General features: G+C 41.4%; 2 protein-coding genes across 2 annotated transcripts; both read left to right on the top strand.

The window, feature by feature from the left end:
- The first annotated feature begins 17,353 nt into the window (after window positions 1–17,353).
- LOC139686180 (uncharacterized) lies at window positions 17,354–41,011 on the top strand. The gene is made up of 3 exons (XM_071583362.1): window positions 17,354–17,441; window positions 17,534–17,630; window positions 38,674–41,011. The coding sequence occupies exons 2-3, from the start codon at window positions 17,544–17,546 to the stop codon at window positions 38,935–38,937; spliced, it is 351 nt and encodes a 116-aa protein (XP_071439463.1). The 5' UTR covers window positions 17,354–17,441; window positions 17,534–17,543; the 3' UTR covers window positions 38,938–41,011.
- Window positions 41,012–61,717: 20,706 nt separating this feature from the next.
- LOC139686179 (uncharacterized) lies at window positions 61,718–62,854 on the top strand. Its single transcript, XM_071583361.1, has 2 exons — window positions 61,718–61,913; window positions 62,035–62,854. Exons 1-2 carry the CDS (start codon window positions 61,818–61,820, stop codon window positions 62,347–62,349), a joined length of 411 nt encoding a protein of 136 aa, XP_071439462.1. The 5' UTR covers window positions 61,718–61,817; the 3' UTR covers window positions 62,350–62,854.
- Window positions 62,855–72,089: the final 9,235 nt, after the last annotated feature.

The raw sequence follows: 72,089 nt of genomic DNA, 5'->3' as shown, positions 1-72,089 counted from the left end.
TTTATCAGATGAACTAAATGCTATACAACGCTGGTGCGGGACTAGGAAATTAGATTTTTAACTTAAAAAAGTACGAAGTGATGACTTTTATGGGAAAAGAGCAAAACTCTCCCGAAGGCCTACTGTATCGGGAACACCAAAATGGAATGTGCAGACTTGATTAAATATTTTGGCGTTACCCTCACTCACGCCCTCTCCTGGGTGAAGCACACATTTGGAATATGTGGACGAGGTAACACAAATTAGGGTTTATGAGAAGAGTACTGGGTAAATGCGATGAAAAATTCAAAGAGAAATGTTATCTTTCGCTGGTTAGGCCTCATTTAGAATATGCTGCAAGTACATGGGATCCGCGCGAAGTTGGATTAATTGCCGAATTGGATCGCGTGCAGCGTAGAGGAACTAGATTTGTAAAACGATGTCATGATAAGCTAAGTAGCGTATCCAAAATATTCGAGGAGCTAGGCTGGGAATCACTCACGGAGCGAAGGTTAAATTACAGTTGAAATCTCTTGCATTCATTGGAAAATTAGAGAGATTAAGTGTAGAACAGATAGATTTAAGATATAATTTTTTCCACGAAAGATAAGTGATCATAATAACATTATCAGAACGCCGAAGGGGTCATATTCGGGTAAAAATTGGGCTGGTGAGTGTTCACACCCTAGTGGTGGTTTGCAGGGTACTAAAATATATCTTTAAATATTTAAAAATAGCGCTTAATTCGTATGCTTATTTCGTATGCGTAATTGACAGTGGCATATACGTTCACAGTTCTTACGTGGAACACTGAAAAAAGTAAACAGCGGCAAGACACAACAACTGCTTTCGGAAGAAAGTTTGGCATAACGGAAATACTTATGCCAATGATGATGATTTAATATAATTCAGCAAGACTCGGAATTGTTGCCTCAATCGAAATAGCGGTGTTTGTATCTTTCTCCGAGATTGATACGTAGACAGGATGGGATAGCATGGGGTGGAAGAAATATGACTGGTATAAAGTGGAGATTCCATAGAGTAGCTCAAGCTAAGAAGGTGTTCATGAAGAAGAGGCAAATATGATGTACAAAGAACCTGAGGTGGCTGTAGTTATGGGAGCAGTTCGTTAAAAAATTCGCACGGAACAACGTATCAGAGAAATTGAACATTGGAAAAGTGGCTTAGCGACGAGTAGAAACCCTAACATGGTGCCCAGAAACATAGTGCTGGAGGTGGATGCCAGCGATTAAATGGGCAGAAGAAGTAAGAAATGAGGAAACACGAGAGAAGAAGAGGAAAGTAAAATATGGAAAACTCTGCGGCAAAAAATAACCCGAGGGATTTGGCACATGAATTGAGGCACAATGAATTAGTTATTTGCTATGGATAGTTGTATTGGCGCGTGAATAGTGAAGGATGAGTGTTTTGAGATGGGTTTACAATTAAATGCATGATTAATATTTAATTATTTATGTTGTCCCTACAAACGTATAATTTCGATTCTGAAAAAAACCTCCAAATTAGAGTTCATTAACCTAGTTTTGGTTCAAAATAGTATGAAATTTGGAATGAAGAGAGGCAACACGTCTTTCCTGCGATGCAATTATTATTCAATATCTATTGATGCCGTTTGGGCTACGACAAAAGTTGGGTCAATAGTAAAGACACTTCTGAGTCTTCGTAATGGTAGGAACATCATCGGACACAGCGAGCGTAACATCGGGTGTCCCATATGGAAGTTTTATCGGTCTGCTATTATTCTTTTTATACGAACATTCATTACACCGGGTCTCAGGTTTCCAGTAAACCTCGTTTAATTGCTGACCATGCCGTGATATGTAGGGAAATATCCTCTCATAAAGATAAAGTATCACAAGCTAACGACCTTAATTCAATCCAAAATTGGAGCGAGTCATGAAAGCTAGAATTAAATTTTAATAAATGTGTTTCGATAAATTTTTGGAGGAAAAGTATTTCACCCGAAAACGCACTATAAAAGGAACCAACATTAAACACTTGGAATCGGTAAAATACTAGGAATGCAATGATAACTAGAGGTATGTCCTGGGGAAACACATTCATCAAATTGGAAGAATTGAAACTAAAAAGTTAGGATTCGTAAAAAGAATACTTGGGAATTGTAATGAGAGGGTCAAGTAGGTTTGCTATTTCACGTTGGTTAGGCCCCACTTAGACTATGCCAAGGAAGTATGGGCTCCTCACGAGGTAGGCTACTATGTATTAAAATTGTACTCATGCTTCTACAGACCCCCACTCTAATACAGGACGGCTGAAGAAAATAATATCATAATAAATTAAAATTATGCTCTTGTTAAAAGTTAATTGATTTGAATGGATTAGACAGAATCAATAAAATGTTGAATATTCTTGGAACGGATATGTTAGTAAGTCTAGCATATAAAGTTAGTATTCCGTTGGTTTAATTCGTAATATATAAACCATAAACACAGTAATTAACCCGAAGGTCAGTTTAGTAGGTGATGGTAGAGATCACCCATACGCCCTATATGGCGTGTGAAAATTCACACATCAGGGTAGGGGGGCCAGTTCCTTTCCCTGTGCCGGTTATGGTTTCCTAGGAAGACCTGGTACCCGAAAAATCACTTTAGCTTGGGTGGAGCTATAGGTGCCCAGAGTTCCTTGACCAGGAATCGAACCCGGGACCCTCTGATCAGCAGTCCAACGCTCTACCCCCTGGACTACCGCGACCCACTTCGTATCCTATTGGTTATGATATTTTATTATGTGAAAAAATTTAATTTTTTAAGAATTATATTGTGTATTACTCAGTCTGTTGGCGACGCATGTCTCCTTTGCTGCACAGAAAACCGTAGAAAACAAAAGGCTATTGCACCACAAACAAATGATAACAGTATAATTAAGCCGGCATGCTGTACGAGTACAAACTGCACTAAACATGAACAGACGCTTTTTTTATTTTTCTCCGTGAACATAGTTTTACCATACTATGTCTCGTCAAATTCTTTTTTAATGGCTCCTTATATGAAAATAGTCGAGTTATTCGTAGACATATACAGCACATATAAATAATTGTTAGTATTTCGATCTTGACTTTTCAGTCAGATTTCCATCCTTCAGCTGTCTCCTCCAATTCTCATCGGCGGCTTGGAGGTGACAGGCTGTATTATAATATATTACTCCGGGGCAACGCTTGTTACAAATTTTGCCTAGATCGCGAATTTTGCAACGATCCCATAGAATTGAACGGATACATGGCTAAGCAAATGGGCTCTCGAATTACAAAACTCAATGGACTCGGCTATCTGATCGATCGGCGCTCCGTCGATTTAATCGAGTCGACGGCGTAAAGCTTGTGAATAAACCACTATCCTGCTTGAAAAGACTGGGAAAAAAGGTGGGACGATTACACTGCATCCAATTGGATCTGCTCTCGGAAGGGCTATCAATATCAGGGGGATCGTTAGAGGCAGGTTGTTAAAAAAAGGATGACTATTCTTTATTGTACCCTCCTCGTGCATTACCAACATGACATGATATTGGCTGCTCGAAAGAAATTAGTTAGCCGCCTTCACTACTTACTTCATGCACCGACATATTTAAGCCTTTACCCATGTCTTCCCATTATGCCACCTTCGTCTTTTCCATTTAAAATAGGCCTGAGACCGAGAAAAACCTCTCTCGCTCCACCATTTTCTCTGAACACAATCACAATCTGATCTTCTCATAAATCTTCTGCGTTCTCATTTATTTTTTCCATGATAAACTTGGAGATTTTCTCTTACACACTCACACAGTTCAGGGTTTCAACTTTTTTCACAATCAACGCTCTCACCTTTTTATGCCATGAGAATTTTTTATGTTCCGGTGGATATATATATATATATATATATATATATATATATATATATATATATATATAAATATAAATATAAATGTTCATTTATTAGCACTATCCATCCAAAAACCTACCTTCACCGGTAGATTACCTAATAATAAAATTAATATATATGTATATATATATATATATATATAATTGGCTGACACAACATAACACAAATAGAAAAGAATAGACACATATAAAAGAACACTTACACGGTAAATTGTTCGAGCTTTCGGCCCTCTCAGGGGCCTGCTTCAAGAGAGTCTCTCTTGAAGCAGGCCCCTGAGAGGGCCGAAAGCTCGAACAATTTACCGTGTAAGTGTTCTTTTATATGTGTCTATTCTTTTCTATTTGTGTTATGTTGTGTCAGCCAATTATTGTGCCGCTCGTATGAGTTTTTCCGTACAATCGTTATATATATATATATATATATATATATATATATATATATATATATAATTTTATTATTAGGTAATCTACCGGTTAAGGTAGGTTTTTGGATAGATAGAGCTACTAATTAAAACATTTTGTGACTCCAAACAAAACACAAAATCCAGCATCCTACTCTAAATCAGTCCCTCTTCATCACTAAGCTCTTTCTTTCTCCCTTCATCTCGTCCAACATCCCTATCTTGTTCCTTCCCTTTCATCATTTGCCTAACATTCTCCCCTTAATTACAGTCTTCAATATCCCACTGCCGGTGAATACCCCCTTCATACACTTTTCCTGCCTCCATAGGATTTCTCCCAACACACCCCTCTCTACACCCACGTTACCAAGTACTTCCTCGTTGGTTTTCTTCTCTGTCCATTTCACCTTCTCCATTCTTCTCCACACACACATTTCCAAATTCTCCAGTCTACGTCTATCCTCCTGCTTTAATGACCACGTTTCCGCGCCGTACATAGCTACGCTCTCTATCAAAGTTATTACGAGTCTTCTCTTAATATCGTTACTCAAAGTCCCTGTCATCAACTCCCTCCTCCTTGTGAAAGCCTCTTTGCCTAGCGCAATTCTTCTCCTTACGTCCCTACTACTTTGACCGTGTTGGTCCAAAACACTACCGAGATACGTAAACTGTTCTACCTGCTCTATTTTTTGCCCACCTATTTTAATGTTAAGCTTGGCCTTTTTCTTTCTAGAAAATCGCATAACCTTTGTTTTATTAATATTGATTCTCATCCCATACCTGTCGCACTGAATTTCCAATTCACTCAGCATTGCTTGCCTCCCCTTGGCTGACTGAATAACTAAAGCTTGGTCATCAGCGAACCTAACTGATTTTACGAATTCCCTGCCCACTTTAATTCCTACCTCCAGTTCTTCCCATGCCTCTTTAATCATTTCCTCTACATACAGGTTGAACAGCAACGGTGATAATGGGCAACCCTGCCTAACACCTCTTCCTAACACTGCCCATCCGGACTCCCCGTTCCCCACTCGCACCTTAGCAGTCTAAGCCATGTACAGGTTGCGGTTTAGCCTCCTTTCCCTCCAATCTATTCCTAAATTCTTCAATATATTCATTAGTTTCTCCCAATTCACTCCATCAAACGCTTTTTCGAAATCTACGAAACAGGTAAATACCTATATTCCTCTCGATTAATAATCTCATTACTGCAATGGCATCACGCGTACCTCTCCCCATCCTAAACCCAAACTAATCATCCCCTAAGTAATCATTTGCCCTGCTCTCTATCCTTCTGTTTATGATCCTGAGAACAACTTTAGCTGCGTGGGATATCAAACTTATTGTCCTGTAGTCCTCACATGATGTAGCCTTTACCTTTTTCGCAATTGGAACTAAAACTGATCTCACAAAGTCTTCCATCCGTCTTTGTACTTCCTTATAAATACTACGGATCAGCCCATATAGCCTCTTACTCCCACGTTTTCCCAAGAATTTTAAAAGTTCCGCGGGAATGTTATCCACCCCCACGGCCTTATTTAGTTTCATCTCCCTTAATGCCCTTTCTATCTCATTGTCTAGTATGCCTGGACCTAAGCTATCTTCCTCTATGTCATGTTCCTTTTCTATGTCTAACTTTGTTGGTCTAAGCTCTTTACTATACAGTTCTTCTATACATTCCTTCCATCTCTCTTGGATCTTTCCTGCGTCAACTATTACCTTACTCGCCTTATCTCTAACTGCTATCGTTGATCTCCCGTTCTTACTTCCCGATAAACATTTAACTTTGCTGTACAGCGCACCAATTTCACCCTTTCTCTGCAAACCTTCCATATCGTCACACTGCGTCTTCCACCATGCTTCTTTTGCTTTATTTGTTGCTCGCCTCAATTTATTGTTTAATTCTTTGTACTTCATTGTGCCAAACTCTGTGTTTACATTCTTCCATTTTCTCCTCTCATCCGTCTTTGTAATCAACTCATCCGTGATCCATGGTTTCGTAGTCCTTTTCGCGTAAAGGGTTCCATTAGTGTCTTTTGCGTCTTTCGATATTTCTTTCTTGATACATTCCCATTTTTTTTCGATTGTACTCAGCTCTTTACTCTCATCCATAATTTTCTCTACAGTCTGCTAATACTCGTTCCTTGTAAATCCATTTAATGCTTCTATATTCCATTTCCTAACCCGCCGTCCCTTCCTTACATTTTTGAAACGGGCGCCACATTTCATTTCATCCAAATTGTGGTTAGAGTCCGCATCCGCTCCCAGGAAGCTGTGCGAATGTATCACACTCTTCCTAAACCTGTGCCTAACCAGAATATAATCTAACTGAGACCTTTCTGAGCCACCTGCAATATTCCCTTTGCTAAACTCTTGCAACTTTACCAAGTGACTCAGAAAAGTTTTGTCAGATGGTATTATGCTTAGGCACAGATTTAGGACCAGCGTGATCATATTCCCACACCTGGATGCCGACTCTGATCACATTTTAGCTGTCATGAAGTGTAGCGTTCGATTCAAAAAGATAATGCAGGGGCGGCGGCTTAGGAAAGAGGAATGTAGACGCATTTACTGGAATAGCAAAGAAGGGTGTCTGCCGGCTGTTGGGAAAACCATTGGTGACGGAAAGGAACCGAGAAATATCAAGAAAGAATTGAACTATACCTATATTGGCTATCGAAAGCCACAAAAGAAACGGTGGGAAAAGGTAATAGGCTCAGGGATGAGATGATTAGAAAAATAGATTAAGCAAGAATTGGAAGAACGTCAATACAGATTTAGAGAGAAGAAAGAACAAAGAGTAAAATAATAAATTCAGACGGCTAGCAAATTGAGTGGAAGTGTTGTGGAACACGCAGTGCGAGAATGTGGAAAGTTGGCAGAGGAAGGGTGAAATTAGTTCACAACACAAGAAGGTTAAAACACTGTTGGGAAGCAAAAGGGAATATCTGTGTTAACCGTTAGAGATAAGGCGGGAGAGATAATAGTTGACACAGGAAAATCTAAGAGATCTGGAAGAAAAATATAGAAATATATGGTAAAGAACGTAGATCAGCAAGCTTAGACATGGAAAGAGAACATTGGGTTGATGAAGATAGCTTGGCACCAAGGATTCTCGACGATGAGATAAAAGGGCACTAAGGGAGATGAAATCAATCAATCGAAGTTCCTATTCCGAAAAAGGTAAAGGCTATATCATGTGAGGACTACAGAACAATATGTTTGATTTCCCGCGCCACTAAAGTGCTCCTTGGGATCATCAACAAAACCATTGAAAGCAGGGCAAATGATTACGTAGGGGATGATCATTTTTGGCTCAGAAAGAGGAGAGCCACGCGTGGTGCCATTGCGGTAATTATATCAATGACAGGGAGGAATATAGAAATCAACCAGGACGTATTTGCTTGTTTCATTCATTTCGAAAAGGCGATTGATAGAGTGAATTAGGAAAACATAATGAGTAATTGCATAAAATAGGAATAAATTGGAAGGATAAGAGGGCAATTCGCAACCTGTACATGTATTAGAGTGCTCAGGTGCTCATTCAGATGTAGGATCAGAATGGGTAGTGTTAGGAAGAGGTGTAAGGCAGGGTTGTCCACCATATACGGTGCTACTCAACTTTTATCGGGAGGAAATGATTAAAGAGGCAGAGGAAAGTCGGTTGGGAATTCATAACATCCGTTAGGTTTCTTGTTGACCATGGTTTAGTTCGTCAGTCAGCCAAGGGGTTGGAAGCATTGCCGAATGAATTGTACATTCAGTATCATAGATATGGCATAAGATTGAATATAAATAAAACAAAGATTATGCGATTTTACGGAAGGAGAGGATTAGATTAAACGTTAAAACAGGAGGTAAAACCTAGAAAAGGTGGAACAGTTAACGTATCCCGTAATTATTTAACACCAAAAGAGTCCATGTAATTGTAACGAAAGGAGAAGAATTGTGTTCGACAAAGAGGCTTCCCCCTTGGAGGGGGTATTTGAAGGCACGGACGTTGAGTAGAGATTTTTAGAAAATGCTCGTAAAAATTTTGATATTGTGCGTTTGGATGCACGGGGAAACGTGGTCATTGAAAAAGGAGGATAGACATAGATTTGAGAGGCTTTAGAAATGTGGCTGCGGAGATGGATGGAGAAGGCGAAGTGAACAGAAGGAAAGCAAATGAATGAATGCGGTCCTGGGTATGGTGGTGGAGCAGAGGGGATTGCTGGGAGAAATCATAAGGAGGCATGAAAAATAGAGTCAGAGCATTTTGTTTGGCAATGGTATGTTGAGGAGGGTATAATAGAGGGGATAATGTTAAGCAAGCGGGGAAGGGGCAGGAATTCGTAAAGGAAGTTGGACGGAATGAAAGGAGGAAGAAGTATACGTAGATGAAGAGGGGCTAGTTGTCCAGTAGGATGTTTGGTTGTGCTTTATAGGATAGACAATAGATGTATTTGGAAGTTGGGTCAATCGAAAACCTATCTTAACCCGAATATTATCTTATTATATATATAATTTTTTCTATGTATATATATATATATATATATATATATATATATATATATATATATATATATATATAAATATATAACCATAAACACAGTAATCAACCCGAAGGTCGGTTTAGTAGGTGATGGTAGAGATCACCCAGTGCTAAGCCCTATACGGCGTGTGAAAATTCACACATCAAGGTAGGGGGGCCAGTTCCTTTCCCTGTGCCGGTTATGGTTTCCCAGGAAGACCTGGTACCCGAAAAATCACTTTAGCTTGGGTGGAGCTGCAGGTGCCCAGAGTGCTTTGCCCGAGAATCGAACCCGGGACCCTCCGGTCAGCAGTCCAACGCTCTACCCACTGGACTACCGCGACCCATATATATATATATATATGCATATATATATATATATATATATATATATATATATATATATATATATATATGTATATATATATATGTATATCTACAGGACAATAAGTTTGAAATCCCACGATGCTAAAGTTGTTTTCAGGATCATAAACTAAAGGATAGAGAGTAGGGCATTGATTACTTAGGGAATGATCTGTTTGGGTTTAGGAAAGGGAGAGGTACGCGTGATGCCATTGCAGTAATGAGATTATTAATCGAGAGGAATATAGAACACAACCAGGAGGTACTTCGAAAAAGCGTTTGATTGAGTGAATTGGGAGAAACTAATGAATATATTGAAGAAAATAGGAATAGATTGGAGGGGAAGGAGGCTAATCCGTAACCTGTACATGTCTCAGACTGCTCAGGTGCGGGTGGGAAACGGGGAGTCAGGATGGGCAGTGTTAGGAAGAGATGTAAGGCAGGGTTGCCCATTATCACCGTTGCTTTTCAACCTATATGCAGAGGAAATGATCAAAGAGGCATAGAAAGAACTGGATGTAGGAATGAAAGTGGGCAGGGAATGCGTAAAATCAGTTAGGTTTGCTGATGACCAAGCTTTAGTTTGTCAGTCAGCCAAGGGGTTGCAAGCATTGCTGAGTGAATTGGAAATTCAGTGCGACAGGTATGGGATGAGAATCAATATTAATAAAACAAAGGTTATGCGATTTTCTAGAAAGAAAAAGGCTAAGCTTAACATTAAAATAGGAGGGCAAACACTAGAGCAGGTAGAACAGTTTACGTATCTCGGTAGTGTTTTGGACCAACACGGTCAAAGTAGTAGGGACGTAAGCTCTAGCAAATTCCTGCTACCTGCAAAGTTGGGTCGCATTCCCTGGCTTTTACAGACTCTTTGGGGGTAGAGTGTTTCGTGGTGCATTTTCATGTGGTAGTGATGTTTCAATTTCTTGCTTGTTGTGTCCTGGCTTCCGTGTTGTAGGATGGCTTTCGTGCTGCATCATGGGGTGCAGTTTTTTAGTTGTTTTGCGGTATATGTGTTTGCATGAGTATTGGATGAAGGGATTTTTGCATGAGTGTGTGCGCTGCTGTGGGTGTAATTTTCCGTGTTGTTTTTTTGCATGTGGTATTTTTCCTTTTTACGGTTGGTGACCTAACACCCCCCGCCACACGCCCTTGCGGCGGCTTGCGGGGTATTATGTAGATGTAGATGTAGATGTAAGGAGAAGAATTGCGCTAGGCAAAGAGGTTTTCACAAGGAGGAGGGAGTTGATGTGGAAATCACTCATTAAGCTGGTCGGCGCACAGAAAAAGAAGCGAGGGCCACCAGATCTGAAGTAGTATGTTTGTACGTATATCACGTGGCTACATCATTACCTCAGGATTACTTGATGGCTTTCAAACACACTTCGTTGGTCTTCTGAACAGCCGTAGATATCCCGTTTGCTTGTCTATGTCTACCTATTCAATGCTGAAAAAGTTGTCCTGAAATGTTAGTGTCCCTATATTTTTAAATTTTGCTTAGAAATGAGCCACAGTCAGAGAGGTTAGTTCGAGTGGTTTCCTACTACGTGGACGTTAAAGTGACGAAGATACTAGGTGAATTCTTCTTTGCTGCCAAAAACGAGTGAATTTTAGAGGCATGCAAAGTCTTCTTCCATTATGTAGGACGCCGTCCATCGAAAGAAAGCATCCAAGAAAGAAAGACGGCGTCCAAGAAAGACCAGAGGTAGCATGTCTGTCTGTGGAGTCGAAGGTCGATGGTTCGAAGCCCATGGCCGGCGAAACATTTTCAGCTAAGAAAAAAACTTGCTAATGGTTTTTCGGAATGAGGCAACCACACATTCACAGAAAAACCACGATAATGGCATTTCGGGACGTGACAACGAGAAAAATAGACTCCTACTAAAAAGGTAACCTGAACCCATGGTGAAAGGCTGCAGTGTCACCATTAGGCACTGTTGGCGCAGACCGAGTGGGTCTGCCCGGCATCAGCCGCGGGCAAGAGCGAATTTCACGGTATCGGCCGCAGTACGCAGATGTGGAAGGCAACGGGAGACCACCACATCATTCTCCCTAGAATATGCAGCCTTGCATTCAAATATAATAGAATGGAGATCTTAGGATTGAAATACCGATAATGAGTATGCCACGAGGGAATGGGATCCTAATGAAATAGGCTTAATTTGGAACTAGATCGAGTGAAACGAAGAGCAGCCAGATTTGTGAGGAGTTGTTATGAACAAGGAAGTGTTGTCATGACACCATTCCAAGAATGACGATGAAATCCGACTGTTGGCATTAAGTTGATATGCAAACTAACGAAACTGCATAAATTTGTGGCAGGTCACTTTTCTGAGGATGTTAAAGGTATATTGCACGCTCCAACTTAACATGGTGGATCAGATCACGCTCGAAAATTCTAGGAGCTAGTACTATGGTAGATCACATCACCAACGTAAAATCAGGGAGATAGATAGTAGAACAGATAGATTTAAAATGCTGTTTTTCCACGTACCACGAGACATACCATGTCAACAATCGCGTAGGAGATAACTAGAACTGGTAGTGTATACATATTTTGTCGATATCCTGAACGTTACTTATTTATTTAATGTACCCATCTTTATAACAGTTCTACAGCATGGTTTAAATAAGCGTATCCTGTTACTGGATATTGTTTTGGATGTGAGTACTTTCTTTCGCGTGATTAACATAATTCGAGTGCATGATCAAACCAATATTTGTGTAGAGGTGACATTATAGGGAATGTGCATGCATGTTCGGTGACCTAACACCCCCCTCCTTACACCCTTGCCGCGGTTTGCGGGGTATTGTGTAGATTTACAACTGTCCCAATTTTACCTTGCGTCTCTTCTGCTCCTTCGTTCCCGCGGCTATCGCAAGGATGTCGCTGTACATAAATACGAGGAAAATTGTATCAAGGGCATTGTAATGACTCCTAAGATCCGTGAAGAGGCTAAAGGTGGTGGAATCAAATCACTTGGACAATGAGAATTTGAATATCACTTGATATGTCGAAGAAATTTACTCAGGTTTGACGCCAAATTGAGGAGACGGTCGAATGGGTTGGTCCATTTTCATCCTGCAGATCACCACACGTGTGTTCAATATTTCGAGTGCGCGTGACGGTTGGCATTCATTTTGAAATTAAATTGGGTGATATATATGTCGACGCTTTACTGTTCTGCTATTTGTTGGCACTAAGGTCCACTTCTCAGAGCCATTGGAAACTAAACTGCATACATGTGATCATAATAAATTTCTTCGAAGTGTTGGGTACCAGAATTTGGCTGTTGTAGGTTTTCTTTAGGAAGGGTTACTTATTCTGCTTCCTGTCTAACTCTAACCCGTTTCATCGTGCCTAAATACGTAGAAAGATTCTTCCGCGTGTGTGCGTGCGCCATATCCCCACCGCTCACCACCACATTACTTTGTTCTTGCTTCTTTTATGTTTTCCTTTTTGAATCTCCTTCTCCGTTCAGGTTATTGAACTCGCTAGGTCCTCTCCGCTGCAAGTATTGCTTTGTCATCCACAATCGCAGAATCGCCTCGACATCGTTCATTGGCTTCTCGCTTATGCTAGACATATATCACTCACTGGTGACAAGAGGAAGCCCTGCTTCACGCAATCCTTTATTTTAGTTATTTCCCACATATGTGTGCATCGAAAGTGATTTTAAAACCGCGTTTGTGTCACCTCAAATTTTATACCGTGTCACAATTAAAAAAAAAATTCTCTTAATTGATTCAATTTTCCCGGTCAACACTACTCACTACCCAATTTCTTTCATGTTCTTCCTCATCGATTTCATTCAAGTCTTCAATAATAATTAAAATTTAATCTCCACTCATGATTTGCATCACTGGGGAGATATCATCCTCCGCTCAATCGCCTTTGTCTGTCGTCGACATGAAAACTCTCGTCGGTGCGGTATTTTTGGTTTTGTGAGTAGTTTTAGCGCGAAGATACTTACGTAGTGATGTAGGAAGCTCTGCACTCTCATTCGCAACACGTTTACTTAGCATGACCCCCACTCCCACATTTACGATTCCGCGTCCTGTTTGCGGAGCCCTATGGCTACCCTTGCTAATGTCTCCTTCGGTCCGTTCCCTTGGCAATAACCCTGGATACTTAAGCCCATTCGGTCTATTTAAATGTGAATTCTCATAATCAAATTTACGGTAGAGTGATGTCTAACTTTAAGGTGACACGAAGTAGAAGAAAAAATTAAATATATAGTATCCGTAAATGGCCTATAATATTTTTTCTATGCAACGGAACTATAACAAGTAAATTTACAATAAACTTTATTCGTTCTAAAACGATCCTCCAAATGATCCCCAGAACTTGTTCTCGCATTATAAACTATTTTATTTTTAGAGTGCAAGTAGGAGATTAGTTATTAAATACGTGAACTTCAGTTTTTCTATTTTAATATTTCCATCTAAGGTAACGAACTTAGGAATTATTGTGCTCATTAATAATAGCTGGTTGGAATATTCCCGTAAGCAAAAACTTATTGGCGGCGTTATAATGGAGCACGTTTCCTCATGTTTGTTGACTCAACTTTAGCACAGAAAAGGGGTAAGGGGACCTATGGGAAGGAAAATATAATTGGGACACGGGAGGATCACGGAGAACCATTGAGAAGGTGCAATTCACGAGTAGTTACTGAAAAGCGACGGAAGAGTATCTGACTCTAAGACAAGGACATAAAAATAAAGATAAGTGAAAATTTGGATAGAAAAGGAGAAAATACGGACCGCAGGCTATCACAAACACAGTAATTGTAAAAGCATCGACAAAGAGTGCTACACGTGACTCTTGAGCGACTTCATTTTTTCTAGGTTGCAACTTTTGATATTTTGCATATTTTCAATGTTTTCTTGTTTTCCATGTTTGTCTTCCAATCTTTTATTTGTTTGTATGACACTGGGCAATGCTAATCATTGGTGCACGAGGTTAAAAAATCAAAACACTATTTGAGACTTTGTTGACCAATTGACACGCAAATTACACATGCTGTTGGAGTAGAGGGGTTGAACAAATATCTGTGCTTAATTTCTTGCATGTTAAGTACGGTACCTCCGATGGTGATGCAAATGGTAAACATCTTCCTATTCCCACGGCATTCCGCTGGTTATTACTGGATGTTTTAACGCGATGACTGAAGGTCGCGACCAAAAATTATAAGGTAAAATATGCACTGGGAACATTTATATGACATTTCCTTTGAATGTGAGGATGTATGAATGATCGGTGCGACAATTTCCTACTCAATCAGATAGGAAAAGTATCTGTGTAAAGCATTAATTCTCCCGATACGATATAAAAATGCAAATTTGGTATTAAATATTATGGTAAGACGAGATGTGTGCTAAGTCGTTTTAACCAAGGTGTAAATATTCTCATATCAATATAACAAGACATTTTGCAATAGAGTAAAGCGTACTTGATAGGGTTTGACTTTGGCCACTGGAGGTTTAAACATCTCCCAATTGATTCCAATTGTGCCCCAGAATTATTTCATGAAGTTGTGTCATTGATATTTGAAAATATTGAAGCGATGGTAACATTCCAGGATATTGTTTAAGTTACGCTGAAAGCTCAAAGAAAACTGTAACCTACGGGCTGCGGAAAAAGCGGTTTAAATTAAAAAAAAATAATTGTTCATTCAATACAACAGCAATGCCATATCATGAGAAAATGATTAATGCTGAAGGCATAAGTGTTGATAGCGAAAGAAATACTGCCATTAGCAAGATAATGGAGATTCTTTTACAGTGCAGATAGATATAAATACTCGTTCTTTCCTCGGACATCAGGAATCATAGTAGCAAGAAACCAATGTCACTATAGAAATATTAAATACATTCGATTTACAAGTAAGTACAAGATTAATCGTTGCGTAGACATTAAGGTTTATTTTTAAGTGTACAGGTATGTGTGTGTTAGTTGATAGTATGCATATTTATTTGCATGCGTGTGAGCTACATATGTTTTTTTCATAAATATATACGACTTTGTGGGTTAAGATTGGCATGAATTTGTGGGTTTTGCATGTGGTTTTATTCTCTTTGACGGACGGTGACCTAACACCCTCCGCCACATGCCCTTGCGGCGGCTTACTGGGTACTACGTAGATGTAGAATATGATCCCGTATGGCAACAGAAAGTACGCAGAGGATAATAGGTACGTTTAACTATATTCGAGTAGTCACACCAAAACTTTTCAGAAGCCATGAAACCACATAGAAGTTTCTAAAAGTTGATTCAAAATTTCATTAAATGGTTTTGTGAATTTGTCTGTGGATTCAAATTAGCACGGGTTCGGTGAAGATTGATCCAAAATAATAATCGTCTGGCATATGCCTCAAGTGCGCTTTCTGAGGTCCAATAACGATGCTCATCCTGAGAAAGAAATGCTAAGCATATTATTTGCGTATAAAATGGCCCTATTTTGGAGTCGTTTTGATCTCCCACATACCCTTCCTGTACCCTCCTGCATACGTTGCCCGTCAGATTGCTGTGTGAAGACCGCCAGAGGGCCGATTCATGGAAAGAGCCGTGAAACTATCTTTCAAACGCAATCAAACCCTCTTTTCTCCTCGCCTCACTGGGAGGGTAGCTCCCAGTGAGGCGAGGCTTGGTGTGATGCCTAAGGTACAAAACAAATCCTTGGAGTAATTTAATGAAATTTTGATTCCTGAAATTTTCAAAGATTTTTTGCGAGTTCGCAAATTTTTATGACAAAATTAATAATCTGAGGTATGTGATACTGATTTTGCGATGGGATTGATAACCGTTTTAGGAATCGTCATTTATTATTCAAGAGTTTATTATGAGTACCCTCATCGGTTCATTTGCTTATAGCGCAAATTTCATGAGCTCAAACGCAACAGTTTTTTATGCATGGTCACCTAAATTTCACCGAATGCGTTATTCGCCCTGCTTTTCGGTATCGCCGTGATTTTTTCATGTTCAAAACCATTAAATTAAAATGCTCGCAAATGAATTTTTACCATGCATTTAGCATATACGAGCACATTTGCGCAATAGTTTTCTCAATGGCAAAAGTAACTAGAGACCTATTTTAATTTCCATAGTTTTAACGCCTCGTATCCGAGAGTAGGTACTCATTTTACACGAACCATAATTAACAATTTAGACTCGTCTTAATTTTAAACTCAAGAGTTACGGTTAACTCAGCATTAACTGAAATAAAGAAAATTACTCAGGACTTAACCCAGATGAGCACGTACCTACTTAAGTATTAGATTACCCGACCATCTAAATATAGATTATTTACAAATATATATTCAAGAATTCAAGATAGGTTTATTACAAATATATATTCAAGAATTAACAACTCAAACGTAAAAAGGGACCCATTCCTATATAGTCGCCTCCTCTACGCCTTGAACTGCCTCGTCGCGCGAACATTTCTTTCGACTATCCAGTTGCCGAGCATCGGAATCGCCTTCTGACCACCCGCCGCTGCCACTCCCGACTCGCTCGCGCAACGCAGACGTCGCCTGTCAACTCGACCCGAGCTCCCGACGGTAAGTGGAAGTCGGCTCAATTTTCTACGGCACATTAACAAAGGTAAGCGCGGGGGGGGGAGGAGGGAGGGCGGGGGGCGTGCGTGGCGGTGGCCGGGGGTGGGCGGCGGAGGCCGGGATCACGGCAGCGAGCCGCCCCCTTTGTTTACATCGGGTTGAAGCGCCAGCCCCTTCGCGGGGAGCGGGCAGGGGGGGGGGCGATGGGAGGGAGGAGAGGCAGTGTGGGGTGGGTGGAGGTGCGCGGGAGGGGGGTGGGGTGAGGGCAGAGTCGCGAGACCCCGTCGGCGGATATGAGTGCCCACAGGGAGCGGGTTTTGAGCAGGTGTGAGCGGATGGCTGCCGATGAAGCCGGCTCCCGGCTCGGTGGGAACTCATCTTTCGATCATTCCCACGGTCTCGGGTCCGGCGCTGGGAGGAAGGAGGGGGAGGAAGGGGGCGGGTGGGCGAAGGTGGGCCGCGGGTGGACCGAGAGTGACTCCGGTGGGGGGAGGCGCTCCACGCACCGGGCACACGCTGCGCACGCGCTGTGGCCGAGAAGTAGGGGTGGGAGGGGAAATTGATGCAGGTCCGCCAGGCAGGCACCCGATTCGCATTGAGACTCGCGCGCAGAGTTTCTGATTCACGCCGGAGGGGCGACACGTGCTGCACACGGCACGGGAAAGGGTAGGCGGAAGGTCGGGGCACGAGCCATTCCGGGCGGTACGAACTCTCGATACGTTGCATCTCGGTAAGTAACTCCGGCGGATGAGAGTTGCCTAAAAGCAAATTCCCGAACGATTAAAGTAACCCGTTTCGTTTTCTTCTCCTAAACTGTTTCAGAGGTGGAAAGATGTCTGGCAGAGATCAAAGATTTACGAAGCCAACACCGCCGCCGCGGAAGTTTCCGGACCCCTGGACCTTTAACGACGTCATGAAGGTAAGTTTATGAGGATTTTTCTATCACTTGCTCGCGTGTAATATTTACCTGTCAGTGGTTCCTTTTCGATGCGTGTGATTTGTTGACAATTTTATAAATTCGAAAAAAGCAATTCTTTCGAAGAATGCTACCAAAAATCAGGCTTTATTTGGGTTCACCCGTTATATATTTTTTTGCGACGATAAATTTCCAAAATATATGTGTTAATTCGCAGTGATTTTTGATAATTATGTTGTAGAAAATTTCGCTGGACGCCCTTGTCGCTCGCAAGGTAACGGTTGGAGAATAGTATTGTGATGGATCGTCGTAATCGGAGCGAAGCATTTAAATTTCGCACCCTATTGTACCCATATGGGTCAAAATTGTCACTATCTGTCTTTTGGAAAACTAAACTTTCGGTCAATGAATGTCGTCGAATTGAATTTTATTTACCACGTTTTATTTTCTGTTGTGCAATAGTGGGAAAAAAAGTCTGCGAAATCCGGAATATTAACAGCATCTAAATTTTAGAAAAATATCCCGTTGCAGCGGTTAAACGCGGGAGGAAAAAAATACTTGAGATCCATGCAAGGATAAGCAAAAAATATCATAAGCGCGATGCGAATTGAGTATTTGAAGAGTGTTTGCAATAAAAATAGAAAATACAGAGGGAAGAACTATAATTTGTGCAATTTCATGGACTTCATATCGATGGTAGGCAAGGCATAATGAATTTTGCGATAAAAGTGAGAAAAGAATGAAACGCGGTGAGTGGAAAAAGTAGACGGAGAACTTAACCGTTGCCTTTAGCCGGAGAGATAGAACTTACTTTGCAATTGCTACAAATTCTATGCGTGTGAAGGAAAAATACCTATATCCATAACTGTGGGCGTGTTTTAGAGACAATTTTACTCCGTAGAAATAACAAAGAGATGGGATTATCATTGTATTTAAAAGTTAACTCATGCCATGTGTAAATATGGAATTCTTCCCGTATTAAATTCCCTGAAACTTATTTTCATGTTGCACTTAAATATTAGAATTGCCTGATCATTTACAACACTGCCCGCCTAACTGAATATAATTTTTACTCGTTGCACGCAAGTGTTTCGTACGTAATTGATTCCTGTCAATATGGTAAAATTTAATTTATTTCCGTTTTTGTTTTTAAAGGGTTAATAGGAAAATAGTGTGAGCCTGGCTTTGTTTGCATTTTAAACAAAAATAGTAATAGGCAGGAAGTTAAATTAAACCTTGCTTAAATTATCTAAAATACGAATAAAACCAGGTGACATTGTCATTAATTGTTGTAAACTTATTGAAAAAGTAAATGTTGTTGTCTTAGACTTGGAAACATCAAATTAAAAGCGTATAAGATATAAAATATATAATAAGAACGCATAAAACAAATAAGAAAAAATATTCATTTTTAAACAGAAGTATTGTTGAATAGAACCAGTTGCCCGGAGGGTTGTTTGAGCCCTTTACATCAAATTTGAGGAGTTTCAAGAATAGGCGTAAAGCAGCCACAGGACAAAGGACTGGGTGATAAACTTTATTGCTCAGTGATTATTATATTATTTTATTTATAAAAAATTTCTGTGCGTGATTTGGATGGTGTGAGAAGTGGGGTGGTGTCAACGTGGGTCATATGTGATGGTACAGCTACGGTTGGGAACTTTGAGAATCTTTAAGTGCCATTGTTTTTAAAAGCATTTTATTTCATATATGTCCTCCTTGTGCCGTATAAGGGTGCGTCAATAGACCGTTGCCTCCGGGCCATTTGCCTCGTTGCAACGAAATGTAATAATAATGATATGTTGTAAATTCCAGGTATTAGATATGTTGTAAAATCCAGGTATTAGATATGTTGAAAAATGTCAAATTTTCCTAATGTCTGCTCAAGATGCCTAAAATGCAAACAATCCCAGACCCACAAATATTTTGTTATCTTAATCTTTTTCGTGTTATCAAAAAAAACTTGTATTTTTACCATACTTGCAGGAATTAATAATGCACAAAATACTTGGGTACACTGCGTAATTAATGTTTTCTACTAAACTTAATTCGATATTTTAAAATATTTTTGATGACGCTTATTAGTGGATAAAATATTATCGGAGAGTACTTTCAAAAATAGTACTAGTTTTTATCAAATTTAATTGTACTCAAATTGCCTAAAATAAAAACAAAACTAGGCCTTAAAATATTTTGCAATTTTAATATTTTATATGTTACAGACGACAAAAATTATATTTCCGCCATATTTTCAGGGAGTAATTATATTACTTTGTTCCTACGAGTAAAAAAAAATCTTCCAATTTGAATTATTTAGTCTGTCAATTATTTTTCCCGTTTGAATCGTCAAGTATTCGTAAATGGCCTTTACGAATTTATACGTAAATGCCCTCTCCCTTTTTACGAATGTTTCTACATTAAGTTCAATTTTTCAGCCAGAGTTCAGGCATTTATTTGAATCGTTAATAAAAAGTTATGGTTTAAAAAATGTGTTTTATTTTAATTCGTCGCTCATCCGGAGAGAGTTTATCCCGAATCATACGCACGCCACGCTATGTCTTCCCACCCGCGCAACCCTTCGACTTTTGAATTAACTTCACTTATCCATTCCAATATTCCCCAAATTTCCCCCTTTACTTTTCAAATTACTAAAACATTAAAATTGCAATATATTTGTTAATCTTGTTTTGATTGAATTTTAAACATTTTGAACAAGGTAATATTCAACTACTCTCCTATTGCTTAAACATATTTAATTACCATAATGTGTATATAAGGACAAGTAGTTAAATTTTTCCTTGCTCAAAATATCCGAAATACAAATTAAATAAGACTAACAAATGTTTTTTTAATTTAAATATCTTTCATGTGACAGTAAATGTTGTCTTTTTGTATTGCAGACATTTTTAACAAGGTTAAATTTCAATACTTTCATATGTATGTGTGTGTAAATATAGATTGTAAATATATTTATATATATTCATATATATATACATATATACATATATATGTGTGTGTGTATATATATACATATATGTACATATATGTATATATATATATATATATATATATATATATATATATATATATATATATATATATATATATTTATATCAGAGATGAAGAGGGACCTGATGTAGAGTGGGATGTTGTGTTCTGCTGGGGGTCACCAATTGTTGAATTAGTAATTTTGTCCATCCAAAAACCTACCTTAACCGGTAGATTACCTAATGATAGTAATATATATATATATATATATATATATATATATATATATATATATATATATATATATATATATATATATATATATATATATATATATGTGTGTGTGTGTGTGTGTGTAAGTGTGTACAATATATGTACATATATACATAGGAATATATATATATATATATATATATATATATATTCATACATATATTGATTTCGCACGCAGCTAAAGTGATTCTTAGGATCATCAACAATAGGATGGAGAGCAGGGCATATGATTACTTAGGGAATGATCAGTTTGGGTTTAGGAAGGGGGGAGGCACACGGGATGCCAATGCAGTAATGAGATCACTAGTTGAGAGGAATATCGAATACAATCGAAATTTCGAAAAGGCGTTTGATAATGTGAATTGGAAAAAAACTAATTAGTATATTGCAGAAAATGGATATAGATTGCAGAAACTTTAGGCTAATCCTCAAGCTGTACGTCTCAGACTACGGTGCCAGTGGGGAACGGGAAGTCTGGATGGGCAGTGTTAGGAAGAGGTATGAGGCAGGGTTGCCCATTATCACCGGGGCTGTTCAACGTATATGCGGAGTAAATGATTAAAGAGGCATGGGAAGAACTGGAGATGGGAATGGAAGTCTGAGTGGAATTCATAAAATCAGTTAGGTTTGCTGATGACCAAGCTTTAGTTTGTCAGTCAATCAAGGGGTCGCAAGCATTGAGTGGATTGGAATGTCAGCGCGATAGATGTGAGATGAGAATAAATTTAAATAAAAAAAGCAATTTTCCCGGAAGAGAAAGGTTAAGCTTAACATTACAATGGGAGGGAAAAAACTAGGGCAGTTAACCTATATGGTATATGTTTTGCACCAAAATGGTCTATGTAATAGGGGCATGAGAAGAAGAATTGTTGTGGCAAAGAAACCTTCACTAGAAGGAGGTGTTTGAGTAGGTTTTGTTGAAAAGGCTCGTGAAAATTTCGATATGGGGCGTTCTTATGGACGGGGAAATGTGGTCATTGGAGCAGGAGGACAGACGTACATTTGAGGCTTTAGAAATGTGCGTGTGGAGATGGATGGAGAGGGTGAAGTAGACAGAAAGAAAACAAACGAGGTGCTTGGTATGGTGGATGAGGAGAGAGGATTGCTGGGGGAAATCATAAGAGACATATTAAATGGACTCAGAGCATTTCGATTGGCAATGGTATGTTGAAGACTGTGGTAGAGGGGAGAATGTTAGTCCAACGAGGAAGGGGCAGGACTAGAACAAGGATGATGGACGGAATAAAGGAGAAAGAGATGAAGTGTGACTTGTTGCAGTGGGCTGTTGGGTTGTGTTATGTTATGAGAGACGATGTATACATTAGGTAGTTGTGTCCATCCGAAATCTACCTTAGCCTGTAACTTACCTTTGAAAACGTACGTACGAATGAAAAATAATTATTTGATCATTGATATTTATATTTTTTTGCCTCATCCGAATGGAGCTCTACCTGTTTAATAACCAAATCCGTCTTCATACCTCTCTACCCTTTCGGCGTTAAACTGCTAATTACTTATGCATTCCAATGCTCCCTGCTATGCAGTATCTCCACACGTACCATATGACCAAATGTCTGATACATATTCGCCACCTTTCATTGACCACGTATCTTTGACTAGTGACGTCAGTCTATTATCATTTTATGTGAAATTAATAATGTTAGTTAGATTCCCCCATTTTCTGTGCGCGTTATCGAAAAAATAATACCAAAATCATTTGTCGACCACGTCAATGGAGCGATCTTTCTTTATACGCATTCATTCAAAACAACCGTCATTTTTCCACAGAACTCATCCCCCACGCCTTCCTGGGTCATATGGATGAGTACCAGCTTCTCCACTTTGCTCCGCTCTTTGCCATCAACCCGAAATCCCACCCGAGGAGGCTCCCACTCCACTCAAACTCGAGAGGGTCGCATGTTTCCACTCCATTACTAGGGTGCAGATCATTCCAAGTTGAAAACACTTGTGTGCTTCGATTGTTCTCACAGGCATTTCTTCGTAAAGTTAATTTCTAGTCATTTCTACTAATTGCATAAGACCATGTAACGAGGCAGTATGTTTTGGAGAATTTTATCATTCACTACTGAATTTCCTCGGCCGGTGATCCTGCTTTAAAATCCAATTGGTACATTTTCCATTGTAAATGAGGTCCGCAGATGTTAGCCCAAATCTAAGTGGATCATTGTGAAATGGCTCATAGATTGAGTGATGCCTGGATTCTGGATCATACCTGGGCACAATTGCTATCATTAAGGTTTATTATTTGAAAAGTCGGAAGTTCGAGACGAATTGGTCATCTCAAATTGCGAAGTGTTTTCACAATCCGTAATACAAATTTATCTCTTGCGAATATTTTTCGGTTTTTAATAAATGGAAACTAGCATAAAGTATTGTTTCACGACTATATTCTGCTCTGCCCATGGCACACTTGTTACCCCTCCCAACAGTATTCAATCTTCAATGCAGAAGACTCACTTCGGCATCTCATTGAACATTTTTGATGAGGTACTGGTGTGGGTAAAGCAAATAATGTGATTACATCCAATACTCTTTGCAACCGACAACATATTTGCAGCATTATCTTAAATCCTTGCCGCAATTTTACGATTTAGTCCCAATTTTGTATTGTTATTTTGATAATCTCTTTTGAGATATTTATTCACCGTTTGCTTCTTTTTGAAGCTCCCTCAATCGGACAGGGTGAACAGTTTGGAATGTGGGTGTGGAGAAGGATGGAGAAGGTTAAGTGGACAAAAGGAATTTTTTTAAATTTTTATTCTTCCATCTTTGATGAAATGTACGGTGATAACCTGATAACGGACCTTGTTACCAGATATCCTCCCATGCTCAGTAACAGAGAAGTTAGGTACGCATTTAAATGTTTCATTTGGTTCATTTCCTTTTTGAAATATAATAGTTCCAAGTAATTTTTGACCAGGGTTTTCGTAGAGTGAAGTTGATAATTAGGATTTGGCAAACGAAGAAATGTTTTCAATTCAGGTTGATCCACAAGTCTTAATTGAAGATAATGTAATTCAATTAGCTTCAGTGAAACCTCATCTAATCCTTAACTGGCTTCGATTCCGTTGGGCTACTCTGGGTTTGTGAGGTGTGGGTGTTAGTTATAGCTTTAGATGGAGTGGGATGAGGAATTCCTGCAACTGAGTGTGTTAAGGACGTTTTGTGGAAGACATATGTGGTTGAGGATTGTTCATCTCTCTCATTGGCGCGTCTTGGCGCGTCATCAAAACTTATTTTTAATATGTCGGTATAAATTCGATGTACCACCTGATTGAAATGAGTTCTGTGAATAAAATTGCATTATTTAAGGTAATTAGATATTTGAAGGTAGTATATAATTCCACTCCTTATCCTATTATTTTTATGTTCTTCAAAATTCTTGTTTCAAACAAATGTATAAATTACTCTTCTCTTTGATTTTTTAATTAATATCAGGATAATAAGACTAAAGAAATAGTTACCAATAAAATAATTCGGCTTACTTCAGAGCATTTGGACGATATGTAATTATGCCAGTAATTTATTAGATAAGTGACACAAAATCTTCTTCGATTCAGCCAAAACTATGAATTTAGAGCGAAATAATTTGCTGCTAAATATTCTGGTGGATAGAGTCTTCAGTTTTGAGGATTAGAAGTAAAATAAGAAAATCACGAGGAGTACTTAAAATATGGTCCGATAAGTAATGTGTAGAAGACGATATAATTAATGTAAAATCACAGTATTCATGTAAGTATTCTATTTATCTCCTTAAATTCCAAATGTTGTACCTGGGCGTTTGGTGCGTACCGATTGCCAGTACATTTCTCTCGCGTAGCTGTTGAAACCGGTTCGTCAGTTCATACGATTAATGCCCTTTCATGAATTTTTACGCTCAGCTTTCCATAATAGAGCACTGCAATTTTAAACATGAACAGTCTGAAATCATGCTTTTATTTTGAATTGTATTGATGATCCACTCTTCTATTCATGCTAGGCAGTCCGGCTTCCCGCATTGAGACATTCTTATAGAATGCGTCTCCTTGTGGAATCTGCCAGTATACCTTTATAACTCACATACGTATTATATCTTAAGAAAGTCACGATTTTATGGTTTAATTTTATGGTTAATTTCTGTTGGAACATAAAATATTTCGGCGTTGGTATGGAATAACTATTGGCGTTAAAAACATGAAATAACGCAATAAAAAAATTATCGGACTTATGGTTTTATACAATGATATCATGCTTGTACTTATATAATTAAATATATCAATCCGGCTAACATTTTAGTGTTTATTTGAACAAATCAAATACGGGTTACATTCTTTAATTTAAAGTAACTATCATTTAATTATTTTGATGCCCTTGGGAAAATTAGCACAAAATATTAATCCATTACTGAAATTCAAGCATTTTCGATATTCAGCGTCGTAGTAGTAGTTTTGGCGGTGGCGACCGGCAGCTGAGGTAATTTGCGACATTAGGGGTGGATAGGAGAGGAAGGGTGGAAAGAAACCCGGCGTCGGCATTAGCTTGCTCTTGTCGAAAGGTGCCAAGCGGTCCGCAGTTTAACGTCCCATCCGACGGACGACGTACTCACTGAAAGTGCTCTCTCCACAAAGCACCTCAAGCAGGGAACGGGATACCTCTGAAAAATATCTGCCACCTCCGGAATTCAAACCTGCGTACATTTGAGGCAGGTTACTTATCTGAGGTTGAAAGACATATTGCAGGCCCCGACTTGCCATGGTAGATCGAATCACCAACGTAAAATCAGGGAGATAGATGGGTGACGGATGGATTTTAAATGTCGTGTTTTCCTCGTAACATTAGTGATTAAAATAGGCATCACAGCGGTCGCGTAGAAGCATTGGCAGTAAATGTATTTTTTCCATATCTTGCATGTTATTTTTTTATTCAAAAGACCCATCTTTATAACAGTTCTACGGCATGGTTTAAATATACGTATCCTGTCACTGAATATTGTTTTGGATGTGAGTACTTTCTTTCGTGTGATTAACATAATTCGAGTGCATGATCAAACTAATATTTGTGTTAAAGTGGCATGGTTGGGAATGTGCATACAGGGTTGGTGACCTAACCCCCCCCTCCTTACACCCTTGCGGTGGCTTTCGGGGGATTGTGTAGATGTAGACTACAATATTGATAACGGTTAGCACAAAAATCACCAGAAATGTAATCATATTAATCGTGAGTTGAAGTTTTTTTTCCGAGAAAATGGTTTTAAAAGCCTCGGACTTTCTGCTGAGATAATTGTACTATGTACTCCACACCATTCCATAGGACCTACATCCGTAGTACATTCATCATCCATGGAATAAATATAAATCATGAGGAAAAAGTTACAGAGCTTAGAAGTAAATGCTAATGTTATCACAATGCATTAATGACAACTGCGCCAAACATATGCGTCCTCATTTATGAGATATTAACCAAGCAATTTTAAAGGAAGGAAAATAATATTTGTTTTTCATGATTAGCGGACGACTACGTTAAAAGTTACTGTCGCGGCATCTTCCGCAGTCGTTCGAATCAAATAACTCCAGTCATTTCAGAAAAATCGATTTCGTCGTAAGGAATTCCCCAACATAGCGAAAATGTACGCTTTCTCGTATTTCGTCGACAAAGTGCTGGTTCATTGTCGCATTGCGATCTTAGTCTTGACCATGGGATTTGTTCGTTATGAACTAAGTGCGAATTGAATTCGGTTCGTTGTGTTGTGGTAACGTGGTTCATTTGAAACGATTTAAACGATGGAGTCACTGTCTCACGAAAGGAATCATCGAGATGAAATGGAAATCCACCCTCGAATCCGCACAGAAGTTATTTCGAGACGACTTCCAGTCATCGCAGCACCAGTGGCGCTGTAACCCCCCACCCTTTCCTCTCTTCATTCTCCCCGCCGTTATTGCAAGAAGCTCATATCGGTGCGGTCTCGTTCCGAGAAGAGCCTCCGAACGCCCCCGCAGATCCATCCCAATCTCCCACCCCACACTTGCCGAGACGAGGGTGGTGCAGCGTTGCATGATCGAGGTGGGCAACTCTTTCTCAGAGATGCTCACGCTAGTCGGCGTGAAAATGGCAACCTTTTTTTTGCCGTACCGGTGGACCAGGAAGAGACGCTCGCGCTACGACACTACCCACGGCTGCCGAAACTAAGTAGCAACTTAAATCAAACTCTTTACCGTAATTTGCGATCAAGATCGAACCAACTGTTATCGGAAACATATTATTTCTCGGGTGAAAATTGAATTCTGTTCACTTCCCGTCCAGCCGAAGGCTTCCCACTTCACTCTTAAAGCCAAGTGTCGACGGACGCGCTGAAGTGCTTTAGTATCGTATTTCCCGGCATATGTCGCAGCCTGATTTTTCAGGTCAGAATTAACGAGAAATCCTTGGATCAGACGGAAAAGGATCAAAATATTTTGATGCTAACGCTGAATACGGAGAAAATTATTATTTGTCAAATTCGCATATTGGTCGTACCCATTTGACCCTCGATTTTTTTTAATTCTGGCTCACCAGGAGATTTAAAACGTAAACCCGCATTTCAGAGAGACTAGTTCAAATCGGGAATCTCCCAATGGAATGGCGGGTTGGTTGGTAACAGTGGCGGTGGCTTCAATTTGACCCGACCGGACCACCGGGGGTGGGCGATAAAGCTCAGCCTCCCTGTGGTCGCGTCTCGCGGTCAAGAAGGCCCCCCCCCCCCCCCGGGCATCCTCCAGACGAGCACGGCGAGGCACTTATGTACACAAAGCGGCGGTTCGTGGAAGGGAGCTGTCGTCGCCCACGCCATTAACCCTTTCGGGCATTTGAGTGCCTCCCGCACCCCATGAGGGAGAGATTTGGTCGGGACGGAGCGTGTATCGCGGAGCGGGTGCCTGGTGACGCAATGTTGCCGATTCACTTTCATTAAGAATACGGACTCTATGCCTCTTTCGATGCATTCATCGAGCAAACTTTCCGTGGGGTAACGCCATAACGTCTATGTTTCCAAGGTCGGCTGTGCCGGGCTCGATACCGAAAACATTCGCTCTATTGTATTCGCTGCATGGGGGTGGGCTCGTCTTTTATTCTGGGTGGGCTGAAATGCTTACTCGAGTGAATAATATCGCTCGGTTCAGGAGGAGGATCTGCAATAGGGGGGATCTAAAGTGTGGGGGCGATATGGCAACGTCCATCCTTTCTTCCTTACCCCGTCCTCTCATGGGTCCTGTTTTGCTTATGGACTGATAATGAGAAGAGGGCTTCCTAAGATGCTCGCCGGAAGGGCTGAGCCAGCCAAAGCACGCACGAAAATTTCGTTGGCTGCCGTTGCCGAAGCAACAGTGCTTGCCGTGGATTTAAAATCTAAAACTTTAAGGCGCTAAAGACTAAAAAGTTTCAATAATTGAAACTCATTTGTAGATTAAATATTTTCTAATGAGACCAATTGCAGGTGGTACATATTTTTCATTCAATTGCACCAAATACACTTAGAGAACGTTGCAAAAAATCATGACTCCAGAAAACATGTAACTTTCGGACAACATTTGTAAAAAATATGTTGAAAATAGTGTGAAATCAGGCCACATTATATGCTTATAGCGGTGAATAAACGGTATCAGATAAATAAGGTGAAAGATGAAGTTTATGAAGCATATCAGTTAATTCAAACGTTTGTTGTGATTTACGGCCTTGATGCACACAGGTATTGTTTATATTTACGGAGTATCTAAAATGAAATAAACATTTATAATGATTGCTAAGGATTTTCGTTAATAAATTGGACCATTTGTCAATTATTTTCTTGGCCGACTGATTTCGGCGACTGTCTATCCTGCTTGTTGATTTCGCAGTCTTCAGGGAAATACAAAGGTTCATTCTGTGATTCCCATTTCCTTTAAAAACTAAACATTCCTTTTCTGACCAGGTTCTAATCATTAATCCACGTTTTTCCAAGTCGACATCTTCATTTTATCTCCTTTGGAGATTGTGCAATTCTAAAATTTACACATATTTTGCTAATTTTTATGTAGTTTTTTTATTTGAAAAAATTAGTGCTGACTCAATGGGTTATTGATCTATTTGGTTGAATAGAAGGTAAAACAAAGGAGTACATATTTTTGTAAAATTAAAACAATTTCTTGTTTTCGATTTGTCCGGTGAAGACCTCCCGTGGATTAATATCGCAAGAGAGATGACTCGTCGGGAGACTTGAGGGGGCGGGTAGGAAGGTGGCTATTGGGGTGCGATGCCTTGCGTCCCTCGCGCGCGACGCTCGACAAACGACCTCCCTGTCGCCGGAGGCAATCTAAAAAAGGCAATCGCGCAGCTGGTCGTTGATTGCCCAACCAGCCCGCGGGCGCAATACCACCACCGGGGCTTTTAAGACCGTCGCTCGCCATCGGGAGATAATTTTCCGTGGATACCGTCCGAATCTGTCAACCATTTACTCTACGAAAATGCTATCGGATATCTGGTGAAAATAGTAAGTAATTTGCGGACCAGTTTAACAGTTAGATCGCGTGGTCGTCGAAAGAATTCACCCGGTCCTCGCTTCAATACGAAACCTCCCCACTGCACGTTGTTTAGGGTATGGGAGGGGATTCCAATTTCAGAAGCAGAAATGGCGTCCCTAATTTACGGAATTGACACGGCTGGGCCTGATCGTAGGAGGCGAATATGAAATCCTTGAACCTCAATCAAGGAGCCATCTACGTTACCAAGATCAGGTGTCATTGTGGGATTAAGATTGTTTTATTATTGATTCCTTTTAATATCATACGTTTTATTTCTCACGACATATCAGGTAAAGACATCAAAATAAGATAAGTGACCTCGTATCTGCGGCTTTTCCGGCAACTTTTGGCGAAAAGCTTTTAATCATTTTTTTTTAAATAACCAGCCACTTTTTAAACACTCATTTATATTAAATAATTGAGTGAGATTTGATAACAGGAACTGCTGTAGGATTACGAGAGACGAGCCATTTTACAATGATCTAGCTCACATTTCGTGCACCCCAATCAAGGTGCAACAGTGAAATAAACGTTACTTGCGCTCAATTCATAGATTTTATCCTCGTCTATCTTGACGTGAAAGAAACGTAAGAAAAAGTGAATTTTCAATTGAAATATTTTTTTACCGTTTTAGTGCGTCTTTCAAAAGTGGTCGCTTTTTTATAGACTAACAGATTTTTCATATTCGAGATTGCAAGTGCATTATGAAGAAATAGTATTCCTCCTAAAGTCTTAGTGGAAAAATGCCTAGGTTCATAGATACCAAGAGACGCTCCCAAAAAATCTAGACATCTCACCTCACCAATTAGCTTTCGACTCCGGAAAATCTTATTCCGGCTTTAATTATTTTTATCGAGTTTATGTGCATATGGCAGTGTAGTTTATACATTCATTATACGAGGGCGATTCGAAAAGTAAGGTCTCCTATTTTTTTCCATGAAAGATCAAATTTATTCTCAACTTTGTGGGCATCGTAGGAATGGCTAATCATTTTGCTATTTTTCTACGTAGTTGCCTTGACGATCAATCACTTTTCCATCCTTGTAATCAGCTTTTTAATACCGGCGTCGTACCTTTCTCCCGCCGCGTCACGAAGCCAACTGACGACTCCTTCTTGCACTTCCTCGTCTCGCTTGAATTTCTGTCCTCCAAGGTGTTTTTTGAGAGCGGGAAACAAGTGGTAGTCGCTGGGGGCAACGTCCGGGATGTAAGGAGGGTGGTTGATGATATCCCAGCCGAATTTATTGAGTAGGGTGGTCGTTTGATGTGACACATGTGGACGTATATTGTCATGATGCAAACACACTCCTTTGGTGAGACACCTTGTTGTAACTGAGGACCTACGGCACAATATTCTGCACGGAGAAGCAGCCACTCTCTTCATTAAGGTCTTCCCTTATCTCATGAAGGGTAATTATCCGGTTATTGCGCACTATCTCGTCAATTGGAGGCACGCGGCAGGAGAAAGGCACGACGCCGGTATTAAAAAGCTGGTTACAAGGACGCAAAAAGTGATTGATCGTCAACGCGACTGCGTAGAAAAATAGCTAAATGATCAGCCACTCCTACGATGCCCACAAAGTTGAGAATAAATTTGATTTTCCATGAAAAAAAGAGGAGACCTTACTTTTCGAATGGCCCTCGTACCTGTTTCTGAAAAATGTACCATTCCGTTAATTTTTAAAAGCATATTTATTTTGAAGGAACATGTATTTATTTTTCATTCATCGTCATCATCAGTATTTCAATCCTAAGATTGGTTTACTGCATCCCTCCATTCTTCCCTATTTAGTGTTAATTCCCTCACCCCTGGTAGGTTCCCTATTTTACGTCCTTCTTAATTTGCCTTATGTACTTGTCTCTCGGCCTTCCTCGCTTGACCTTTCCTTCAATTTTTCCTTCTATTATCTTTCTAACTAATCCATTGTGCCTCAAGGTATTTCCATTCCATCTAGTTCTTCTTTGCGGTAGAGCTGTCCATATGGTCCTTCCCTCTTCTGCTCTTCTATATACTTCCTCACTTTTTCTGTCCATTTAATCTTAAATCTTCTTAATTTCCATTATATATCGATATTCATGGTATATTACTGTGACATGCATAATATATTACTGCGTCGCACATAATTTCATTTTTGAAGTAGGTGCTTCTGCCCGCCGAAGTTAGGCTGACTTTGAATTCTTTGTATGATAGACACGATATATAACGGGAAGAGTCCACCCCACCCGTACTCTTATAAATGGGTAAAGGATGGGTGAGGTACATTGATAGACACGAGATAATATCCTCTGCCCTTGGAAATTATTCTTTCTAGTTAAAATACGCTTCTGAAGATTCTATCAAGCGACAGAAATCAGCATATCTTTGTCACCATCTTATAGCAGAGCTAGTGGCTGGTCGGAGAGGGTGCCCTATCTACCAGGAAGGGGTTTTCCGGAATGCCTCGCAGGTCCTTGGTGCCGCGATCGGAGTGGTGCGGTTGCCCATTTGCCCCCACTACTGCCCGGATTTCATTCCCGCTCCGGTGCCTTCCTCCCCTTCCTCTCATCGGCCTCTCGGGGGGAGTGGAAATGATTTCCGCCCAGGAAAAACTCCGTCGAAATTTGCTCAAAAAATAAACCTCTCCCGGCCCTATACGGAGTCGCTCATACCACGAGATTGGAACAGTTTGAGAAATATTTCACTCCAAATACAAGTGATAGTTAAAAACACCGGAAATTCTTCTGTGTAGCCGACGAAAAATTAAATATAAACTGTTTGGTCAATCGTTTCTGAAAGTCGTTTTGGTGTTAAGTGAAGGAATATTTTATTTTGCTTTCGTACGATTTTATCTCGGGCATGATGTCCATGCTAATCCAATTTTTGCATTTGAGAAAAAAAATGTTGGTCCACGAGATAGATTTATTTTATTTTTGATCAATCAACAATTGACGTTGAAGAAAGTCATTGCATTTAGGTATGTTTTTGTTGTTGTTAATTTGTTGTCCTACATTTGCTGGTTTTGCATGTGGTTTTATTCTCTTTGGCGGTTGGTGACTTAGCAACCCCCGCCACACGTCTTCGCGGCGGCTTGCGGGATGTTGAGTAGATGTAAATTGGGTTATTATTCAGATGGAAAAAACAAGAGCAAGCAAAATAGTAGTAACAAAAAACTGAATTACATTCTCGGTCCTAAATAATTTTGGTCCACGACTTCTACCGTGGAAATAGATTACATACAAATATGATATAGCTCTTCTAATAATTTATCACAGGGTAAAGAGTGATCACAAGGGAAAAGCTAGAAAAATGAATTTCAGAACCGATATTTACGACTAACGCATTATTTCGTCGGAATTCAATTTCGTGAATATGGAAGGATACGAAATAGGAATAGAATAAAGCGTAGATTTTCTCATGGATCTCGAGCCCTTTAATTATCTATTGTGGTGGTCGCTACACATTAGGGCAAGTCGCTATTGCGCCAAACTTCACTTATCGACAGAATATTAAGTTGGTTAGCGATACAATCACATAAATTAGAAAGACCCATGCATATAAATCGACCTGAATTTTGGCTTTATAATGTCAGGTGCAGAGCCTTAGAGAGTTAGTTATTACTAATCCTAGCGGTACACACGTTTAAAGCAGGAGGAACAGTTCCTCACCTTGTTGCGCGGCGTCACACGGGATCGAACCCGGGCCGGCCGATCAGGACTCGACTAGACTAGATTACCACAGCAGATGTAGGAACTATACGCGCAAAATTCGAATGGGTAATCAGTGTCAAACAGTAATTGGAGTTAGATCGATGGATCCCATGCGGCCCTGGCGATGGTCAGGAGCCATCGGAAGCTTCGCTGCGTCCCAATCTGACGAGTCGCTCGAGTCTGACCAAGCCTCATCCCACGGGAACGGGAACCTGGCCATTAGCTGTGGAGTTTAACCTTTCGACGCTAAATAGATTATCAACAATTTGTCTTTTTCATTGTGTTCCTGGTAAATAGTCAATGACGAGCGTCTTTCGATTGACTATCTACGGCATAAAAAATTGCTGTTTTTATATTTCATGCGTAGCCGTTGCCGCTGCGAGGGCAGAAGTATGACGCCTGCAGCTCAAGGAGTCGCATTTGATTGTTTCAAGCCTATTGTGGAAGGGGAACCACGGAACTTAGTGCGAAAATTTTAAATGATTCCAATTTTGCAATCGTGCTTAAGTCGCGTAGGGAGTTTCTTGTCACTCTTCTTCGTCGATTCGTCAAGTATTCCCTAGAGCAAGTACCTCTTCTCGGAGTTGGCCAAATCATACCGCAATCCCACAAAGAATCCCAAACCTGGACGTAGTGAGGGTATCAGCGGCCACTTATCACTCATTCCACCCCTACGTAATACCCTGCAAGCCGCAAATAGGGCGTATGGCAGGGGGAGTTTTTGGGTGAACGTCGTGGTTGCAACTGAGGAATGGGAATGGAGTTTTTTGGGATTTTCCACGGAACCCAATAATGATAAAGGGCGTTGACTCTGGTCCAAGTTTCGGACAGATGGCCACTCTCGTTATCCGAAGGAGGTTGTTTATGTTAACTCCATTCCCAAGCATGAAGGCGACGCTTAAGGCGGCATTTTAACCGGGGGCGGCAATAAGAGACCTGTGAGGGCCGTCACTCCCACTCCTTAGGGAGACGAGGTAACGATACACAGGTTGCCACTCGAGGTAATATACCTTAACGTTTCCCCACAGCTTGGTAGATCAGGGACGCAGACTAATTATTGAAGATGGCATTTTTGCAGCCATCATTTTTCATCCTTCACTCTCATCTGTATTTTCTAACGACGCGCTTCATTAGAAGTTTGAAATATCATTATTCACTAAATTAGGTTTAGGCCATCTTACATGATTCGCCGTTTTCACAAGAATTTAAGCCCTCCGAGGAATAAAACATGCATCACTCACAACAATAGTTACACAATACGGTTCAATTATGATGTATGTACATGGACATAACACCCCGCAAGCCACCGCAAAGGCGTGTGGCGGGGGGTGTTAGGTCACCACCCGTAAAAAGGAACAAAACCACATGCAAAATCAATACATACTCGTAGACATGCAAAACTATACTCACAGTGGCGTATGCATTGATGCAAAAATCTTCTCATCCTACACGCACGCGAATACATAGTAGTAGTTTTTAGGGGAGGCGACCGACAGCTAAGGTCATTTGCGCCATAGGGGAAGGACAGGAAAGGATGAATGGTGGAGAGAAACCCGGCGTCGGCATTAGCCTTCTCTTTACGAAAGGCGCCAAGGGGTCCGCAGTTTAACGTCCCATCCGACGGACGGCGTACTCACTCAAAGTGCCCTCCACAAAGCACCTCAAGTAGGGATCGAGATACCTCTGAAAAATATTCAACATCGCCGGGACTTGAACCCGCGCCCTCAGGGTGAGAAGCCAGTACGTTAGCCCCCGCACCATCTCGATCCCCACAGCCAGTCATTTTTTGTCACCCGACTATTGTAAGTCACACTCAAGGTATGGATAGTGATAGGTCTTAACACACTGTTCTTCATAGCTCCAACGGTTTTCAAACGTGTAATAATATTTGGTTGTGGAATAAAATTTTGGCCGTTTGATTTGACACTTAGCAGTGTGTCGCAATCCGTCTTTACTTCCTGAATAACGTGATTCAACTGTAGCAATTACTTGTTGAATCCGATCGTGACTGATACAATATTGAATACTCCCTGGACTTCTCCGTCCTCCTAACTCACGCGAACTTCGACTCTATTGCCAACACATACGTATTTATCTTTGATTTCCCTAACGGTGGTATTAGCCGGACTGAGGGTAGACCTGACTGCAGGTAACTGTTCCTTAGTGAGACACGAGAGATACCTTTGTTCTCCTCTATTTTCTAGAGTAATTAGCGCCCTCTTCATCTTTGGTGCCAAATTGGATCTTTCCAACGAAATTAAAAACACCTCTTTTCAGCGTAAGTGTCTTGTCTTCCTTTGTCTAGCCGATCGGTTAAGCAAATCTCTTGTACTCTCAACATGTTTCATTATGTGTAGTATATTGTGCACGTTTCTTGCTGCTGATAAGTGCATGCTAGTCCATTACAAGTTAATTTTTTCTGTAGTGACGCTAATGCATGGTGCGTGACTTAGTCGGTTCGTGTGCTGTGCATGCCTGAGTGGATACACTCCCTGCCGCACACCTTCCCGGTGGCTCTTCAAGGTATTTTTTGGATGTAGATGTATATTCTAACGTTGACACGTCAGATTCGTCAGATTTGCCCAAGATATGCTAGTACATTTCTTGCAAAAGTTGACGGATGCATTGTCATATTTCTTTACTTTACTTATTAAATCCATCATGTAAATGCTTCAAATTCAATCTATGTAATCATATATAATGTATAAGTTAAAAATGGAATTCTACAAAGTTAAGGCCTCAACCATTCAGTGCACTATGTAATCAATTTCAATTCCGAGTCATAAAGCTATTCTTCGCCTTTATTTTCATTTTATAACCCAGGCGATGACTTCATCGCAATCACTGTGCTCGTGGGAATCGGGATAACGTACTACCTTCCCTCACTGAGGGCACGGATTCGAATCCTGGAGAAGGCAGATTTTTTTCTGTGGTATTCCAATCCTTACTTGAGGTGCTTTGTGAAGAGAACTTTGAGTGAGTTCGTCGTCCGTCTAATGGAACGTCTAACTGCGGACCCCTTGGCGCCTCTCGTCAAGAGTAGGCCAATGCCGACACCGGGTTTCTCTCCTCCCTTCTTTCATTCCTATCCATCCCTAATGGCGCAAAGAACCACGGCCTCCTCTAGTTACTATTACGGGTCATTTTTGAGTCCCACGGTCCCCCACAAGATGCTCTAACCTTCCGCACGAGAAACACTTCGTGTATCGCTTTCACTAACTTCGGTTTCTCTCTGCCCTTTTCGGATAGGGTGACTTGCGACCCAATTTTCCACAATCGTCATCTGTAATTTTTACCGTCAGATTATAATTTTTGTCCCTTTCCTTCGCGGAAAACATTGCATCTTCTCACCAAAGTAATTTCCATTGCAGTGGAAAGTAATATTTCCTCCCTTCTTCTTATCACTATTGTCTGTACTCTGTCATTAGAAAGTCCCTGCACAAAAACATACCATCGTGTGATCCATTAGATCGATGCAGCGAACAGGTGGATATAATTTCGTTAAGTTAGCCTCCCAGCTTTCCTCAGCTCCGACTGCATGGCATCGAAACCCCTTTCCCAATATACGATCGCCTACGAACGATCCTCTTCATAATTTAAAGTCATACCTGCATGAGAATCCTATATCCTTATAGTCGAGAAGTTTTTCTCTAGAATTCCTTTTACACGTTCACACGAATCGGTCCTCAATGGCCATCAGTGTTTTTTAACTTCGCCTGCCATCTTAGCTTTGGCAAATTTTAGCAATCGGCTATGATAATTAGGGGTAATTAATTCAAAAGCCTCGTCAGCGTTGTCTGAACTTTCTTTTGTCTCCCCCAAAGAGATTTGAAATGAGTTTCATTGCTTCCACCATTCCGCAATTATTCAAAAAGCACAAGAGCATGGAATGGAATGCATGCATATGTACAAATGCAAGTTAATATAAAAAATTCATCTTTTGAACTATTTTTAAGGCCTTATAATTGAAATTGATATCAAATTTTGAATGTCAGATAGTCAAACTACGTCATAACGACGGTCCACCTGCTGAGTCATCCTAAGAAGTAAAGACGACAGAACTTGTGGAGATGTAAACATATCCTGCTACAAATCAATCAATAAAATCAAACAATAAATATCAATCAATGAGCCCTCGTGTTGCCTTAAGCACACTGCAATAAAATTGTCTAGGTTTTACAACAATTTCGGATAACTTACAAGTAAAACCAATTTTTTCATTCGTCGAAATTCTTTCTCGTATCAAATGATTAGTATTAATTCGAAACGCCTTTTTCTTTGATAAATCTCAAAATGATTCCAGAATTGGTTGATTGGCAGTGCGTGGGCAATTGCGTCATTAGATAAGAGCCTTATTCCACGACTTGTAGGTCTCTAAGTCCCCTGGAATCATTTGCTTTCCTCGTCAATTTATAGTCGAAAACAGAAAATTTTCTAGGTGTAGTAGGTGAATTCAGGTGTATTCACCGAGAGAAAAGAGCGATCAGAAACCTCGGCTTGGTTCGAAGCTACCCAAGGTTACCAAGATCCAGTTTCAGTCGGAATTGGATCCCTCGCAGGGTGGCGCCACAACCTCCTCCCCCAGCTCAGTTCTTCATCGAGGAGGGTGGGGGGTGCTTCTCTCAATATTCCCCGCCAGCATGACCGAGTGGGTTTTTAGATGAAATTAACTCAGTACATGTTGAAGCACTCCCCACCGTCTTTTGTCGTATTCCCCCGTCCCTCCTCCCCCGTCCCTCTCCGCGGGGGTGACGCCTCACGCCGGCCGCTGCCAACAGCGGGGTGCCACAGTTTCTACCTGTGACGTCAGGGGTGGGAACCGTAAGTTGCATGACCACGAATTAATAAAATGTCTCCCTTGTGGCTTTTCAGTGCCGTATGACTTCTCCTCGTATGGTGGCAGTCTATCGCATAAGTGGTCGTGGTTCATTTTCATTTCCTCCTTTTTGGGACACCCGATGACTACCACAGGGAGTAAAAGTAACACTCGTTTGGAACTACATGTTCCGCTAACATGCATTTGGGTCTGAGCATCTTTTCTGGGATTTTAGTGGATGATTTTTTCCTATTTTCCCAGCCTTTACTCTCCCTTAATCCCGTAGTCACCCCACCTGGTGCTTGCACCCCCTGCCAAACACCTTTTTTGTGAACAGCGGGGTGATTATGTAGATGTCAAAATAAGAAATCCTCTCTCGAATATGAGAGCGGACTTAAAGGTCCATCGGGGGGGGGGGGGCGATCAATTACGCGGACCTGGTTTCAACAGTCTGCGCGCCGATTACTAAAACTATACTCCCCTCATCGCCACGAAGTGAATGGCCACGACCTTCGATAAGAAAATCGCCCAGAGGCGATTTTCTTATCGAAGCAATCCTACGGGGAGGTCCATTTCACCCGCTTGCCGTTAAGATTATGAAACCTCCCGCGAGCGTGAATTTTCCTAAATGCTCACGCATCCAAGAAATAATCCCCCCTCGTGCATCATCTAAATGTCTCCGCACACCCGCCGCTCCCACTCTCTCAAGCCCTCAATGTTATTTGACCAATATATTTTTTATACTCAACAGGACATTTATCCACGGCTACCCAAGGCCATTTGCCCAAATGCTCCGAGGGTCAATCTGAACGACCATTGGGCAGAACTGGAGGCGTGGTACCAAGCCAGGGAGGAGGGGAGCGTCGATTTGAACAGCGATGCCGTGGTCGAGGCGTTGAAGGCTCTGCAAATAAACGGTGAAGATCCTGATGAGAATAAGCCGGACCTACCGGAAGATGACGGCAACCATGATGCCGATGATGCCAAGAAGATGCCGGACTCCAAGTCCAACTAAGAGGGCATTTGAACATTCCATGGTTCGAATATTCCGAACCGCAATTTGTTTCTTGTGCCTTATGTTTTAAAAGGCTAGGATTTACATATTTCGCAGCTACTGCAATTGCTTCTCTTTTAGGTTATTTTACTCATTTACCATGAATGATGAACGATTCCACGGCATCCAAGGTGCATAAATTACTCGTTATGTAAATTTCTAAACATATGTTCGCGGTCTATCCCGTACTTTTGGTTTGGTCGGTCACCTGTAGCTTTCTGCTATAGTGTGAGTCCCATACCACGCAGCATGCATTTTTAAACTCAAATCATATGGTCCGTCAAAATAGCATTGTTTTCTAATCGCTAAATGTTGATAAAATCCGACTCGTAAGCATCACAAAACGTTACCCGAATAGGGGGGAAGGGTGGGGCGGTGACCGCCCCTACCCTCCCTCCGAGTGCCACCATTCGGTTCCCCACGTTCACCGCTACTCATCATCAGTAAAATCGTCCCTGCTTGCAATTTAGAAAAGATTTTCTCCCCGAGAAGGCATCACTCGTGATTAAAATCTTTGATCTCCCGAAAGTAGCCCACTGATCTACGCAATGGGTTACAACGCCTGAAATATGGTGTGATATTATACGTTTATTTTAATTTCATTTATTTATTATTTATTTGTAAGTATGCTCTTTCTTAGAAATGGAATCATTCGAGAATCGAAATCAGTGGGAAGATCGAATTCATTCGAGGATTCGACCGTAATTTTCATAGTACCGGCTTCGTGACCTGAAAAAGAAATCATGTACTGAGATAGCATTCGAAGCGGTCATGTTTAGTACTTAAAAAGATAGAATCTACCGTAATCTAACCACGGCCAGGTGGCCCCTGAGCTCCTAAAGGCTCCGGTAAATCATGTCTTCTCATTTTATTCAAGTAATTGGTAGATTCTTGTCGATAACCAAAGATTTCTGCAAAGAAATAATTGTGTACCTGTTACTCTACAATCACGTGGATAATAATATGTCTAGTATTTCGCGTACGCGAACTTAAAAAAAAACCTAAATGGAGTTCCTATAAAATCTATTATATTAATACTTAAAACTACAGGTATCAACCCGAAGGTTGATGGAGGTTGGGTCGGTTTTATAGGTGAGGGTGGAGCTCATCCAGTACTAAGTCAAATGGCGTGTGAAAGTCACCCATTAGCAGGGAAGGGGGGGGGCAGTTCCTTTTCCTGTGCCGCCTGTGGTTACCCAAAATAATCTGGTACCTGAAAAATCGCACAGCTCTCGTGAAGCTGCGGGTAGTCAGAGGCGTCACGCGAAATTGAGCCCGAGCCCTCGGTCAGTAGCCGAGTGCTCCACCCACTGAACTGCTACGTCCTAATAATCTCTACAGTAATCCCGAGTAAAATCATGATTTTGGAATCGTGGATATTTCCAATCCCTTTCGGAAGGCTTTTCAGCGTGTCACTGTCATTTCATTTAGTGGAAAAATGTATCCGAGCAATAGGCCAGAGCTGTCGACTGAGGACCAGGTAGTTTCTAAGTCGCCAGAAAGTGGCGGTCTTCTGGCCTCAGGATGGCACGCCATTTGGCGCCGGGTACAGCGGCCTTGAAGACTTCATGGTCGGAATGGACCGCCGACTTGCGCGAGTTCTGCCTTTAGATTTGCTGAAAATCCACAGTCACGAGGATCAAGCTTTCCGTTTGTGTTAATTCATTCGCTTGTCTTAGCAATGTTCAAATATTGAGTTATGCATTAGGCATCTCAGAGTTCTGTTCTTTTTGTAAAATGCTTTTTAAAGGTGAAATTATGTAGTTTACCGTTAAAATTTATTGTACTGTTTTCTTATCACTTATATCAAAGTTTAACCATTGATATGGTAATTATTATAGTGAGATATTTGTTTTGTGCCAAATATGTATTCTGTGTTGCATTTCTGTGATGTTAATGAGAAAATAGAAAGATATATGTCAGTCTAGTTTGTATAATTAACTATTATTCATGTTTTTGTATGGACGATTCCCTTGGTATTCTCTAAGTCAGTATTTAATATCTTAAGGGAAAGATTACTTATCATAAAATATTAAAAAACTAAGATGTATTTCATGATGAAATAAAGTTTATTACATTTCACCTACCACTGTTTCCCATACAAGCCGTCGTGTCCCATAATTTGTTTGGCCTCTAAAATAAATTATCCAAGCGCTTTCTGTCATTTTCGTTGAATTGGCTTACTGTTTCAAAAGAGTTTTCTCAGTTCCGAAACAATTTGGCTCAATAACATGACACACAGAATACGTTTTCAACGGTGGACATGGTTAAAGGCTTTATTCGATGCGAGTATTAAATCACGGAGATAAAGAAAAAAACAGATTAAATAAGACGTTTTTCATTTTCTTAAAATTGACAAGTTTACGGCCAGGGTTGGCAGTAAACTAATAAATGCTGGGTTTCCTCATTTTAACCGTCTATTTTTTTTCAATTTCCATATACTTAGAGTTTATTCTTTAATAAACTCTATGAATATGATTTCTATTTTCATAAACACATTAAGTGGAGCCATTTCAGAGAGCTGAATGAATTAAACGCTCGTTGAAATTTGAAGTTATTCCTAATACAACAGGCCATCACGTAAATTTACCACCCATTTAAGAATATGACAGCTAAGTTTTTCCGTTCACGTTTTTGGTAAATTTAAATCATGCATCATCAGTTTTTGTGGCATTGAGTGTATTGTGGGTCGTTGCTAGCGCAACAGCGGAATTCTTGGCTAGGCCGGCTCTTCGATTGCAGGAAAATATTATTTCAAAGGTAATTTACCGGTTAAGGCAGGTTTTGGATGGACATAACTACCAAATAACTATCTCCCAACAAAACACAATACCACATCTTACTCTACAACAAGTTCCTCTTGATCTCAGTGTACTTCCTTCATGCCGTCCAACATCCATATCCTATTCCTGTCCTCTCCTCGTTTGCCTAACGTTCTCCCCTCTATTACAGTCTTCAACATCCTACTGCCGATCAATAAGCCCTTCATCCATTTTTTCTGCCTCCTTATCATTTCTCCCAAGAGTCCCCTCTCCTCGCCCACCATACCAAGTACTTCCCCGTTTTTTTTCTTTCCGTCCATTTCACCTTCTTCATCCTTCTCCACACCCACATTCCATAATCGTCCAATCTAAATCTATCCTACTGCTTTAGTGATTATGTTTGTGCGCTGTACATATCTATGTTTCATATCAAAGTTCTCACGAGCCTTTTCTTAACATCCTAACTCAACGTCCATGTCACTACTTTGACCATTTTGGTCCAAAATACTTCGGAGATACGTAAACTGCTCCACATACTCTAATTTTTGCCCTCCCATTTTGATGTTAACCTTGGCCTTTCTCTTCCTGGAAATTCGCATTACCTTTGTTTTATTTATACTTGTATTCATTTTATCCCATATCTATCGCACAATTTCCAATTCGTTGAGCAATGCTTGCGATTCCTTGGCTGACTGACAAACTAAATCATGGTCATCAAGAACCCTAATAGATGTTACGAATTCCCCTCCGACTTTCATTCCTACCTCCAGTTCTTCCCATGCCTCTTCAAACATTTCCTCCACATATAAGTTGAACAGCACCGGTGATAATAAATAACCCTGCCTTACGCCTCTTCCTAACACCACCCATCCCAACTCTCCATTCCCCACTCGTACCTGAGCAGTTTGAAGACATGGACAGGTTGCGAATTAGCCTCCTATCCCACCAATCTATTTCTTTTTTCTGCAATATACTCCTTAGTTTTTCCCAACACACTCTATCACAACGCCTTTTCGAAATCAAAGAAACAAGCCCATATATCCTGATTGTGTCCTATATGGTTTAGGATTAGTGCTCTCACTACTGCAACGGCATCATGCGTGCCTCTCCCCTTGGTAAACCAGAACTGATCATCCCCTAACTAATCATTTGCCTTACTCTCTATCCTTTTGTTGATAATCCTGAGAACAGCCTAAGCTGCGTCAGAAATTATTGTTCTGTAGTCCTCACATGATGCAGCCTTTACCTTTTTCGGAATAGGAACTAACACTGATCTCACAAAGTCTTCCGGCCAGATTAAACCTCGTAGATTGTAGGAATCAGTCCATATACCCTCTTCCTACCACATTTTCCGAGGCCTTTTAGCAGTACCACAGGAGTGTTGTCTATTTCCACGGTCTTATTTCATTTCATCTTCCTAAATGCCATTATCATCTCATATTCAGGTATGACTGAACCTAAGCTATCTTCATCTACGTAATATTCCATTTCTTTGTCTAAGCTTATTGTCCTAAGTTCTTCCCCATAGAGTTCTATATATATCTGCCATCTCTTTTATATATTTTCTTTTCAACTATTCTCTTATCCGACTTATCTCTAACTGTTAAGATATCTTTCCTTCTTGCTTCCCGTTAGTTTTTTCATGTTCTTGTATAGCGCACCAATTTTACCGTTCCCCGGCAAACTTTCTATATCCTCGGACTGCGCCTTCCACCATGCTACTTGTGCGTTATTTGTTACCCGTCTTAAATTATTATTTAACTCTTTGTACTTCATTTTGCCTAATTCTATGTTTACATTCTTCCAGTGCCTTCTCTCGTCTATCTTTGTAATTATCTCATTCGTGATCCGTGTTTTCCTTGTATTTTCCCCATAAACAGTCCCTTCAGTTTTTTGCGGCTTTCGATATTCCTTTCTTGATACATTCCCATTCTTCCTCGATAGCACTCAGCTCTTGTCCCATATACATCATTTTCTCTACAGCCTGCTGATACACCTTCCTAGTCAATTCAGATAAATCTTCTTCGTTCCATGTCCTAACCCACCGACCCTGCCTTATCCTTTAGAAACGAACGCTACACTTCATAACCACTAAAATTGAGTCTGCATCCGCTCCCGGGAAGCTGTGCGAATCGATCACACTGTTCCTAAACCTTTGACTAACCAGAATAAAATATAACTGATACCTTTCTGAGTCACCTAGCATTTTCAAAGTACACTTGCGCCTTTTGTGTTGTCTAAACCAAGCGTTGGTGATGGCTAATCCCTGCGCCCGCAGAATTCAATTGCTTTCTTTCTGCAGTCATTCCTCGTGCCTCGTACACCGCATTCCCCCACCTTATCACCAACTGTTCCTTCACCTACCATCCCCTTCCAATCACCTATCCCTATCAAAAGTTTCCCTGCAGGAACACACGCGATTATATCCTTTACATGATCGTATATCCTATCGACTTCTTCCTCCCTATGATTGTTCAGTGGCTTGTATACCTGAATAATGACTAAGTTGGTCGGTTCTGCTTTTATCTCTATTAGTAATAATCTATCCGTTGTTTGCTCTAAGTTGACTAGGATTCTTCCTACCTCTTTATTCAATATTATTGTAACCCCTCGTTGGCTCTCGTCCCCACTGCTGTGTATTTTTTTATAACTGCCGCTTAAGTAATTCCCGCTATCCTTCCATCTCACCTCGCATAGACCTAAAATATCGATATTTCCCCTTTCCAGCTCTCGCTTAATATTCTCCAATTTCCCTGTCCTCATCATTGTCCTAACATTCCACGTGCCTATTCTAACTAACTTGGTCTTCTTCTTCTGCGTCTTCTATCCTGTTGCTGCCGGTTTTCCCTTGCAAGGGTTTCGTGGGATGACGACCGCGGAAGCCTTGCGTCCCCCGCTGCCGGGCACGACACACGGCCGATTGGGCCGAGCCCCGTAGTTGCCAGGACTCAAAATCTCTGTATAGTCCATCATGTTAATCTTGGGAATGATAATTGATGTGGTTTCCCGTTGCCTTCCTCAATGGTGTTTTTTTAACGCGACACCATCACTCAATGGCCGCCCCATTTGGGTCATAGGACTTTGCATTCGTCTCACTGAGGAACAGACGCTGCGTGGACAACCTTTCGTCTGGCTCCTAACCTTCGACCTATCTGGTATGGGTGACCCTACCAGTAGCAATAATCATCATTGCTCCCGCCAGCATAGCTCTAGGGGTCATCGGAACGCACAAGCCCTTCAAAGGTTGTAGTCCATGGTAGGGGACTGTAACTTTCCATCAACCAGATTTGAGGTTTTCAGTCTACATACTTATATCATATCTCGAAAATGTAGCGAAATCGTCGATTAAAAATACATTTGTGAATTACAATAGAAAGCCTTGCAGCCTAAATTAATTGATAACGAACATAATTGGTTATATAGGCATTCTCAATTTCTCCTTGGAGAGCAGTTATTGTTTTAACATTTGAATACTAGAGTTTTTAAACAGGATGCACTTAAGAATGTGTTCTATGCTATCAGGCAAGGGCGTGGGGTTAATGATAATCCAAATTCTCATCAGTGCGTTAAGGGATTCAAACACAAGCTCATATCCTCCATGTCCAAGTATAGCGTAATATATCTATTTATGCAATGGATATGAATTAAATCCTGCTACACGTAAATGAGACGATTGCCTTAAGAAACATGATTGTGGGTTTACTGATTTTTGATTCGTTATTGAACAATATTATAAGCGAAGAAATTTAACAAAAATGAAGAGGATTAAGGAATTAGTAAAAGATATTCTCTAACACATAGCTGTAATTATTTTGTACATCTTTTGAAGGTTCACAAATGTCAAAATGCTGAGAATATACATTGAACACCGATAATGATTCAACAACAGAATATCAGATTACTAAAAATAGAATATAATGAAGGGAAAGATGCCAGTAGGCCTCTTCCAAAGGAGGATGATTTATTCTTGGCGAATGAAGATTTGGAAAGAATTTTTCAAGAGGCTAGCAGGAAACAGATTGCGCAACCCCACATTGGAATAGAGCCAACAGAAATACTGAAGCAGCGGGAAAGCTTTATAAATCGCCATGTGAGAAGAGCTAAAAAAATATTCTCCGTTATTTTCCTCAATAAAATCACTTTTGCAGCAACACTTTTGAATAAGTAGAAAGAATAGCTTAATCGTGAAGTATGTTGGTTCCCTGAGTTTACTGATGAAAAACCAACACGGTTTCCGTAATTGTAGATCTTGCGAGACCCAACGTTCACTTTTTTACGATATTTTGGTCTCGGGCGAAGTTGAAGCTAAATTTCTATGTTTGAAAATAGCATTCGACGAAGTTCCCGATAGGAAGTTGCTCAATGATTGTGAGTAGAACTACGGGATAGATAAGAGTGTAATAGGCTGGTATCATTGGTGTTAACAGAGCTGAGGGTCATAAAAGACTCTCATCTGACACCGTAAGCGTAACATCGGGTGTCCTACTAGGAAGGGTTATCGGTCCGCTTTGTTCCTTTCATACATTAATGACATCGGGTATCAGGTTTCCAGTAAACGGTGTCTATTTGCTGAAGATGCAGTGACATATATGAACATACTAACCAGTTAAGGAGATAGGTTATCTTCATCTAAGGACCTGAATGCAATCCAAAAGCAGTGCTGGACATGGGAGCTAGATTTAATTTGAATGCATGTGTTTGGATAAATTTTTTGAGGTAGAGTATTCCACCCGAAAACACATACAGCGTGCAGGAAACCAGTACAATCGTAGAATCGGCAAAGTATTTGGGTGTTACCAGGGCTAAGGATATGTCCTGGGGAAAACATATTTCAGAAATTTTCGGAATAGAAAAGAAAAAGTTAGGGTTCATAAATAGGATATTTGGGAAATGAAGTGAGATAGTTAATGAGCTTGGTTATTTTACCTTAGATAGGCCCCACCTATAGTACTCTGCGAGTGTATGTTATTAGTTTGTGTAAAGTTGTTATGAACGAGGTAGCACTACCAGGATACTATTGGAAGATTTAGTATGGGAGTCACTAGTTGACTGTATATTGAAATACTGATTAAATTATTATTATGGGTAATCTACTGATTAAGGTAGGTTTCCGATGGACACAACTACCAACTAAATATCTTGAAGTAAGATCTGGTGCTTTCCCGGCGTATTTGATTCGTGAAGGATTCTCGGGTCTTCCACCGGGTCAAGGGTTCCATATTGGCCGACGTTTCGATGCACGAGTCGGGCATCGAAACGTCGGCCAATATGGAACCCTTGACCCGGTGGAAGACCCGAGAATCCTTCACGAACTAAATATCTTGTCTCTCCTAACAAAACACTAATAAATATCCTCCTCTACAGCAAAGTCCCTCTTCATCTCCGTATACTTCTTTCTCCGTTCATTCCGTCCGACGTCCCTATCCCATTCCTGTCCTTTCCTCGTTTGCCTAACATCTGCCCTTATATCACAGTCTTCAACATCCCATTGCCAGTCAAAATTCTTTGCATTTATTTTTCTGTCTCCTTAGGAAATCTCCGAGGAATCCCCTCTCACCCCCCACCATGCCAAGTACTTCCTCATTTGTTTTCCTTCCTGTCCACTTCACTTCCTCCATCCTTCTCCACACCCACATTTCAAAAGCCGCCAATCTACGCCTATAATCCTACGACCACGTTTCCGCTCACAACTTCCGTACACAACTACGCTCCATATCAAAGTTTAAACGAGCCTTTTCTTAACATCCTCACTAAGCATCCACGTCATCAATTCTCTCCTCCTCGTGAAAGCCTCTTTGCCTGACGCAATTCTTCTCCTTACCTCCCTTCTACTTTGACCATTATGGTCAAAAACTCTTCCACGGTAATTAAACTATTCCACCTGCTCTAGGTTTATTCCTCGTATTTTCACATTTAACTTGGCCTTTCTCTTCCTAAAAATTGCATAACTTTTGTTTTATTTACATTTGTTCTCATCCAAAACCAATCGCCCTGATTTCCCAATGTACTCAGCAATGCTTGCAATCAAAGGTCAAATATAATGCGTTAAGTTGAAGTTCACATATAGGAGAAGGTTTAAGACACTACGGGCCTCGACTTGTTATAGCAGATCAGATCACGTGAGTATAATCAGGGAAATAGATATTTGAACGAATAGAATTAAAATGTCGTTTTTCCCTGTTCGATTAGAGGTCTAAATGGATGTGATCGTGGACGCGAAGGTGATAATTAGTTTAGGTAGTGCATCCGTTTTGTCGATACCCTGCATGAATTTAAAATAAAACCATCTTTTTTACACTTTTTTGTTGCAGATGTTTGGGTAGGCAACCGAGAGCAGAGGTTATTGAGGATAGATAATGTATTCGTAAAGGATAGGAAGCTTCAGGGAATGGAGGAAGGGTGGAGATACCATAAACTCGGTGTCGACAACTCTACATCTATTTAATTACCCGCAGGGGCGTGTGGCGGGGGGTGTTAAGTCACTACCCGTAAACTAGAACAAAACCACATGCAAAACCAAACTATGACACCTCTATACAAATTTCTGTTGTCTCATGCATGTTCATACACTCGACAAACCTTAATCACACGAAAGAAAGTACATTAATGTAACAATATTTAATAGCAGGATACGTACATTAAAATCATGCAGAGGAACTCTTAAAAAGATGAGTCTATTAAATAAAAGGAATAACAAGCAGGAAGAAACATGCAAGATATCAACAAATATACTACCTTGATCAAAAATTTCCCGGAATTTATTCAGGAAATTAAAAATACAAGTTTATTCATCTAAATCTATATTGTCCCCTTCAAAGTAATCCCCATCGACTGCAACACACTTATGCCAGCGCTTGATCCAATCCTCGAAACATTTTTTATATTCGGTTTTCGGTATGTCCATCAGTGCTTCCTGCGATTTTTCCATTACTTCCTCTCGGCTGCTAAAACGCGTTCCCCGTAATGGTTTTTTAACTCGATTGAACAGAAAGAAGTCACAGGGAGCCAAATCAGGTGAATTCGGTGGCTGTTGGATGGTATTTGTTGCATTTTTCGTCAAAAAATTACGAATAATGATAGCACTGTGCGACGGTGCGTTATCATGGTGCAAAATCCACGAGTTTTCTGCCCACATTTCTGGTCTCTTTCGGCGAATTGCTTCACGCAAACGTCTCATAACGCCCAAATAATACTCTTTGTTTACTGTCTGGCCTTCTCGCAAAAATTCATGATGCACTACACCGTTGTAATCCATGAAAACCGTCAGCATTGCCTTCTTTTTTGACTGAAAACGACGTGGTTTTTTTGGTCTCGGCTCATTTGGTGAACGCCATTCACTTGCCTGATGTCTGGATTGCGTGTCGTACTCATAAACCCACGTCTCGTCTCCAGTAATGATCCTTTTGATGAATGTGGGATCGGATTCAGCCTCGCAAATCATGTCTTTTGCGACGTCAACACGGTCTCTTTTTTGCATGAAATTGAGGTCCAACTTTGCTGCTACACGACGGAAACCCAAATCATTAACCACAATGTCTTGGGCGGATCCATAGGCAATGTTCAAGTCCTCCGCTATTTCTCTGATGGTTAATTTGCGGTTATTGACCAACATTTCTTTTACTTTATCAATTTTTTCACCGACTTTCGATGTCGATGGTCTGCCACTGCGTTCATCATCTTCGATTGACTCACGACCACTTCTGAACCGCTCGTGCCACTGGTAAACGACCGTTTTTTTTAGAGAATCGTTGCCGAAACACTTTTCCAACATTTCCAACGTCCGTGCGCCACTAAATCCGTTTTTTACGCAAAATGTAATACAAGTTCGTTGTTGCAAATTTAAATCCATTTCTGCAATTGTAAAAAATCGCCAACACACACAGAGATAGATGTACTCTTGGCTAGGTAACTTTTGCAAATGTCAAGTTATGACACTAAGATTTAAAGGGAATATCAACAACAGATGTACCAATTTAACAAAAAAAACAGAACTCAAATCGGAACGATGGGAGCGCCACACGGTGGTTATTCCGGGAACTTTTTGATCAAGGTAGTATACCCTACCAATTCTAGTTATCTCATACGCGATTGCTGTCATGCCTATTATGGTCTCTAATAATGGAAAAACGATATTTTAAATTAATCCGTTCTACAATAAATCTCCCTGATTTTACATTAGTGATCTGATCTACATTAGTAAGTGGGGGCCTGTAATATGTCCTTAACATTCTCAGATAAGTAACCTGCCTCCAATTTAGATAGTAAATTTAACTTGTATTTAAGCCTACGGTGTACTATTGGCTCCCATTCTAATTCTATCAATAGTGTCGTGACATTGCTACCTTGTTTATCACAATTTTTCACAAACCTAGCTGCTCTATGTTGCACTCGACTTACGAGAAAATTAAGCCTACTTCATGAGGATCCCGTACACTTGTAGCATACTCAGGTTTGGTCCTGACTAACGTGAAATAACAAAAATCCTTGGCCCTTTCATTACAATTCCCAAGAATCCTTTTTGTGAATACTGACTTTTTATTAGCTAGTCCGCAAATTTCACGAATGTGTTTTCCCCAGGACATATCTGTAGTTATCGTAACATACAAGTATTTTACCGATTCCACGTGTGTAATGTTGGTTCTCTGCAAAGTGTGTATTCGGGTGAAATACTTTTCCTCCAAAAATGTATCGGAACACATTTATTCAAATATAATTCCAGCTCCTTCCATGTCTCCACTTACGAATTGCATTTAGGTCGCTAGCCAATGATACTCTATCTTAAAGACTGGATATCTCCCTAATTATTAAGATATCGTCAGCAAATAGACGAAGTTTACTGGCACCTGAGACCCGATGTTTTAACATATAAAAGGGACAATAGCGGACTAATAAAACTTCACTGTGGGACACCCGATGTTACGCTTACTGTGTACGATAATACCCTGTCTATTTCGACCCTTTGCTCACGGCCTGTTGAGAAGTCATCAATCCATTCTATTACATATTTATCAATCCAATAGCTTCCCAACTTTTGGAGTAACTCTTAATGAAGTTCTAAATTTGATGTTTCTCTGGAATTGGAGGGTCTGTAGTGTGCACATAAGCAGACTCTTTTTGACCGAGGGCTTTTTATCGAACACCAAACACTTTCTATGCTACTATTGGGGAAAGACTCACTTCTGCTTTCTTGAATATCGTTAACAGCTATGAGCACTCTCCTTCAATCCTATTTTTCCTTCCCTTCTTGAAATTATCAAGCCCCTAGGAAAAATCTCCTCGTCTCCAATGTCTTGACATTAGCATTAGCCTACTCATAACGAAAGGCGCCAAGGGGTCCGCAATTTAATTCTTTATTCGACGGACTCAACTCTTAACGGACTCACTCACACAAGTCTCTCCACTGGGTACCAAATAGGGACAGGGACACCACTGAAAAATCCGGCCACCGCCTGGATTCGAACCCAAACCATCGAAGTGGGAAGCCAGCACATTAGCCGCCCCACCGCCCCGATTCCCATTTAACACTCTTCCCGCATGATTGGAATGTATCCTGTTATTGAATATTCTTGCACGTAAGTACCTTCTGTCGTGTGATTAACTTAGTTCTAGTGCATGATCAAACTTACATTTGCGCAGAGGTGCGATAATTGCGATCGTGAATGCGTGGCTGGTGACCTAAAACCCACGACGCCCGCCCTCAACACGGCCTGCGGGGTATTATGCAGATGCCGACGAACAGGAACATAAGAGGAAAGGAGAAATGATTCCAACAAAGTTTAAATATAATACTGCATCAATATATTTCTATATTCCTCTATAAGACTCTTAATATCATTTTCTAACTATATGGGTGTAGCCTGCTAAAATAAAGCACAAGGGCCTCTAGTCCTAGATAATTTGTCTTGGCTTTTATAAAATGAGTAACGAGGGTTTGCCAGAAAAAGATAATAATTGATAGATTAACATTCATTCATTCATCCAAGAGCTAATATCGAAAAACAACTTCACAAAATGACTCATATTTATTTACCGCTGAATATAGGTAAAAATAAGAGTGTTACCAATTTTGGAAAAATCATCGAAGTGATTCGTTCTTATTTTTTAATACACACATCACGTAAAAGGCGTGGGAATGTGGTCATTTTAGTCCGAGCAAGGGTTTATAGGAGAGAGCCGGCCTTGTAGAGTGGCTCTTTAAGTTCATAATATTGTAACGATCACAGAAAAAGACTAATTTTGAGTTGTATGTGGAGTTTACCTTCCCCCACAAGGATGTATTCCCACCGCGGGTGCTTGCCTTCGGTGAAATGCTTCGGCTCCATGGGGAGCACATATCAGAACAATATGCGGATCAGCTTTAAAGAAACTTGGCTTCATAAAACGGGTGGTGGGGAAATGTAATGAAAAAGTTAAAGAGAGGTGTTATTTTGCTCTAGTTAGACCTCATTTGGAATATGCCGCAAGTATTTGGGATCCTTGGGAGAAAATTTGGCAAAAAGAATTAGATAAAGTCCAGAGAAAATCCGCTAGATTCGTTAAAAATTGTTATGATAAAAACACAAGTGTGACAGGTCTCTTAGGGGATTTAGGCTGGGAACCACTTAAAGTGCGGAGAGAACAAGCGAGGCTTAGACTTTTAGAAAGGTTCAGAACAAACGAGTTTAACTATGACACTGAAGGAATTATAATGGCCCCACACTACTTAGGTAGATCAGACCACAAAGATAAACTAAGGGAGATAGATTCCAAGACAGATAGGTACAAATACTCATTCTTTCCCCGAACAATCAGAAATCATAATAGCAAGAAACCGAAGTCACTTTAGAAATATTAAAAACGTTGAATTTACAAGTCGGAACAAAATTAAACACTATAGAGATGTTAGGTATACTTTCAGGTGCATGTGTATGTTAGTTGGTAGTTTGAGTGTTTGCATGTGTGACGGGTGTAAGTGTTCATGCATGAATGTATGCCATGTTTTTTTTTATATATATATGATTTTGTCGTTATTGCATGCGGTTTTTTTTTCTTTTTCTTTTCTAAATTACGGGTGGTGTCCTAGCACCCCCCGCCACACGCCCTTGCGGCGGCTTGCGGGGTATTAAGTAGATGTAGATGTAGATGAAAGTAACCGCCGCAGTGGAGTAACCACGTGCGTCCTGTGGATTTCTAAAGATTGCTACCTCCTCGATAAAAGAAAAATGCATGCAAATAGTCCCAAAAAATCGCCTAAGCTACCAAATTAAAAGACGAAATTTGGAATTCAAGCCAAAACTGTCGAAATAATTGCGAAGTGAAATGAAGAATGGCAAAAACCCACGGCGGCAGGGTTGCGTTCTCACCTGCAAACCCAGAGGTTGAGGGTTCGAGTCCCGCCCGGAGGGGTTCCTCCACCTACGGAATGGGTGTTGGTAATTGTCTTAAAAGTTATGCTTAGCGGTTTGGTGAAAGACGAAACTGCTTAGTTACTATCTCCCCGCTATAAAGGAAGTGAAATAAATAATAAATAAAATACTAAATATAGTGTCCCAACTGAATCTGCCTTAAATGTAGGCACCTAAAGGCATGCACCCTCATTCCTTATCATTTTCAGCGCAGGTTAACTCTTCACTTATTGGACATGCCTAGTGTAAATACAACCCTTGCTCCTCCTATGCCGGTGGCGTGCAGGGTAATGTAATGTGCAAACTACGAGGTATCTTAAAAAAGTATCGCGAATTTTTAATTTTCGCGGGTTACGTATATTTGATTTTCGATTTTTTTGTGGCGTTATGTTGGTACTTATGTCTCTCACGTATGCCGAAAAGTTCGGCCATTTTGATTGTTCAGTTAATTGTTGACAGCTGTTTTGCTGGGACGTGTTTTGGCTTGTCTTCGATTTTTGCCTGTTCCAAAAAATGTATTGAAGATTCTGTATCAAATTTTGTGTGAAAAACGAAATTAAGTGCGCGGAAGCATTCAAAATTTTGACTGTGGCATATGGAGAAGCTACCTTGGACCGAAGCAACGTTTATTGGCGGTACAAAATGTTCGCAGAGGGCCGAGAAGATGTGAACGACGAAGAGTGTACCGGACGCCCGAGCACATCGTTGACAGACGAAAACATTGATGAAGTGAAGAAAATAGTATTGGCCAATCGTCGAATCACCGTTAGAGAAGATACTGAGGACCTAAACATATCGATTGGCTCGTGCCATTCGATTTTACCAATGATTTGGACATGACACGGGTCGCCGCGAAATTCGTACCAAAATTGCTCAATTTCGACCAAAAACAGCAACGCATTAACATTGCTAATGAGGTGTTGGACTCCGTCCGCGACGACCCAAATTTGCTCCACAGGGTCATAACTGGTGAAAATTCAGGGGTTTATGGTTATGGCGGGGAAGGTAAAGCTCAGTCATCCCAATGGAAGCTGCAACACGAGCCAAGACCGATAAAAGCGTGAACGTGAAAGAACCTGCATGTTTTGCACAATTTGCGCGAAGCAATCCGCCACAGACGCCCGGATTTGTGGTAGAACAAATATTGGCTTTTGCACCATGACAACGCCCCTGCTCACACATCGTTGCTTGTGCGCGAATTTTTGGCCAAAAAAAACACACTAATGATGCCACAGTCACCGTATTCCCCAGACTTTTTCGCGACAGTTTTTGACAGTCGCGACAGCGACGTTTTCTTGTTCCTGAAACCGAAGAGGCCCATGAAAGGACGACGCTACGCTACGATAGACAAGATAAAGACTGCATCGAATGAGGAGCTGAACAATATCACAAAAATGATTTTTTGAATTGCTTGGAGGATTGGAAAAAAAACGTTGGCACAAGTGTACAATATCTAAGGGGGATTACTTTGAAGGGGGCAAAATAGATTTTCATGAATGGATAAATATTTTTTTTTTTGAAAAACCAAAAAGTCTGCTACTTTTTGAACCGACCTCATGTATATATATCACTCGAAGGGAGGAAAGCAATATTTTTTTATTTTATTAGATAATCTACCGGTTAAGGTAGGTTTTTGGATAGACAAAGCTACTAAATAAAACATTTTGTGACTCCAAACAAAACACAAAATCCATCATCCTACTCTATATCAGGTCCCTTTTCATCTCTGAGTAATTTCTGCCTCCCTTCATCCCGTCCAACATCCCTATCCTGTTCCTTCCCTTCCTCGTTTGCCTAACATTCTCCCCTCAATTACAGTCTTCAACATCCCACTGAAGGTCAATACAGCCTTCATCCACTTTTCCTGCCTCCAAAGGATTTCTCCCAACTAACCCCTCTCTTCGCCCACCATACCAAGTACTTCCTCATTTGTTTTCTTCTCTGTCCATTTCACCTTCTCCATTCTCCTCCACACCCACATTTCAAAATCCTCCAGTCTACGTCTATCCTCCTGCTTCAATGACTACGTTTCCGCGCCGTATAAAGCTACGCTCCATATAAAAGTTTTTACGAGTCTTTTCTTAATATCCTTACTCAACGTCCCTCTCATCAACTCCCTCCTTGTAAAAGCCTCTTTGCCTAGCGCAATTCTTCTCCTTACGTCCCTACTACTTTGACCGTGTTGGTCCAAAACACTTCCGAGATACGTAAACTGTTCTACCTGTTCTAGTTTTTGCCCCCCTATTTTAATGTTTAGCTTAGCCTTTTTATTTATAGAAAATCGCATTACCTTTGTTTTATTAATATTGATCCTCATCCCATACCTGTCGCACTGAATTTCCAATTCACTCAGCAATTCTTGCAACCCCTTGGCTGACTGACAAACTAAAGCTTAGTCATCAGCGAACCTAACTGATTTTACGAATTCCCCGCCCACTTTCATTCCTACTTCCAGTTCTTCCCATGCCTCTTTAATCATTTCCTCTGCATACAGGTTGAACAGCAACGGTGATAATGGGCAACCCTGTCTTACACCTCTTCCTAACACTGCCCATCCGGACTCCCCGTTCCCCACTCGCACCTGAGCAGTCTGAGACATGTGCAGGTTGCGGATTAGCCTCTTTTCCCTCCAATTTATTCCTACTTTCTGTAATATACTCATTAGTTTTTCCCAATTCACTCTATCAAACGCTTTTTCGAAATCTACGAAACAGGCAAATACCTCCTGGTTGTGTTCTATATTCCTCTCGATTAATAATCTCATTACTGCAATGGCGTCACGCGTACCTCTGCCCTTCCTAAACCCAAACTGATCATCCCGTAAGTAATCATTTGCCCTACTCTCTATCCTTTCGTTTATGATCCTGAGAACAACTTTAGCTGCGTGGGATATCAAACTTATTGTCTTGTAGTCCTCACATGATGTAGCCTTTACCTTTTTCGGAATAGGAACTAAAACTGATCTCACAAAGTCTTCCGGCCAGATTCCTTCCTCATAGACACTACAAATCAGCCCATATAGCCTCTTCCTCCCACATTTTCCTAAACATTTCAATAGTTCCGCAGGAATGTTATCCACCCTCACGGTGGTTTTTAGTTTCATCTCCCTTAATGCCCTTCCTATGTCATCGTCGAGTATTCCTGGACCTAAGCTATCTTCCTCTACGTCTTGTTCCTTTTCTATGTCTAACTTTATTGGTCTAAGTTCTTTATTAAACAGTTCTTCTATATATTCCTTCTATCCCTTTTGGATCTTTCTTGCGTCGACTATTTTCTTGCCCGCCTTATCTCTAACTGCTATCATCGACCTTCCTTTCTTACTTCCCGATAAAGATTTAAATTTCCTGTACAGCGCAACAATTTCACCCTTCCTCTGCAAACTTTCCATATCCTCACACTGGGTCTTCCGCCATCCTTCTTTTGCTTTATTTGTTGCCCGCCTCAATTTATTGTTTAATTCTTTGTACTTCATTTTGCCTAACTCTGTATTTACATTCTTCCATTTTCTCCGCTCATCCATCTTTGTAATCACCTCATCCGTGATCCATGGTTTCCTAATCCTTTTAGCGTTAACGGTTCCAATAGTGTCTTTTGCGGCTTTCGATAACCCTTTCTTCATACTTTCCCATTTTTCTTCGATAGTACTTAGCCCTTTACCATCCTCCATGATTTCCTCTACCGACTGTTTGTAGTCCTTCCTTTTCAAACCATATATAACGCTCTCTGTTACCTGCCCATGATGGAAATCATGTAGGAGGTACTCATAGTGACATCTTTCGAGTGGTACCTGATCATACAAATGCGTGTTAACAACATCCACCATTTTCATAAATTCGATTATTTAATTATTTCCTCGTACCCACTCTTTTATCCTATCTTTTACTATAAGATTCACGGAATATTTACGTTAATTTTATATACTCATTTATCAAGTCGTCGGCAAGAATTCCGTGCTGCAATTGCAGGGAATTTCCTCCAAGCGTCAAACGATGACCCAGGTTTTCCAAAAACAGTGCAACAATTTTAAAGTGTAAAAATCATTCGTCTCGACCGGGATTCGAAATTGTCAAAGCAATACAGGATAGCAAGTGTAGGGTAATAGATAGAGAATAATTCCACTTGCCACCCAGGCCACCTAGGGCATAATTAGTTCTCCTCTATTGCATGCACTTAGACTGAACTCGTGTGTTGTTTTTGTGAAATCCCTTCCCGCATGACCGCATGTCATTAAATAATCGACTGCTCTTAACAGTATTGCTTGCACGGCTTTGTTTGTTTTGAAAAGTCCCCTTCCTCCCCTCGTCTCGCTCTCTCTGTAGGGGGAGCCTCCCGCTACCTGCAGCGTTACGTCACATTCCCTTCCAGGGTCCTTGGCTTTGTTGCAAGCCTATGCTGAAGTGGAATTCCGCCTTCTTACTTTTCAAATTCTAGCTTGCACGTATTTGGATAAATATTTATTACCTCCCAAGGCGCAATTATTTGTTAGTTAATACTATATGTCTTTGCATGCGTATAAGGTGTTTTGCGTGAATGAATACGCCACTATGGGAGTAGCTTTGCATGGATGTGTTGATTTTGCATGTGGTTTTGTTCTCTTTTATGGGTGGTAACCTAACACCCCCCGCCACACGCCCTTACGGTGGCTTTCGGAGTATTGCGTAGACGTAGATGTACTATGGCTGGCCCCGTTCTGTGGAAATTCATGATGAACAAATAAATTAGGTTCTTACCTGTCCACTAAACCTCCACTACAATGGACAACGCGTTTCGACGTCCCGGCGTCGTCTTTGAGTACAGACAAACGTGTTTGTGTGGTTGACAATATGGGGAGCCCGGCTGATGAGGGGGGCGAGGGGAAAGGAAGGGGAGGGGAGAGAGTGGGGAGGAGGGGAGGGTTTTGGTCAGGGTGTCTCATCATCTGAGACGTATCCTCCCAAGTACCTACCTCCGGAAGATTTTCCGTGGCCCCCTCTAGCTATTTCGGGAACAAAGCATTTTTATCGCCCACTGAAAACCTTTGAACAAATGTAAACCATAAAATTACGTTGATACAATTTTTATGGTGATTCGACCCATTCGCTTCACCAATATGGTTGCTAATGCCAACGGAGAATATACAAGATAATATACTTTTCAATGGTTGCGTAGGAGTTGAGATCGAGTAAGAGATCGCCACGGATGATTTGACCTCAATGCAGTTTATGTCACATCAGGTTTTCCCCAAGGATGCATATTGGAAATTCTTTTACTCCATCCCTCCAGTTAAGACTTTACCCCTGCGGATCATTATAAGCTTCACTTATTTGTTGACGACCTTGATTATTAAGGTAATTGCAAACCCGAAGTTGGGGTGACTACAGGGTATGAACTTCATGGAATACAGCCCTGGTGCGACACAGGGCGGTTAAAATTAAACTAAAGGAACGGAATAAAGATGAATTTTTGAAATGAGAATCTTTCGCCCCACGGCGCCCACACATGAAAAACACACTTTGCCCCGCTTCAAACTCTTAGACCCCGGGGGGCAGGGAGGGGAGGGGCCGCAACCCTCCGGCCCCTTTCGAAGGAAAACGGTCCATTATTGAGCGGGTGGAAGGAAGGCAAAAGGGCAAAGGGAGGGAATAGAGGGCCTGAGCCTTTCGGGGATTCAAAAGGGAGGTGAAAAAAGGGTCCCGGGGGGATTATGGGTGTCACGGAGCTGAGGAAGGTACCTCCCACACAAGGTAACCAGCTCCGCCCCTGTCCTACTGAACCCAAAAGAACACCTAGGGCTTTTACGGGTCTTGCACATGGGTGATGATGCACAAAGGCATAATCGTGTGTGTGTGTGTGTGATGTGTGTGTGTGTGTATATATATATATATATATATATATATATATATATATATATATATATATATATATATTTATATTTATATATATGTGTGTGTGTGTGTGTTTGTGTGTAAAGACTCGTAAAAACTTGGATATGGAGCGTAGCTATGAACGGTGCGGAAACGTGGTCATTGAAGCAGGAGGATAGACGTAGATTGGAGGCTTTTGAAATGTGGGTGTGGAGAAGAATGGAGAAGGTGAAAAGGACAGAGAAGAAAACAAATGAGGAAGTACTTGGTGTATGGTGGGCGAAGAGAGGGGTTTGTTGGGAGAAATCCTTTGGAGGCAGGAAAAGTGGATGAAGGCGGTATTGACCGGCAGTGGGATGTTGAAGACTGTAATTGAGGGGAGAATGTTAGGCAAACGAGGAAGGGAAGGAACAGGATAGGGATGTTGGACGGGATTAAGGGAGGAAGAAAGTACTCAGAGAAGAAGAGGGGTCTGATGTAGAGTAAGATACTGGATATTGTATTTTGTTAGGAATCACAAAATATTTATTTAATAGCTGTGTCCATCCAAAAACCTACCTTAGCCGGTAGATTATCTAATAATTAAAATAATATATATGTGTGTATATATATATATATATGTATGTATTTATATACACATATGTGTATGTGTAGCTGAAAGAAAAATTGTTTTTTTAATTAACCTAAACAAAACCAACTGACTTCAATATTTGGTTCCGTGGTCTTTCTTTTCTTCCTATGGTGTCGTGACACTACTACCTCGTTCATAACAACTTTTCACAATCCTAGCTGCTTTATGTTGCTCGCGATCTCGTTCCTAAATTAAGCCAACCTCTTGAGGATCTCATACACTCGCAGCGTACTCAAAGGTGGGGCCTAACTAACGTAAATAACAAATCTCGGCAAATATCGACACCCACTCGACAAATCACAGTGTCGCGCAGGCCTAACCTGCGTAACCGATCAGTCGATTCGACTGCAATGTCGTAACTGTCCCCTGGTGTCGAATGGCATCGAGTCCGCTGGAGTGCTGCTGCTATTTCAGTGGTTTATGTCACAGCTCATTTGACTTCGCGGGTGTGTGGCGACGGGTGCATCTTGCACAATGCATGCAATTACGCGAAAGTTGTGATCATGAACAATACGTGAAAGACAGGTCGTTAAAAAAACCCAAAAACCTGTCATATTACGCGATGAAAAATGAGTAAGGAAAAATAATCAACTCGGAAATTTAGAAGAAAACCCGTCATATTTGTTAAAAAATGGCGTACCCTAAACCTCTCGCTATGCGCCTTTGGAGAAGTTTTTGAGGTATCATATAGATGCAGCCGACCTTAATGCCAAACGCGCAAAACGGTACAAATTAAATTGAATATAGGTTTTGCACAAGGAGAAATCAAAATACTTTGCGTTTCCACAGGATAGAATTTATTGCTGTCAACTACATACTTTCGCTATACTGTAGCATCATCTGGACTGGAATATGCTCCATAATAAATTTTAGATAACATGGTCTTTCTCTTCTGCGAATATGAATGCATAAACTGCATTATTACCATCAAAGTTCTTTTGCCAATAATTTAGTTAGAGATTCGCTGAGCATCATGGGGAATAAAGGTTAGCTAACTACACTACATCATACCCTGGGAAAGCATCGGTTTTTAACGGTCTAATTTCTGAGGCCGCCAAAAAGCTTGAGATTGGAGGAGAGGGAGTGGGTCTATTACAATAATTCGCCTCAAGAATTAATCACCCTTCCGAATATTTTCCCAGAATCAGCCACTTATTCGCACACTACTACCTGGCAAACGTAGTCACCCGGAATGCATAGGATGTGTGGCACATCCTCAATTTGAAATTTGCAAAAAAACGCAAATCATCTAATTTGGAGCACCGTGCACTTCTATAGCCCTCCCCCTCCTCTCGCCCGCCTCAAAATAAATATTTAGAAGCAATTAAAACAAAATCTTTTCCCCTGGAACTGTGCCCCGTCTTTCCCCACCCCGGGGCGGGCAGGGACGAATATTGCCCGTGACCGCCCCTCCGACCATAAAACTTCGACCGCGGAGACTCATTCCCTTGCTTATAGGGTTCCTCACTTGGAAGAGCCCAAAATCTTCCGGTAGGTCACTCGTCCTCGACACGCAAACACACAAGCACACGTGCAATTATCTCCATAAACCCTTTTGAGGGCTAGTTCCCCTCCTCCAATTCCCCACCCCACTTCCAATTTCTCCTCGAGACGAGGAAAACGAGCCCGGGAGAGAAAGAGAGAGAGATCTTGGGAACCAGCGGCAGGTGTGCAGGCGGCTCCCTCGAACTGACCCCACATTCCGACCGAGGCCCAAGGAACCCCCGAAAGGCCGATTTGACTCCGGGATCTTTTTTTATGTACGTGCGTCGCCCACGAGGTGGCTGGGGTGTGGAGGGGGAGGGGTGTGTAGGGGGAGGGGTTTGAGGGCTCAGGGTGTGGGTGTGCTACTCACGGGAGGAGGAGACGAGAGGCGACCATCTGCCGTGTGTGGGAACGCAGTGGCCGAGCCCTTTCCCACGACTATCTCACTCGTGTCTGGCACACACCTGCCACGAGGCTCCCGCCCGCCCCTAGGCTGCCGCCGCACACACTCCAGAGGCTCCCCCCCAGTTACCACTTCGCCCCCCTTAGCCTCCCCTGCTTCGCTCCCCCCCCCCCCGCACGCTCGCCTATATAAGGCGACCTAACCCCTCGACGCACGTGTTTTCACTCCGTATCTCTCGCCCGAGACGAACGTAGCACACTCCACTTTCCAAACTTGGTGCACGCTGCTTTCTCGCGCCCTTCGACTTCTTTCTTGATCGGGAAAACGTTCGACATGTGTTTCGGAGGCTACAGTGAGGTGGCCGACAACGCCTGCCAGTCGAAGAAGCGCTCCTCCTGGCTCTCATCCAAAGTCCATCGCATCAAAAAGGTGAGTTGATATCTCGTTGGCAAGTGACACTCACTAGAATCTTCGCCATCCGCGAAGCCCCAGTTGACGACCCCGACACCGTGTTACCTCCGACTAAAATCATTCTTCCCGCTCTTTACAGATGGTCAGACCGGTGGTTGAGCTGCTCCAGAAAGGTCAGCAGCGCACGGCGTTCCCTGCGGAGTTCCGCTCTTTCGAAGACAAGGCTTGCCCTCCCTCCGTGGACTACAGCGTCGAGGAGGATGACAATGATGCCAACGAGGCCCTCGAGTCCCGGTTGGCCAGCAGCCCCTGTCCGTGCTGTTGCCCTTGTCGTGGTGTCGTTTTGGTGCCGCTGGCGTGGGCGGCGGATGCAGACATTTGCTTCGGCGATGGAGGGTTGACGATCACCAATGATCAGCACGCCGAGCAGCAAAGCCCGTGTTACGCCTACTAGAAGCACCGCGGTGTGTCCATGGTGCGCTTGTGATATCTCGTGTGATATTTTATGAAACAATTGTGCGGATTTTATTTCAAGAGGTGAGCGAAGGAGATATATATATATATATCCGTGCTGACAAGCTTTAATTATGCTAGAGAGGTGCCGCATTTATTTTTGCATCGAACGGACGCATTGTGACCTCATTGTCAGTGATGAGAGCAGCAACTCTCAATTGATGCTTTCATCACTGAGCGACTCCAGAGTAATGGCCATTAAATGATGTGATAAGATGATAGCATTTACTTGTGATCTTGCGTATACTTATATTTTTTTAAATCTCTGAATGAATTTGATATATTTTTATGTGTATAATCCACTTACAACCAGAAGTGTTTACATTTCGATTGAGGTGGTTGAATGTCTGTGATTGACGAGCTTTAATTTTGATTTGAAAGCAACTGTGATACTAATTGTCTTCCAATTACTTGCATTTGAATAAAATTACTTGTAAACATCTTAATTTGTTGTTTAAATGGTTTAATCACATAGTTGTAGAAAACCCATGGAATCCATAATTTCCCGGTCAGTTGTCTACTGCCTTGCATACTGGTGAATAAATAAATAAGATGTTTGTATTTTTGGACCAGTCACATGTATGATGGCTATTAAGAGGTGAAGTGAAGAGATTGAGATCATGGATTGTATCATTCTTCGTTTCCCTCATTGCTTTTTAGTAAACAGATCTTCAGCCGACTGATTGCACTTGGCGCATAACTTAAGTATGGTACGCAAGTCGCAAATCTGCTGTCGATCTTACGGCCTAGCCGTCAAAATTATTAATACTCTCATGACAGCGGCTCTAATGTTTTAAACTCCAATCGTCGCTTGTGTGGGATAGATCAGCTTTGAAACAACAGAGATTTGATAGTTTCATAATTATTTGCTTGGGACGACATAACTTTCACCAGGCAAGCATAAAGTATATAGCTACCTAAGTACCTAGTGACTTATTCGTACCAAAACAAATCAACACTATAAATATTTGAAGCTTAAGTTTTAGGCTATTTTGAGGTGATGAGTAAAAAAAAGGAATGATATCGCGCGCGCACCGCTATCTATGAGTTAAAACTTAAAATTTATTTGCTAGAAATTCGATATCTGTTCAAGATTATAGTCATTTAAATGTACTTACCATATTTTTTCTGAAGGGAGTGATATGCTTGTACCGGTCAGCTATTTGGATTAACTGTTGGAAATTGGTCAGTTAAATTTGGAGTCGAGTGTTTCTCTCATATTAATGAGGAAGGTCAGTATATTGCAGGAATAAATAGGTCAGCAAGTCGGCGGTGATAGAGAGATCTGTGAAAATCGCCGGTTTGTTTAATATCTGAAGAGATAAGAAATCATTTGGCGTGATTGACGTCACGATTTTTCGATAACGAGCAGCGTTTCACTGCCAGCATATTCGTCAGGAAGAGGGTCCAGCATTTAGTCGTGGGGCCATGCGAGCCAACACCGAGTCGAGCTGCCGCTGCATTGTCATTAATTTCCTTCTTTGGTTTGGAGTAGGGACCCACCTTTCGCCGACCATGGGAGCATTTATATCTTTGGCTTCCATTGCTTGTTAAGTGGCTAATTGCGGTGAAGTTTGAACACATCGTTTACCCATTCTTGGAAACAAAATAAAGCTACATTAGCGATCCGTCACTCCCGAAATTTTTTGTTCATCTTGGAATCTGAAAGTATTCTACAAATATAGAAACAATATAATGGATTCTTCGAGAGAACATCGTCATCCAAACAAAGGAACAAGTTGGCTGCCCCTAAATATTTGCAATTGATTAACCGAGAATAAAAATAATATTAAATACGAAAGGAAAAGTATCGACACCCATACGAAACGGGAATTAGGTGTTAGCATAGTAGTGCCCATAGCTACACAAAAAGAAGAGGAAAGGTTAATTAGGTTTTTTGCATTGCATGTGGGTAAAATGATTTAATAAATTTTAGAGGTAATTCAAGAATTATACATAGGTTAACGTTAAAATTGTTTCTACTCTCAAATGAGGCGGATAGAAGTTATCGAAAAGAATAAAACCGATGAGATAAAAGCAGTTTGGATTAATTCAAAGAGAGCAGATGATGTTATTAGAAATGGACATAAAATGAAAGATAAAATACAAAACCCGTAATGTAAAATACTAAAACAACGAAAAAAGAGAACGAATTGGATCTAAAAAAAGTCTCCCAAGATTTGGCGTCAAAACGACCCCGGTGCATTCGAGGGTGGCGGATCAATCAAGCAATTCTCTTGCTCCGATTCAATGCAGAGGAATACGTCGCTTTCGTGACACTGACCATCCGGTATTTGAGTGGAGCCATTGAAACAAAGTCAACCAATGCAAACTTTATCTGAGCTTCAAATGAGTGGTTTCCATGGAATGCACTATTGAGAGGCAAACAGGCGCAAACTTCTTCATCGGAGGGAAATCGAGAGATTTTCCCGTTCTTCTCTCTCCCTCCCTCCCACCCATCAAAGGTTCCATCCTCGACAGGGCATAGGGTCCCTCTCGAGGTCCGGACGAGTTCTGACTCGCTCCGCGTTGCGAGGAAAAAAGGTCCCATCATCGGTTGCAAGGACCAGGAATACATACATACATACATACATACATACATTAGAAATCCGCGCCGTTAAGTGTTTCTAATTGCTCTCAACTCATCCTCCTGCGTAGGAAGCTCCCGATTGACCAAGGGACAACACACGATTCATTGTTCGACACTGGTAATGAACTCGCCTGTGTGCCAGAACTACGGTAAGATGTAATTACATTTGTGCTATTACTGCGACACGATGCAAACATTTTTCCTATTACAGTTACCTTCCATCTAGCACAATGGTGCATTGCAATATACTCGTATTTGCACTGGTGCTGTGATATGATGTACTACCTATCGTGGTACCAGTGCAATATTCTGAAACAAAATTTATACTTGAATGGGTTTTACTCCTGAAGAGAAGAGAGTAATGGAGACCCAGGCTCAAAGAAAGACTAAGGACTCGAGTTATAACCGTTTACACGATGGGGATTATTAGGGCCTCACACTCTAACGGCAGACCAAGCGGCAGTTCAGTATTTCTGGAGGCTCATTGGCTCGTATGGAGGTGCGTCGGCTCATACGATGACCGGGTCGCAGATTGCCGTTCTTAGGGGCCACTCTGTAAAAACTATCAGCAATTGAGCCGTCGACTCAATAAATGATACGCATCTCGATGTGCCGCTCATACGTTCACAAACAACTGAGAGACGATGGCCGTCGCTGTTAGCGCCAAAGTACGTATCTGTTCAAGAATTTCGATATCGAAGAACAACTAGAACACCAAGTACCACATGTTATGTACATTAACGATATAAATCGAAGGGTAAAACTTTCACCATAACCCAGAGTGAAGAACTTTTTCGGAAAATGCGATTTTGGAAAAACATATTTTGATACTTAATTTTATAGAGCTTCAAAAAATACCAGTGGCACGATTTCACAAAAATTCACTAAAAGTACTTAGTAACATATTCCTTCATATAATTGTAGCAATCCCATGGGATTACGTTAAGTTCACCACGTTAAAACAAACCGTGCCATCAAACTTTCTTTATAAGTATGTTATTACATTCTCTATGAGGGGTTGATGTAGAGTGTATTGCAATTTGTTTTTAAATCGATGGTATACTCATACTAATATACTTTTGAACTTCAGAATAAATAATTCCGCAAGGTGTTAATACTATCGCTCATGAAATAAGGGTGCCCAACTCTTTCAACGTCATTCAGTTAGCACATGACACCCTAAGCAGCAAACAAAGTACGGACGCGTAGCAGGTAATCAGAGTTTACGCAAAAAACTTATTCTTTGTCATTTATTTACGATGGAAGAAAACTTCGGCGTTCATAGCATGGCGGCATAGAAGATAATAAAAATGCCCTTACCACTTTTGGCACAAATTAAGTAATTATTTACTCTTATTTAAGGTTATTTTTGTGATGAGGTTAAGGGTATACATTCTTGTCAAGTTTCATTAAGATGCTCGAATTGTTGACTCTCGTACTTCCATTGTCGTTCTTCACCGAAACGATAAATGCTGGTGAGGGTGCTTCATGGTACATCTTCACTTTTAATACTCAGTGGCAGGTGCGAGTATCTGTACCAATCACAACACATTAGTGCATTACGCTATTATTGTATGATCCAGCCTTCTTACTATACATGGTATCCCGTTTCACATGAGTTGTGGACTTTGAAGAAATTGCAATTTCTTATCTAATTAAAGGAGCATACACAATGAACGCACCTTGCATTGTCAGCAAAAGTATATCCGTGGGCTCTGATTACTTTCAAGTCTTAAATAAGGATACTCAATTTTAACAATTATGAAAATTTACCACAGGCTGCAAAAAACTGCAAATGCTACTTTCACATAGGTAACCTTATTTCACGTGCAAGACTCTTTGCAGTTGATTGGCGACGTAAAGGAAATACGGTGTTCCTGGAACAAAAGCAGCCACAGAAAAATTTTTTTCATCTATCAACGACCAACCTTTTTTATTAATAAACCTTGAAGCAACAAGCGCTGAGCAAATTAGCTAACCTTAATTATGCATGGCTTGCATAAAAAGTATCGGGAATAGTTTCGGAAAAATAGCTTTCTTTCAGTTATTGTTACAATGCCTCAAAATTCTTCAAAGTATATCCCTTGAGCATCGACACACTTTTTCCAGCGACTTCTCCACGACTCGAAGGCCCCCTAGGCGGATTCCGGAAGGTCCTTAAGGGTACGCCTGCAAGCTTCTTTGATGGCACTTAGGGTCCTATGGTGGCGTCCTTTGAGGGAGGATTTCACTTTTCGGAATAGTAAATAGTTTGCTGGTGCCAATTCGGGACTGTAAGGGGGTGGGGAATCGTCGCGGTGCTGTTACAGAAGCTCTTCGCAAGCGAACACTGGTTTCTGCTCTTGGTCGTCCGTCAAGACCTTCGGGACGAGTTTGACTCAGGTCTTTCGCATCGCCTAATTTTCATTGATAATGGTGCGCACAGGCATTTTATCAAAGTGCCATGCATGCATACATTTACGAAACAAAAAATTGTCAGGGAAAGAAGAACAAATACGGAAAACCTTTGCGCCTAACAACACCCCAATTCCCTCTGTAATATCGATCGAACGACACGGACGAGAAAAAATTTGTCGGCGAAGTAGCTTAAATTCACGAATGGAAATGAAACGACTCTCTCGATCTAGAGCCAAATGAGTGGAAATGATTGCGTTCTAGGTGAGCGATTGTTGAATTATTATCTATGACGTTTTTCGCGTTATAAGACGATTTTAGCTACGTCCCTACGATCAATTGGATTGGCAAGAAAACACTCTTTGAGAGTGTAATTTTAGTCCACCACTTATAGGTTACAATGAAAGATTCAAATTTGAGAATGAAATCATTTCTCGCCGTTTCCTAGAAATAATTCAAAGCAAAGTCCACATCAAAATCCTAGGCACACACACGCAGAGCGACGCCTTGGGGCGTTTCGAATCGGAAGGTCAGGGCGAGAAGCACCCACGGAACGACACCTCCGCGAGTAATAACCTCTCATGTACGCACATGAATACAACTACCAGAGTTGTTCCGAAATAATGAAAAATGTTAACATTTGCATATTTAGAGGATTAAAATTTGCATTTGTACCACAACTTCGAAGTAACGACCGCATGTGATGAAGGGCATGCGAAGAGGGAAAGCATATCTGAGTACTTGAGCGCACACAGTGGCTGAAGATATCAGTGCGACTCAGCTGACTGACTTCTTATAGCACATTGCACTCTGATTAAGGAATAGGAATAACATTCTAAATCTGCGTTTCTAGGTTTATCTTCATCCCGCTCTCATCTCCTCGTCCATTAATAATATCCATATTCACTCATTTACCTCAAAACGTAAATGAAGAAACGAATCACGCGTCACATCCTCTGACAAGCTTCCTGATAAAATTCCAAAGGCAACATGACGGTGAGGGGAAGAGGGAGAGTTAAAAACAAAAGAACGGATAATCTCACCCCACCTTACCCTCGTTGCGTGGCAAAGAAATATCGAACGATTCGTGTTTTGGAACCTTCATCCGGGACCGAATATAACCGAATGGGCATCGTCAACGGGAAATTCCGGTGCTCCATTGCCCGAGTCCGAGCGGGTGGATCCCTCGGCACTTGGCGCCGAAACGGCCGTCTCTCAAAAACCCAATCACCACCGATCGGCGCGAGAGGGCGATTCAAAGCGGGCGTGCACCCTTTCCACTCTCGCGAGAAGGCGGCCAAGCGAGCAACACCACGACGCGCCCCGCTCGCGACCGCCACGGACGAGGGCCGCCTGGGGGAGGGGGGGCGGGAGGGAGCGTGCCCCCCTCCCCTCCCTTCGGGTGTTTCGTGGCGAAAGGGGGGCGTGTGCCCGGGGCGGGGCGTGGAGGGGGGCGGAGGAAGAAATCTGTCGCCCGCTCCATTCGGATCCGAGGGGCAAGGGGGGAGGGGGGCGTTGGACCGGGGAGGGGCGCCGCGCGCATTTTTTCGCAGCGAGCCGAGGAGACGACGCGCTCTTTCCCACGCCCAGAGCACACCTGCCCCCCACCCCCTCACAGCCTCGCGCCGTAACCTCAAGTTACCACTCGGCACCACACGATACCATCTCCTCCCCCCCCTCCGCCTTCCTCCCCTCCGCACGGCCTTGGCTGTGCACCCACGGACGATGTGCGCCCGCCTGCATGTTTGTACACATGATGCGGACCGCCCTTCCCTCTCTCTCCGCTCAATTGTTTCCGTGCACGTTCCCTAACCTCCGCTCCGCCTCTAATGGGAGCCACTTGCAGGGAAGGAGAGCATTTTGGCGGCCCGCGGCGGCCGTTTTCACGGCCTCGACGACGGCGCAGCCTCTACAAGAACACACTCTGTGAATTGCACTTTGTGCCAACATGTTTTTCTTTGGTGCGACCGGTTTTGCTCTCTCAAATCACCACCACGGAGGCTGCTCAGTTTTTCATTTCCGTTGCCAAATCGTCCCCAATTTTCCTGACTTATATATCGTATTTTACCCATTTTTTTGCTCGCGATGCGAAGGTAATTGGCTACCTTTACGAATTATCTCTCACTTGTCGCATATCACTGATATCACTGAGGTCGGTCCTGCGTATGGTTTAGATTTTCCGAGGGACTGCACGTGCGAAAAACGAACTCGTCTCAAAGCAAAACGGAATATTATTATTGTTTTCATGGAATTCCCGATTGTCATAGCAAATTCTCCACTTCTAAAAAATAATTCATCCCGATTCCTCAAATTTTTCCCGAATAATTGGAGAAGGTATTTCAACTTTTTCCCGGTTTCCCGAGTTAATCGACTGCGCGGTCACCGTTCGCCAAACACATGCCTCAAGATGCACGAGGGAAATTGGTCTCTCGAAATAAAAATATCCTTGTGTTGATTACTTTACAAAATGTCCCTCGTGTAATAACAAGCATAATCTCAATAAGGTTATCACGTCAGAGACTTACTTTTATTGGCAACTGCATCGTCGGGAAGTGGAGCGCGGGCCTGGAGGCGCGGCCGCAGAGGCGCGGGGCCGCCGGCGACGGTTTGCGAGCACTCATCCCGTCTCACGCCCCGCTGTTCTCGTATGCCATTGACCTGGATGGACGAGCTGCGGCTTTGGGCCGCACCAAGGCGTGAATCCCGCCCTCCCTAAAGGGTCACTTCATGATACCGCCCTGAAAGGAATAAATCACCTGCAAACGCCGTGAAAATGTCCATCAGTTTCGGATCAATTGATGTTGAATTTATTGATCAGCTAAATATCTAAATAATTGAAAGCTATAAGACTGTGACTAGCCATCCAATCTAGCTTAATATTTTTCAGCTGCATTTCCACTTCTCGTTTCTTCATAAATTCTCATGCAATTTAACGAGAATGTCATTTATGACACTTAAATACGAGAAGTTCCGTTGGATAGGGAATATTTATTGCGTGCTACGCCTTGGGTCAGTGGGAGTAAACATTTTGTCAAGGGTCATACTCGTGTAGATATATTAATAAGCGGCGTGATAAGGCAAGGACTTCATGTACTCAATGAGTGCTGAAGAAACCAAACCCATTCGTGGGCACCCCCGGCGGCCCGGTAGTACCCTACTCAACAGTTGAGATGACCAGAGGCAATGGAGCTAGAATTGTACTGAAGTACAAATAACATTTTCTTGCTCGAAAAATAATAAAATATTCCAGAGGCAATAACGTGATTTTAATAAATGCTAGCAGGCTCGGTAGCACCCCTTTCATCATGTCATTGTTTACGATTGAAAACAAAAGTATGCCTAGATTACTAGCTTCCACGACTAAATGCTAAGAAGTAAAACGGCAAAAAATATTACATTTAGACAATCATCATCATTTGTCGTTCAATCCTAAGATTGAAGAACCCTCCATCCTACCCTATCTGATACTAATTAGCTTACTTCCTGGTATTTTTTGCAATGTACTTTCTCCTTTATTTGCCCCATGTATTTATCCGTTGTCCTTCCTCTTGGGACTTTTCCCTCTATTTTACCTTCTATTATATTCTTCACGAATCCATTGTGCCTCAGGGTGTGGCCAATCCATCTGGTTCTTGTTTTCTATATGGTTTTCCGTCAGGTCAGTTCTTCGTCTATTCTTCTGTATACTTCTTCATTTCTTATTTTTTTCGTCGATTTGATCTCAAGCATCCTCCTCCAGCACCAGGTTACGAAGGCTTATTGTTCTTTCTGGTTTAGTTTTCCCATGGTCCATGCTTCTGATCCATAGAGTGCCACGCCCCCTGCGAATGCTTTCGTCCTAAGTGACTCCACGTGATCTTCGGCTGACGTCGTGGATGTCCAATGTGACAGATTGAATCCTCGCCAGTGTGAGCTCAACCCGCCTCGGGCTTGTGGTGGGTCGGCTTGCGGATGGGAGTGCATTACAATTGATGTCCAGGGGGTTTCAGATAGATGTGCAAGAGTCTTACTTGGGAAAAAGACGAACTCAAAAGCAGTTCAAGATGGTCAAATTAAAAGAGAATTTAGTCGTTTGATGTGGAAAAAATTTCTACCATAAATAAATAATAAATCGAATCCCATCCGGCCTGTTCGTAGTCACTATTAACCATTTAATTTTCCCTGGCCATTTTCTCTTCCTTCTATTAGCAAACTGCAAGTACATCCTTCATTGAGTGGCTCTTGCATCCTTACGTTTTGGCACGGACCACACTTGAAATAATAATTTGTTGAAAAGGTTTTGGTTGTGGTAATTATAAGATAGGATGTTTACGTCTCAATTTATTCCACCGTATTTTCCCTCATTTATTTCACCAAGGAGTGGGTATCAGCAAATGAAAAAGAGAAAGCTGAATAGAATATGGGGACTCAGGTTTGGCTGCGGAGGAAGATCCAGTTATTCCTCGGCAAACTCGTGACGCGCAATTCAACATACGGAAGCACATGTGTCATTCTCCACTTAGAATCCGCGGACTTCTCCGACGGTTGTTATTTGTTGGTTTATTTGCCGTAACTCCTTTCACCTAAATATGATTCACTGCTGCATTGTCCCCTATGCAATGTCAACCCTCTCAAGCCTCGATTGCTTCTCCATCCTCCCTCTCCGTTTGGCCTTCGATTTGGTCAATAGACTTTCTTGTGGGTTGCCCCCCTCTATT

The sequence above is a fragment of the Hetaerina americana genome, unplaced genomic scaffold (assembly GCF_022747635.1).
Source record: "Hetaerina americana unplaced genomic scaffold, ioHetAmer1.1.p SCAF_130, whole genome shotgun sequence".
Lineage (NCBI taxonomy): Eukaryota > Metazoa > Arthropoda > Insecta > Odonata > Calopterygidae > Hetaerina > Hetaerina americana.
Note: the sequence above shows the minus strand (reverse complement) of the source record. Positions and strands in the feature narration are given on the sequence as shown.

Excerpts from the sequence above, each read along its gene's own strand:
- LOC139686180 (XM_071583362.1), top strand. The coding sequence starts at position 17,544 with ATGTCTGGCAGAGATCAAAGATTTACGAAGCCAACACCGCCGCCGCGG. Across the intron at positions 17,631-38,673 it reads CCTTTAACGACGTCATGAAG|GACATTTATCCACGGCTACC; the intron begins GTAAGTTTATGA and ends TATACTCAACAG.
- LOC139686179 (XM_071583361.1), top strand. The coding sequence starts at position 61,818 with ATGTGTTTCGGAGGCTACAGTGAGGTGGCCGACAACGCCTGCCAGTCG. Across the intron at positions 61,914-62,034 it reads AAGTCCATCGCATCAAAAAG|ATGGTCAGACCGGTGGTTGA; the intron begins GTGAGTTGATAT and ends CGCTCTTTACAG.